Source organism: Dendrobates tinctorius, unplaced genomic scaffold (genome assembly GCF_039654945.1).
Source record: "Dendrobates tinctorius isolate UK_male_01 unplaced genomic scaffold, ASM3965494v1 ptg000162l, whole genome shotgun sequence".
Lineage (NCBI taxonomy): Eukaryota > Metazoa > Chordata > Amphibia > Anura > Dendrobatidae > Dendrobates > Dendrobates tinctorius.
Window position 1 is genome coordinate 662,128 of NW_027361829.1, and position 72,089 is coordinate 734,216.

The window sequence follows — 72,089 nt, forward strand, 5'->3', positions numbered from 1 at the left end:
TTTTGTGGTTGGGGCCCCTCAGGGTCTTATTTTGTGGCCGGGTCTACTCAGGGTCCGATTTTGTTGGTGGGGCCCCTCAGGGTCCGATTATGTGGCTGGGGCCCCTCAGGGTCCGATTTTATTGGTTGGGCCCCTCAGGATCCGATTTTGAGGGTGGGGCCCCTCAGGGTCCTGTTTTGTGGCCGGGGCCCCTCAGGGTCCGATTTTGTGGTTGGGGGCCCTCAGGGTCCGATTTTGTGGGTGGGGACCCTCAGAGTCCGATTTGGTTGGCGGGGCCCCTCAGGGTCTGATTTGGTGGGCGTGGCCTCTCAGGGTCCGATTTTGAGGGCGGAGCCCCTCAGGGTCAGATTTTGTGGGTGGGGCCTCTCAGGGTCCAATTTTGTGGGTGCGGCCCCTCTGGGTTCGATTTTGTGGCCGGGGCCGCTCAGGGTCCGATTTTGTGGTTGGGGCCCCTCAGGGTCCGATTTTGTGGTTTGGGCCCCTCAGGGTTCGGTTTTGTGGTTGGGGCCCCTCAGGGTACGATTTTGTGGCCGGCGCCCATCAGGGTCCGATTTCGTGGCCGGGGTCCCTCAGGGTCTGATTTTGTGGCTGGGGACCCTCAGGGTCCGATTTTGTGGCCGTGGCCCCTCAGGGTCCGATTTTGTGGTTGGGCCGCTCAGGGTCCGATTTTTTGGCCGGGGCCCCTCAGGTTCCGATTTTGTGGTTGGGGCCCCTCAGGATTCGATTTTGTGGCTGGAGCCCCTCAGGGTCCGATTTTGTGGCCAGGGCCCCTCAGGGTCCGATTTTGTGGGTGGGGCCCCTCAGGGTCCAGTTTTTTGGCAGGGGCCCCTCAGGGTCCAATTTTGTGGGTGGGGCCCCTCAGGGTCCGATTTTGAGGTTGGGGCCCCTCAGGGTTCGATTTTGTGGTTGGGGCCTCTCAGGATCCAATTTTGTGATCGGGGCCCTCAGGGTCTGATTTTGTGGCCGGGGCCCCTCAGGTTCCGATTTTGTGGCCGGGGCCCCTCAGGGTCCGATCTTGTGGGTGGGGCCCCTCAGGGTCCGATCTTGTGGGTGGGGCCCCTCAGGGTCCGATTTTGTGGCTGGGGCCGCTCAGGGTCCGATTTTGTGGTTGGGGCCCCTCAGGGTCTGATTTTGTGGCCGGGTCCACTCAGTGTCCGATTTTGTGGGTGGGGCCCCTCAGGGTCTGATTTTGTGGTTGGGGCCCCTCAGGGTCTGATTTTGTGGCCGGGTCCACTCAGGGACTGATTTTGTGGCTGGGGCCCCTCAGGGTCCGATTTTGTGGCTGGGGCCCCTCAGGCTCTGATCTTGTGGTTGGGGCCCCTCAGGGCCCGATTTTGTGGGTGAGGTCCCTCAGGGTCTGATTTTGTGGGCAAGGCCCCTCAGGGTCCGATTTGGTAGGCTGGGCCCCTCATGGTCTGATTTGGTGGGCGGGGCCCCTCAGGGTCCGATTTGATTGGCGGGGCCCCTAAGGGTCCGATTTGGTGGGAGGGGCCCATCTGGGTCCGATTTTGTGGGCGGGGCCCCTCAGGGTCCGATTTTGTGACTGGGGCCCCTCTGGGTTCGATTTTGTGGCCGGGGTCTCTGAGGGTCCGATTTTGTGACCGGGGCCCCTCAGGGTCCGATTTTGTGGGTGGGGCCCCTTACGGTCTGATTTTGTTTCCTGGTCCCATCAGGGTCTGATTTTGTGGTTGGGGCCCCTTATGGTCCGATTTTGTGGGTGGGGCCCCTCAGGGTCCGATTTTGTGGGTGGTGCCCCTCAGGGCCTAATTTGCTGGGTGGGGCCCTTCAGGTTCCGATTTGGTGGGCGGGGCCCCTCAGGGTCTGATGTTGTGGCTGGGGCCCCTCAGGGTCCGATTTTGTGGGTGGGGCCCCTTAGGTTCTGATGTGGCTGGGGCCCCTCAGGGTCTGATTTTGTGAGGGGGGCCCCTCAGGGTCTGATTTTGCGACCGGGGCCCCTCAGGGTCTGATTTTGTGGTTGCGGCCTCTCAGGGTCCGATTTTGTGGGTGGGGCCCCTCAGGGTCCGATTTTGTGACCGGGGCCCCTCAGGGTCCGATTTTGTGGTTGGCGCCGCTCAGGGTCCGATTTTGTGACTGGGGCCCTGTTAAATATTAATAATCCGTTAATTTCTTATAAGACCCAGTTCTGTACATTGCTTTAGCTTACACGACATAGGCTATTTTTAAGCTTGGCTCATGGTAGAAAGACAGCTCCATATATGTAGAGACCATGTGCTTTAGGAGACGTATATAATTCATGGCTAACTGTAGAGGGCGCCTCTTCTTCCCTCACCATCATGAGAGACAGACGCAAGATGACATAACTCAACAGCTGGTATGTTACTTTAGTACGAAGAAGTCGAACAGAGAGACAGACGCCATTTGCCATGTGGGTTCCCGGAGAGTAAGAAGAATACATGCTGCTTTGCTATGAACAATGGACAATATCTCACCTCTTTTTATTCACCTGTTTTTCTGTAATAACCTTTCTTTGATGGAAGAATCCAAATAAACCACTATATTTTTATCTGGTAACTAGTCCTGAATATTTTACAGGATATGCATTATTTTACATTGGAGAGCCAGCCAGATCTGAATTTTTGTACTTTTTTGCGGATTTCCTTCAACTTGCACACACGGGGGATTGGACTTTGCTAACGTCAAATCATATGTGCAAGTTATCGGGAATTCCACTACTTACAAGAATCACATAGAACCTAGAAGTAAGAAGTACCAGATAGATTGAGAAGTACTACAAGTGCCAAAAGTACCAGACCTAAGCCAGACGTGTGAAGACAGGAACCCAGCGTTGTCCATCAAAGGAGCTGAGACATTTCAAGGTAAGATAAAATGGATGTCATTAATTGTCTTGCTAAGCAGAGTAAATTGAAATTTAAGTCTGTAGACAATTCTAATTCAGAAGTTTTATGGTTAAGTTTATATGCCGAGTGTGAACTCGAGAATCAGAGGTTAGATTCTAAGTTTTTCAATAGAGAAAGAGAGAGATTAAAAAATATTCTACAGATGGTAGATATATTTCATAGATCTGTGTCAGAGAAATCTAAAAATGATTGTGTAGAGGATAGTGATATTCCCGAGATTCACTGTAATGTGGAGAAACAGTTACAAGTAGCAGTCATTGAAGGTGACCTTGCAGACGTGGAACAAGATGGAGACGTAGGAGGAGACTTCAGAACTGACGTAGAGGACGTACAAGGGAAAGACGTACCACTAAAAATAGAAGACTCACAGGCCCAAATCCGAAGTAGCGTGAGGAAGAATTTGATAAAGATATGCCAAATAATTCCTGCTTATGACAACAAAATAGATGTTTATAGAAACTCTGAGATCTTTGAAAGTTGTACTGATAACTTTGATTTATCTAACGAGGAGAAGAATCAGTTGTTCAAAATGTGGATCCCTGTAAATTTTGCAAGGAGATTGTCTTTAAAGTTATCTGGTGAAACACATGAGAATTTAACTGATAAGGACAGATTAAAAATTCTCATTTTTTGTTCATCAAATGAAAATCATCCAGATATTGATATTCTTCAAAAATTAAGGATTGGTCGGAAGGAATGTATTTTTACGTTCATGTCCATATATGAACGTTTGTACAAAATGCTGAGTGAGAATGTCAAAACACCGTCCCTCATAAGGAGTTTTGTAAGCAAATTTTGGTTTCTAAATCCTGCATCTCGTGTTATTGCGTCACAAAAAGATTCTTTGTTTGAATGTGCGCAATTTCTTGATTTTGCCAGGAAACACGAGAATCGTGAAAGGAAAATAAATTGTGCTAATTTTGGAAAGACAGGCAGAGTAAAATCTTATCAGAAGCCTGTATTAGCAAAACCTTCTAAAATGAGATTTCCCCAAAATCAAATCTACGAAGAAAGAAAAAGAAAATCACATGTTTGTTATAAACCATATGGAATGATGCAAAAGAACACCGAAAAGACACAAATTGAATTAAGAAAAATGATGAGTTCTGATTTTCTTTCTGTAACAAAGATGGCCGAATTTAACAGACAGAAACAGGTGGTGAGTGACATCATGGCCTGTAAACTGAATACTCTGCTCCAAGAATCTATCAGCTTTAAAATGGCAAGAACCTTTCAGGATATTTTTTGCAGAGAAATAAGTATGGGTGTAGGAATTGGTTAGAAAAAGTAATATATATTGTGTAACAGTGTTATACAATTAGTGAGTTATAGAGTATAATCCTGTAGTTTTATGGTTTGTGGATATATACATAGTCATACAGTATATATATAGAGTGTTTGTAGAAGTAGAAATAGTAGAACTGTATTTTTTAATGAAAATTAAAATCTACATCAGTAATAATATTTAGAATTATATGATATTAACCTTATTTTTTATGTTTCCTTAGAATTTTCATTTCAAAGCAGGACTTAATCGAGAAAAATTCTCTTCCAAGGATTTATGTCTTTATTTACACAGGAAGTTGCAATAATTGCATGATTTTATATATATATATCTAACCCTTAAAAGGAAATAACCAATTGCTTTTTAAAATGTTCTGGGTGTGTGTTGTTTTTTTTTACTGCATGGTTTGAATGACAACCACAGCAGGGGAATTTGAACCTTGTTCTAATAATACAAGTATACCAGTATACTATGTCCCTGTTCCTTAGGAAAAGAATTTTAAAGGGGGAATATTCAAAGAAATATTAAGAGACTAAATTGAAATAGTTTACAATGCATTGATAATTAGGATAATTTGGGTTAAAATACGTGTATTAAACTTAATATGTGACTCTGAGTGACAGTGACTGAGTGTATGAGCAGCTGCTGAGCGAGTAATGTGATACGTTTGTGAAACCTCAGGATCCTGAATGCATGAGAGAAAAAAAAAAACCCCCAAAGCTTTTATCTTTAGGAAATTAGAATATTAAGATACATAATGAAATATTATCTATACAAACATATATTTCTGTATTTCTATAGTAATTATTATTTCTTGATTTAGTTAATTGTGGATAAGTGCAATCGCACAACAAAATAGAAAATAGTTTAGGAAGAAAATCTATTCTTTCCTTATCAGCTTTAGCTCTTTTAAACAGGCACCAGCACAGAGCCTGGTATTCACCAGCTGCATCTGGGAATAGTGGACCTTCCTTCTCTGTCCAAGTGTGTTACATTTAAATTAATTTTTCCAAAGGATAATTTTATGATATTCAAATTAATTTTGATGGTTACACATCTTCAGACAAATAATGGTATAAGCAGGTATAAATTCACATAATTTATACATTAATTATTTTTAATTTTGGTTTTGATAAATGAATTATTTCATGAAACAATATTTTTTGGTATTAAGGGAGAAATATGTTTTTTATCCTGACTACATAATCACATTTGATTAATACTTCTTCTTCACACATTTTAATAGGAAAAAATATTAATAAGGTACAATGGTATAAGTATTGGGTATAATAACAAGTATTATAAAGAGTCATTTCTTTACACTAAGAGGAATTATATGCAAAGTTGCATGATTTGAATATTTTGATAACACAAGTTTATGACAATTATGAAATAATCCAGATCATGGAAATATTAAGGGTATATGTTACTGAAGACATAACTACTCTGCATCAACATAAAGGCCTTATTCTTATTCTTATTTTTCATTCTTATTTTTCATTATTTTTAATTCTTTCACCAATATTTAGTAAAGTAATATCTACTGAGAATATTGCTTCATTAAATATAGCAATTATATGGTTCTATTACTAAGGAAAATGTTTCACTTCTGAGTTATATGCAACAATTCTTTTATTCATTCATTCGCTCACTCATATATTCTTATTTTGGTTCATGGCTATACATTCCTACATATTATTAGTATAATAAATATATTCCTTATTAATAAAGATGAAAACACTGATTACATAAAACACAGTGACACCTATGGGTTGAAAAAGGTAATTACACCTATGACATAAAAATGTTCTATCACATGAAAAAAATGGATAATAATGTATTATCACTTATTATTGGTTTATTATTTCAAATATTGAAATCCATATACAGTACAAATTCTGATAATAATTATATGGATATTACTGATTGCTATGGTACGCTGTGATATTATGGGATAGGGAAATTACCAGATTTGGTATAGAATAGGGAATGAAGACTTCAAGCAAGATACTGAAATTATGTTAATAAAGACTTTTCACATTTCTAAACTTCATTGATTTTTATCAGTTGCAAGAAGAAGAATGCTGCGATCCAGAAATCCCAGAAGGTAACAAAGCTATGATTACTGAGTAATAGACTGTGTTAATTACAAGTGCAGTATCCACCACTGACAGTCACAAGTGCAGTATCCACCACTGACAGTCACAAGTGCAGTATCCACCACTGACAGTCACAAGTGCAGTATCCACCACCGACAGTCACAATTAAAGTGTCTAACCTGACAACCAGAGGACGATGATCCTATGATGCTGAGATGAACGGTGTTATCACGTTCTTATCAAGTTCCAGAGGTTTTCAATCACCTAAAAAGCTTCGATGAAAGCTGGTGAACAATGAAGGTAATTATCAGGAAGCTACAACCCTGACATATGTCCTGTGCATTAGGACAAGGACTGGTTATGGTGCTATGTTTAGCAAGGAAGAGTCATTTTAACCCTTGCTTTGCTGACCAAAGACGTCACACCTGTTCAAAGACCAGTGCCGATGGAGGATTCCAGAATATCCAAGGCGAGCCAATGTAAGCCCAGGTTTTTAAAGATAACACTGCACAGATATTAAAGCTGCATAGACTTTGTTTTCGTATTAACATTTGAAATTATGGACTTTGATTTGATACACAACACATCTATATGCTATAAGAAAACTGTATTTTTAAAAGAACCAAGAAGAAGACAGAAGACATCAAAATGAAGACCAGATGACATCAGATGATGATGACTGGACCTGAGATGCTTCAATTTAGACTTAGGGAAGTATAATTATACATATTTTATATGAATATTGTTCACGGCTTACCATAACATGAATTCACATCAATTATGTCATTGAGTACTTATAACGGTAATCTAATATTATTATTATTATTATTATTATTATTATTATTATTATTATTATTGATATTAAATTATTTTGTCAAAGAAGAAGAAAAGAAGAAAGAAGATCTTGTTATATTTGAGGGTTCCAATTAATGTCTGTCTCCCTCAAAAGGGGGAATTGTTAAATATTAATAATCCGTTAATTTCTTATAAGACCCAGTTCTGTACATTGCTTTAGCTTACACGACATAGGCTATTTTTAAGCTTGGCTCATGGTAGAAAGACAGCTCCATATATGTAGAGACCATGTGCTTTAGGAGACGTATATAATTCATGGCTAACTGTAGAGGGCGCCTCTTCTTCCCTCACCATCATGAGAGACAGACGCAAGATGACATAACTCAACAGCTGGTATGTTACTTTAGTACGAAGAAGTCGAACAGAGAGACAGACGCCATTTGCCATGTGGGTTCCCGGAGAGTAAGAAGAATACATGCTGCTTTGCTATGAACAATGGACAATATCTCACCTCTTTTTATTCACCTGTTTTTCTGTAATAACCTTTCTTTGATGGAAGAATCCAAATAAACCACTATATTTTTATCTGGTAACTAGTCCTGAATATTTTACAGGATATGCATTATTTTACAGGCCCCTCAGGTTCCGATTTTGTGGCCGGGGCCTCTCAGGGTCCGATTTTGTGGGTGGGGCCCCTCAGGGTCCGATTTGATGGGCGGGGCCCATCAGGGTCCGATTTGTTGGCCGGTGCCCCTCAGGGTCCGATTTTGTGGCAGGGGCCCATCAGGGTCCGATTTTGTGGCCGAGGCCCCTCAGGGTCCGATTTTGTTGGGGTCCCTCAGGGTCTGATTTTGTGGCAGGGGTCAATCAGCCTCCGATCTGGAGGCCGGGGTGGCTCAGCCTCCGATTTGGAGGCCGGGGTCGATCAGCCTTTGATTTGGAGGCCGGTGTCGATCAGCCTCCGATTTGGAGGCCGGGGTGGCTCAGCCTCCGATTTGGAGCCTGGGGTCACTCAGCTTTCGATTTGGCGTGTCGGCCCTTTAAGACTCATTTCGGTGCGCCGGCCCTTTAACAATCACTTTAGCGTGTCGGCCCTTTAAGAGCTAGTTTGGCTCACTGGGCTTCTTCTAAATCCACTTTGGTGGACATTCTCTCTCAGGGGCATGTGTCATTTGATGAAGCTAGATTTGCTTTTGTGCTGTGGGTTTCGCTTTAAGAGCTGATATTATGTGGCAGAAGCTCTGTCTTGGGGACGTCATGTGATATTCGTAGGCGTTGGCATAGTAACTGGGTCTACCTGCGCATATCAATGAGCTCAACTGCCATTTCAATCGCCTCAGGGCACGTTTTGCCATTTCCCATTGAAAAGCATTGGAGACAGTGCATTCCAATGACGGGAAAAAAAATTTTCAAACGCAAATTGCGCAAAAACTACAAATCCGATCGACACGAAAAATACTTAGCACACCTCTCGTGGACACTAGCTTCGAAACGACACCTCAACGGAGTGTGCGCGTAGCGGTTCGTGCTGTATTAATTGCGGAAATCAACTTAATAACTAGATGTGTATTTCCTGAAGGAAGTACAGATAGTGGTTTGAAATGGTGCCCGGGCTGCCCCTTTAAGATAGACTTGCCTGCTGCCCCTGCAAGACTTTCAAGTCAGGATCCGTTTTAACTGTGGGTGCCTCTCAGGGGCCACTTTGGCCTCAGGGTCTGATTTGGTGAGCGGGGCCCCTTAGGGTTTAATTTGGTGGGCGGGGCCTCTCAGGGTCCGATTTGGTGGGCGGGGCCCCTCAGGGTCCGATTTTGTGGCCGGGGCCCCTCAGGGTCCGATTTTGTGGTTGGGGCCCCTCAGGGTCCGATTGTGTGGCCGGGTCTACTCAGGGTCCGATTTTGTGGGTGGGGCCCCTTAGGGTCTGATTTTGTGGGTGGAGCCCCCTTGGTCCATTTTGGTGGGCGGGACCACTCTGGGTCCAATTTGGTGGGCTGGGCCCCTCAGGGACTGATTTGGTGGGCATGGCCTCTCTCGGTCCGATTTAGTGGGCAGTGCCGCTCAGGGTCCGATTTGGTGGGCGGGGCCCCTCAGGGTCCGATTCGGTGGGCGGGGCCCCTCTGCTTCCGATTTGTTGGGCGGGGCCCTCCATGGTCCGATTTGGTGGGCGGTTTAACTCTGGGTCCGATTTGGTGGACGGAGCTCCTCAGGGTCCGATTTGGTGGGCAGGGCCCCTCTGGGTCCGATTTGATGGGCGGGGCCCTTCAGGGTCCGATTTGGTGGGTGGGGCCACTCTGAGTCTGATTTGGTGGGCGGGGGCCCTCAGTGTCCGATTTGGTGGGCTGTGCCACTCTGGGTCCGTTTTTGGTGGGCGGGGCCACTCTGGGTCCGATTCGGAGGCCAGGGTGGCTCAGCCTCCGATTTTAAGGCCGGGGTGGCTCAGCCTCCGATTTGGAGCCTGGGGTCACTCAGCTTTCGATTTGGCGCGTCAGCCCTTTAAGACTCATTTCGGTGCAGCGGCCCTTTAAGAATCACTTTGGCGCTTCGGCCCTTTAAAAGCCAGTTTGGCTCACTGGGCTTCTAAATACACTTTGGCGCACATTCTCTCTCAGGGGCATGTGTCATGTGAAGAAGCTAGATTTGCATTTGTGCTGTGGGTTTCGCTTTAAGAGCTGATATTATGTGGCAGAAGCTCTGTTCTGGAGATGTCATGTGACATTCGTAGGCGTTGGCATAGTAACTGGTTCTGCCTGCGCATATCAATGAGCTCAACTGCCATTTCAATCTCCCCAGGGCATGTTTTGCCATTTCCCCATTCAAATGCATTGGAGACAGTGCATTCCAATGACGGGAAAAAAAATTTTCTAACGCAAATTGCGCAAAAACTACAAATCTGATCGACACGAAAAATACTTTGCACACCTGTCATGGACGCTGGCTTCGAAACGACACCACAACGGAGTCTGTGCGTGTAGCGGTTCGGGCTGTATTAATTGCGGAAATCAACTTAATAATAATAATAAGAAGAAGAAGAATAAGTTAGCAGCGTTCGGATTACAATATAGTGGTTTTTTCAAACCACTATAATAATACTAGTTGTGTATTTCCTGAAGGAAGTACAGATAGAGGTTTGAAATGGTGCCCGGGCTGCCCCTCTAAGAGAGACTTGCTTGCTGCCCCTGCAAGACTTTCAACTCAGGATTCCTTTTAACTGTGGGTGCCTCTCAGGATCCACGTTGGCCTGTGGGATCTCTCAGGGTCTGATTTTGTGGCTGGGGCCCCTCAGGGTCCAATTTTGTGGGCGGGGCCCCTCAGGGTCCGATTTGTTGGGCGGGGCCCCTCAGGGTCCGATTTGGTGGGCGGGGCTCCTCTGAGTCCGATTTGGTGGGTGGGGCCCCTCAGGGTCCGATTTGGTGGGCGGGGCCACTCAGTGTCTGATTTAGTGGGCGGGGCCACTCTGGGTCTGATTTGGTGGGCGGGGCCACTCTGGGTCCGACTTGGGGGCCAGGGTGGCTCAGCCTCCGATTTGGAGGCCGGGGTCAATCAGCCTCTCGTTTGGAGCCTGGGGTCACTCAGCTGTCGATTTGGCGCGCCGGCCCTTTAAGACTCATTTCGGTGTGCCGTCCCTTTTAGAAAAACTTTGGCGCGTCGGCTCTTTAAGAGCGTTTGGCTCACTGGGCTTCTAAATCCACTTTGGCGCACATTCTCTCAGGGGCATGCGATGAAGCTAGATTTGCATTTGTGCTGTTGGTTTCGCTTTAAGAGCTGATATTATCTGGCAGAATCTGTGTCCTGGGGGCGTCATTTGAAGTTCGTATGCGTTGGCATAGATACTGGGTCTGCCGGCGCATATCAATGAGCTTAGCTGCCACCTCACGACTGCCCCATGTTTTCCCTATGGCAACATTTTCCCATTAAAATGCATTGAGACAGTGCATTCCAATGACAGGAAAATGTTTTTTCAAACACAAATTGTGCAAAAACTACATTTACGATCGACACGAAAAATATTTAGCACACCTCTCATGGACGCTGGCTTCGAAACAACACCTCAACGGAGTCTGTGCGTGTAGCGGTTCGGGCTGTATTAATTGCGGAAATCAACTTAATAATAATAATAATAATAAGAAGAAGAAGTTAGCAGCGTTCGGATTACAATATAGTGTTTTTTTCAAACCACTATAACTAGATGTGTATTTCCTGAAGGAAGTACAGATAGTGGTTTGAAATGGTGACTGGGCTGCCCCTTTAAGAGAGACTTGGCTGCTGCCCCTGCAAGACTTTCAACTCAGGATCCGTTTTAAATGTGGGTGCCTCTCAGGGGCCACTTTGGCCTCAGGGTCTGATTTGGTGGGTGGGGCCCCTCAGGATCCGATTCGGTGGCCTGGGCTCCTCAGGATTTGAATTAGTGGCCGGGATTCCTCAGGGTCCAATTTTGTGGGTGTGGGCCCTCAGGGTCCGATTTTGTGGGTGGGTCCCCTCAGGGTCCGATTTTAAGGGTGGGGCCCCTCAGGGTCTGATTTTGTGGGTGGGGCCCCTCATGGTCTGATTTTGTGGGTGGGGCCCCTCAGGGTACGATTTTGTGGCCGGGGCCCCTCAGGATCCGATTTTATGGCCGGTGCCCCTTAGGTTCTGATTTTGTGGCCGAGGCCCCTCAGGGTCTGATTTTGTGGCTGGGGCCCCTCAGGATCTGATTTTGTTGGTTGGGCCCCTCAGGGTCCGATTTTGAGGGTGGGGACCCTCAGGGTCCGATTTTGTGGTTGGGTCCCCTCAGGGTCCGGTTTTGTGGTTGGGGGCCCTCAGGGTCCGATTTTGTGGCCGGGGCCCCTCAGGGTCTAATTTTGTGGTTGGGGCCCCTCAGGGTCCGATTTTGTTGCCGGGGCCCCTCAGGGTCCGATTTTGTGGCCGGCGCCCCTCAGGGTCTGATTTTGTGGCTGGGGCCCCTCAGGGTCCGATTTTGTTGGTTGGGCCCCTCAGGGTCTGATTTTGAGGGTGGGTCCCCTCAGGGTCCGATTTTAAGGGTGGGGCCCCTCAGGGTCTGATTTTGTGGGTGTGGCCTCTCAGGGTCCGATTTTGTGGGTGTGGCCCCTCAGGGTCCGATTTTGTGGGTGGGTCCCCTCAGGGTCCGATTTTAAGGGTGGGGCCCCTCAGGGTCTGATTTTGTGGGTGGGGCCCCTCATGGTCTGATTTTGTGGGTGGGGCCCCTCAGGGTACGATTTTGTGGCCGGGGCCCCTCAGGATCCGATTTTATGGCCGGTGCCCCTTAGGTTCTGATTTTGTGGCCGAGGCCCCTCAGGGTCTGATTTTGTGGCTGGGGCCCCTCAGGATCTGATTTTGTTGGTTGGGTCCCTCAGGGTCCGATTTTGAGGGTGGGGACCCTCAGGGTCCGATTTTGTGGTTGGGTCCCCTCAGGGTCCGGTTTTGTGGTTGGGGGCCCTCAGGGTCCGATTTTGTGGCCGGGGCCCCTCAGGGTCTAATTTTGTGGTTGGGGCCCCTCAGGGTCCGATTTTGTTGCCGGGGCCCCTCAGGGTCCGATTTTGTGGCCGGCGCCCCTCAGGGTCTGATTTTGTGGCTGGGGCCCCTCAGGGTCCGATTTTGTTGGTTGGGCCCCTCAGGGTCTGATTTTGAGGGTGGGGCCCCTCAGGGTCCGATTTTGTGGGTTTGGCCCCTCAGAGTCCGATTTGGTTGGTGGGGACCCTCAGGGTCCGATTTGGTGGGCGGGGCCCCTCAGAGTCCAATTTTGAGGGCGGAGCCCCTTAGGGTCCGATTTTGTGGGCGGGGACCCTCATGGTCCGATTTGGTGGGAGGGGCCCCTCAGGGTCCGATTTTATGGCTGGGGCCCCTCTGGGTTCGATTTTGTGGCCGGGGTTTCTCAGGGTCCAATTTTGTGGCCGGGGCCCCTCAGGGTCCGATTTTGTGGTTGGGGCCCCTTAGGGTCCGATTTTGTGGTTGGGGGCCCTCAGGGTCCGATTTTGTGGGTGGGGCCCCTCAGAGTCCGATTTGGTTGGCGGGGCCCCTCAGGGTCCAATTTGGTGGGCGGGGCCTCTCAGGGTTCAATTTTGAGGGCGGGGCCCCTCAGGGTCCAATTTTGTGGGTGGGGCCCCTCTTGGTTCGATTTTGTGGCCGGGGTCTCTCAGGGTCTGATTTTGTGGCCGGGGCCCCTCAGGGTCCGATTTTGTGGTTGGGGACCCTCAGGGTCCGATTTTGTGGTTGGGGCCCCTCAGGGTCCGGTTTTGTGGTTGGGGGCCCTCAGGGTCCGATTTTGTGGCCGGGGCCCCTCGGTCTGATTTTGTGGTTGGGGCCCCACAGAGTCCAATTTTGTGGCCGGCGCCCATCAGGGTCTGATTTCGTGATCGGGGCCCCTCAGGGTCCGATTTTGTGGCTGGGGCCCCACAGGGTCCGGTTTTGTGGTTGGGGGCCCTCAGAGTCCGATTTTGTGGCCGGGGCCCCTCAGGGTCTGATTTTGTGGTTGGGGCCCCTCAGGGTCCGATTTTGTAGCCGGCGCCCATCAGGGTCCGATTTCGTGGCCGGGGCCCCTCAGGGTCCGATTTTGTGGCTGGGGCCCCTCAGGATCTGATTTTGTGGCCGGGAACCCTCAGGGTCCGATTTTGTGGGTGGGGCCCCTCAGAGTCCGATTTGGTTGGCGGGGCCCCTCAGGGTCCAATTTGGTGGGCGGGGCCTCTCAGGGTTCAATTTTGAGGGCGGGGCCCCTCAGGGTCCAATTTTGTGGGTGGGGCCCCTCTTGGTTCGATTTTGTGGCCGGGGTCTCTCAGGGTCTGATTTTGTGGCCGGGGCCCCTCAGGGTCCGATTTTGTGGTTGGGGACCCTCAGGGTCCGATTTTGTGGTTGGGGCCCCTCAGGGTCCGGTTTTGTGGTTGGGGGCCCTCAGGGTCCGATTTTGTGGCCGGGGCCCCTCGGTCTGATTTTGTGGTTGGGGCCCCACAGAGTCCAATTTTGTGGCCGGCGCCCATCAGGGTCTGATTTCGTGATCGGGGCCCCTCAGGGTCCGATTTTGTGGCTGGGGCCCCACAGGGTCCGGTTTTGTGGTTGGGGGCCCTCAGAGTCCGATTTTGTGGCCGGGGCCCCTCAGGGTCTGATTTTGTGGTTGGGGCCCCTCAGGGTCCGATTTTGTAGCCGGCGCCCATCAGGGTCCGATTTCGTGGCCGGGGCCCCTCAGGGTCCGATTTTGTGGCTGGGGCCCCTCAGGATCTGATTTTGTGGCCGGGAACCCTCAGGGTCCGATTTTGTGGGTGGGGCCCCTCAGGGTCCGATTTTGTGGCTGGAGCCCCTCAGGGTCCGATTTTGTTGGTTGGGCCCCTCAGGATCCGATTTTGAGTGTGGGGCCCCTCAGGGTCCGATTTTCTGGCCGGGGCCCCTCAGGGTCCGATTTTGTGGTTGGGGCCCCTCAGGGTCTGATTGTGTGGCCGGGTCTACTCAGGGTCCGATTTTGTGGGTGGGGCCCCTCAGGGTCCGATTATGTGGCTGGGGCCCCTCAGGGTCCGATTTTGTTGGTTGGGCCCCTCAGGATCCGATTTTGAGGGTGGGGCCCCTCAGGGTCCGATTTTGTGGCCGGGGCCCCTCAGGGTCCGATTTTGTGGTTGGGGGCCCTCAGGGTCCGATTTTGTGGGTGGGGCCCTCAGAGTCCGATTTGGTTGGCGGGGCCCCTCAGGGTCTGATTTGGTGGGCGTGGCCTCTCAGGGTCCGATTTTGAGGGCGGAGCCCCTCAGGGTCCGATTTTGTGGGCGGGGCCCCTCAGGGTCCAATTTTGTGGGTGCGGCCCCTCTGGGTTCGATTTTGTGGCCGGGGTCTCTCAGGGTCCGATTTTGTGGCCGGGGCCGCTCAGGGTCCGATTTTGTGGTTGGGGCCCCTCAGGGTCCGATTTTGTGGTTGGGGCCCCTCAGGGTCCGGTTTTGTGGTTGGGGCCCCTCAGGGTACGATTTTGTGGCCGGCGCCCCTCAGGGTCCGATTTCGTGGCCGGGGCCCCTCAGGGTTCGATTTTGTGGCCGGGGACCCTCAGGGTCCGATTTTGTGGTTGGGGCCCCTCAGGATCCGATTTTGTGGCCGGAGCCCCTCAGGGTCCGATTTTGTGGCCAGGGCCCCTCAGGGTCCGATTTTGTGGGTGGGGCCCCTCAGGGTCCAGTTTTTTGGCAGGGGCCCCTCAGGGTCCAATTTTTTGGGTGGGGCCCCTCAGGGTCCAATTTTGTGGGTGGGGCCCCTCAGGGTCCAATTTTGTGGGTGGGGCCCCTCAGGGTCCGATTTTGAGGTTGGGGCCCCTCAGGGTTCGATTTTGTGGTTGGGGCCCCTCAGGATCCAATTTTGTGACCGGGGCCCTCAGGGTCTGATTTTGTGGCCGGGGCCCCTCAGGTTCCAATTTTGTGGCCGGGGCCCCTCAGGGTCCGATCTTGTGGGTGGGGCCTCTCTGGGTCCGATCTTGTGGGTGGGGCCCCTCAGGGTCCGATTTTGTGACTGGGGCCGCTCAGGGTCCGATTTTGTGGTTGGGGCCCCTCAGGGTCTGATTTTGTGGCCGGGTCCACTCAGTGTCCGATTTTGTGGGTGGGGCCCCTCAGGGTCTGATTTTGTGGTTGGGGCCCCTCAGGGTCTGATTTTGTGGCCGGGTCCACTCAGGGACTGATTTTGTGGCTGGGGCCCCTCATGGTCCGATTTTGTGGCTGGGGCCCCTCAGGCTCTGATTTTGTGGTTGGGGCCCCTCAGGGCCCGATTTTGTGGGTGGGGTCCCTCAGGGTCTGATTTTGTGGGCAAGGCCCCTCAGGGTCCGATTTGGTAGGCTGGGCCCCTCAGGGTCTGATTTGGTGGGCGGGGCCCCTCAGGGTCCGATTTGATTGGCGGGGCCCCTCAGGGTCCGATTTGGTGGGCGGGGCCCGTCTGGGTCCGATTTTGTGGGCGGGGCCCCTCAGGGTCCGATTTTGTGGGTGGGGCCCCTCAGGGTCTGATTTTGTGGTTGGGGCCCCTCAGGGTCCGATTGTGTGGCCGGGTCTACTCAGGGTCCGATTTTGTGGGTGGGGCCCCTTAGGGTCTGATTTTGTGGGTGGAGCCCCCTTGGTCCATTTTGGTGGGCGGGACCACTCTGGGTCCAATTTGGTGGGCTGGGCCCCTCAGGGACTGATTTGGTGGGCATGGCCTCTCTCGGTCCGATTTAGTGGGCAGTGCCGCTCAGGGTCCGATTTGGTGGGCGGGGCCCCTCAGGGTCCGATTCGGTGGGCGGGGCCCCTCTGCTTCCGATTTGTTGGGCGGGGCCCTCCATGGTCCGATTTGGTGGGCGGTTTAACTCTGGGTCCGATTTGGTGGACGGAGCTCCTCAGGGTCCGATTTGGTGGGCAGGGCCCCTCTGGGTCCGATTTGATGGGCGGGGCCCTTCAGGGTCCGATTTGGTGGGTGGGGCCACTCTGAGTCTGATTTGGTGGGCGGGGGCCCTCAGTGTCCGATTTGGTGGGCTGTGCCACTCTGGGTCCGTTTTTGGTGGGCGGGGCCACTCTGGGTCCGATTCGGAGGCCAGGGTGGCTCAGCCTCCGATTTTAAGGCCGGGGTGGCTCAGCCTCCGATTTGGAGCCTGGGGTCACTCAGCTTTCGATTTGGCGCGTCAGCCCTTTAAGACTCATTTCGGTGCAGCGGCCCTTTAAGAATCACTTTGGCGCTTCGGCCCTTTAAAAGCCAGTTTGGCTCACTGGGCTTCTAAATACACTTTGGCGCACATTCTCTCTCAGGGGCATGTGTCATGTGAAGAAGCTAGATTTGCATTTGTGCTGTGGGTTTCGCTTTAAGAGCTGATATTATGTGGCAGAAGCTCTGTTCTGGAGATGTCATGTGACATTCGTAGGCGTTGGCATAGTAACTGGTTCTGCCTGCGCATATCAATGAGCTCAACTGCCATTTCAATCTCCCCAGGGCATGTTTTGCCATTTCCCCATTCAAATGCATTGGAGACAGTGCATTCCAATGACGGGAAAAAAAATTTTCTAACGCAAATTGCGCAAAAACTACAAATCTGATCGACACGAAAAATACTTTGCACACCTGTCATGGACGCTGGCTTCGAAACGACACCACAACGGAGTCTGTGCGTGTAGCGGTTCGGGCTGTATTAATTGCGGAAATCAACTTAATAATAATAATAAGAAGAAGAAGAATAAGTTAGCAGCGTTCGGATTACAATATAGTGGTTTTTTCAAACCACTATAATAATACTAGTTGTGTATTTCCTGAAGGAAGTACAGATAGAGGTTTGAAATGGTGCCCGGGCTGCCCCTCTAAGAGAGACTTGCTTGCTGCCCCTGCAAGACTTTCAACTCAGGATTACTTTTAACTGTGGGTGCCTCTCAGGATCCACGTTGGCCTGTGGGATCTCTCAGGGTCTGATTTTGTGGCTGGGGCCCCTCAGGGTCCAATTTTGTGGGCGGGGCCCCTCAGGGTCCGATTTGTTGGGCGGGGCCCCTCAGGGTCCGATTTGGTGGGCGGGGCTCCTCTGAGTCCGATTTGGTGGGTGGGGCCCCTCAGGGTCCGATTTGGTGGGCGGGGCCACTCAGTGTCTGATTTAGTGGGCGGGGCCACTCTGGGTCTGATTTGGTGGGCGGGGCCACTCTGGGTCCGACTTGGGGGCCAGGGTGGCTCAGCCTCCGATTTGGAGGCCGGGGTCAATCAGCCTCTGGTTTGGAGCCTGGGGTCACTCAGCTGTCGATTTGGCGCGCCGGCCCTTTAAGACTCATTTCGGTGTGCCGTCCCTTTTAGAAAAACTTTGGCGCGTCGGCTCTTTAAGAGCGTTTGGCTCACTGGGCTTCTAAATCCACTTTGGCGCACATTCTCTCAGGGGCATGCGATGAAGCTAGATTTGCATTTGTGCTGTTGGTTTCGCTTTAAGAGCTGATATTATCTGGCAGAATCTGTGTCCTGGGGGCGTCATTTGAAGTTCGTATGCGTTGGCATAGATACTGGGTCTGCCGGCGCATATCAATGAGCTTAGCTGCCACCTCACGACTGCCCCATGTTTTCCCTATGGCAACATTTTCCCATTAAAATGCATTGAGACAGTGCATTCCAATGACAGGAAAATGTTTTTTCAAACACAAATTGTGCAAAAACTACATTTACGATCGACACGAAAAATATTTAGCACACCTCTCATGGACGCTGGCTTCGAAACAACACCTCAACGGAGTCTGTGCGTGTAGCGGTTCGGGCTGTATTAATTGCGGAAATCAACTTAATAATAATAATAATAATAAGAAGAAGAAGTTAGCAGCGTTCGGATTACAATATAGTGTTTTTTTCAAACCACTATAACTAGATGTGTATTTCCTGAAGGAAGTACAGATAGTGGTTTGAAATGGTGACTGGGCTGCCCCTTTAAGAGAGACTTGGCTGCTGCCCCTGCAAGACTTTCAACTCAGGATCCGTTTTAAATGTGGGTGCCTCTCAGGGGCCACTTTGGCCTCAGGGTCTGATTTGGTGGGTGGGGCCCCTCAGGATCCGATTCGGTGGCCTGGGCTCCTCAGGATTTGAATTAGTGGCCGGGATTCCTCAGGGTCCAATTTTGTGGGTGTGGGCCCTCAGGGTCCGATTTTGTGGGTGGGTCCCCTCAGGGTCCGATTTTAAGGGTGGGGCCCCTCAGGGTCTGATTTTGTGGGTGGGGCCCCTCATGGTCTGATTTTGTGGGTGGGGCCCCTCAGGGTACGATTTTGTGGCCGGGGCCCCTCAGGATCCGATTTTATGGCCGGTGCCCCTTAGGTTCTGATTTTGTGGCCGAGGCCCCTCAGGGTCTGATTTTGTGGCTGGGGCCCCTCAGGATCTGATTTTGTTGGTTGGGCCCCTCAGGGTCCGATTTTGAGGGTGGGGACCCTCAGGGTCCGATTTTGTGGTTGGGTCCCCTCAGGGTCCGGTTTTGTGGTTGGGGGCCCTCAGGGTCCGATTTTGTGGCCGGGGCCCCTCAGGGTCTAATTTTGTGGTTGGGGCCCCTCAGGGTCCGATTTTGTTGCCGGGGCCCCTCAGGGTCCGATTTTGTGGCCGGCGCCCCTCAGGGTCTGATTTTGTGGCTGGGGCCCCTCAGGGTCCGATTTTGTTGGTTGGGCCCCTCAGGGTCTGATTTTGAGGGTGGGTCCCCTCAGGGTCCGATTTTAAGGGTGGGGCCCCTCAGGGTCTGATTTTGTGGGTGTGGCCTCTCAGGGTCCGATTTTGTGGGTGTGGCCCCTCAGGGTCCGATTTTGTGGGTGGGTCCCCTCAGGGTCCGATTTTAAGGGTGGGGCCCCTCAGGGTCTGATTTTGTGGGTGGGGCCCCTCATGGTCTGATTTTGTGGGTGGGGCCCCTCAGGGTAAGATTTTGTGGCCGGGGCCCCTCAGGATCCGATTTTATGGCCGGTGCCCCTTAGGTTCTGATTTTGTGGCCGAGGCCCCTCAGGGTCTGATTTTGTGGCTGGGGCCCCTCAGGATCTGATTTTGTTGGTTGGGCCCCTCAGGGTCCGATTTTGAGGGTGGGGACCCTCAGGGTCCGATTTTGTGGTTGGGTCCCCTCAGGGTCCGGTTTTGTGGTTGGGGGCCCTCAGGGTCCGATTTTGTGGCCGGGGCCCCTCAGGGTCTAATTTTGTGGTTGGGGCCCCTCAGGGTCCGATTTTGTTGCCGGGGCCCCTCAGGGTCCGATTTTGTGGCCGGCGCCCCTCAGGGTCTGATTTTGTGGCTGGGGCCCCTCAGGGTCCGATTTTGTTGGTTGGGCCCCTCAGGGTCTGATTTTGAGGGTGGGGCCCCTCAGGGTCCGATTTTGTGGGTTTGGCCCCTCAGAGTCCGATTTGGTTGGTGGGGACCCTCAGGGTCCGATTTGGTGGGCGGGGCCCCTCAGAGTCCAATTTTGAGGGCGGAGCCCCTTAGGGTCCGATTTTGTGGGCGGGGACCCTCATGGTCCGATTTGGTGGGAGGGGCCCCTCAGGGTCCGATTTTATGGCTGGGGCCCCTCTGGGTTCGATTTTGTGGCCGGGGTTTCTCAGGGTCCAATTTTGTGGCCGGGGCCCCTCAGGGTCCGATTTTGTGGTTGGGGCCCCTTAGGGTCCGATTTTGTGGTTGGGGGCCCTCAGGGTCCGATTTTGTGGGTGGGGCCCCTCAGAGTCCGATTTGGTTGGCGGGGCCCCTCAGGGTCCAATTTGGTGGGCGGGGCCTCTCAGGGTTCAATTTTGAGGGCGGGGCCCCTCAGGGTCCAATTTTGTGGGTGGGGCCCCTCTTGGTTCGATTTTGTGGCCGGGGTCTCTCAGGGTCTGATTTTGTGGCCGGGGCCCCTCAGGGTCCGATTTTGTGGTTGGGGACCCTCAGGGTCCGATTTTGTGGTTGGGGCCCCTCAGGGTCCGGTTTTGTGGTTGGGGGCCCTCAGGGTCCGATTTTGTGGCCGGGGCCCCTCGGTCTGATTTTGTGGTTGGGGCCCCACAGAGTCCAATTTTGTGGCCGGCGCCCATCAGGGTCTGATTTCGTGATCGGGGCCCCTCAGGGTCCGATTTTGTGGCTGGGGCCCCACAGGGTCCGGTTTTGTGGTTGGGGGCCCTCAGAGTCCGATTTTGTGGCCGGGGCCCCTCAGGGTCTGATTTTGTGGTTGGGGCCCCTCAGGGTCCGATTTTGTAGCCGGCGCCCATCAGGGTCCGATTTCGTGGCCGGGGCCCCTCAGGGTCCGATTTTGTGGCTGGGGCCCCTCAGGATCTGATTTTGTGGCCGGGAACCCTCAGGGTCCGATTTTGTGGGTGGGGCCCCTCAGAGTCCGATTTGGTTGGCGGGGCCCCTCAGGGTCCAATTTGGTGGGCGGGGCCTCTCAGGGTTCAATTTTGAGGGCGGGGCCCCTCAGGGTCCAATTTTGTGGGTGGGGCCCCTCTTGGTTCGATTTTGTGGCCGGGGTCTCTCAGGGTCTGATTTTGTGGCCGGGGCCCCTCAGGGTCCGATTTTGTGGTTGGGGACCCTCAGGGTCCGATTTTGTGGTTGGGGCCCCTCAGGGTCCGGTTTTGTGGTTGGGGGCCCTCAGGGTCCGATTTTGTGGCCGGGGCCCCTCGGTCTGATTTTGTGGTTGGGGCCCCACAGAGTCCAATTTTGTGGCCGGCGCCCATCAGGGTCTGATTTCGTGATCGGGGCCCCTCAGGGTCCGATTTTGTGGCTGGGGCCCCACAGGGTCCGGTTTTGTGGTTGGGGGCCCTCAGAGTCCGATTTTGTGGCCGGGGCCCCTCAGGGTCTGATTTTGTGGTTGGGGCCCCTCAGGGTCCGATTTTGTAGCCGGCGCCCATCAGGGTCCGATTTCGTGGCCGGGGCCCCTCAGGGTCCGATTTTGTGGCTGGGGCCCCTCAGGATCTGATTTTGTGGCCGGGAACCCTCAGGGTCCGATTTTGTGGGTGGGGCCCCTCAGGGTCCGATTTTGTGGCTGGAGCCCCTCAGGGTCCGATTTTGTTGGTTGGGCCCCTCAGGATCCGATTTTGAGTGTGGGGCCCCTCAGGGTCCGATTTTCTGGCCGGGGCCCCTCAGGGTCCGATTTTGTGGTTGGGGCCCCTCAGGGTCTGATTGTGTGGCCGGGTCTACTCAGGGTCCGATTTTGTGGGTGGGGCCCCTCAGGGTCCGATTATGTGGCTGGGGCCCCTCAGGGTCCGATTTTGTTGGTTGGGCCCCTCAGGATCCGATTTTGAGGGTGGGGCCCCTCAGGGTCCGATTTTGTGGCCGGGGCCCCTCAGGGTCCGATTTTGTGGTTGGGGGCCCTCAGGGTCCGATTTTGTGGGTGGGGCCCTCAGAGTCCGATTTGGTTGGCGGGGCCCCTCAGGGTCTGATTTGGTGGGCGTGGCCTCTCAGGGTCCGATTTTGAGGGCGGAGCCCCTCAGGGTCCGATTTTGTGGGCGGGGCCCCTCAGGGTCCAATTTTGTGGGTGCGGCCCCTCTGGGTTCGATTTTGTGGCCGGGGTCTCTCAGGGTCCGATTTTGTGGCCGGGGCCGCTCAGGGTCCGATTTTGTGGTTGGGGCCCCTCAGGGTCCGATTTTGTGGTTGGGGCCCCTCAGGGTCCGGTTTTGTGGTTGGGGCCCCTCAGGGTACGATTTTGTGGCCGGCGCCCCTCAGGGTCCGATTTCGTGGCCGGGGCCCCTCAGGGTTCGATTTTGTGGCCGGGGACCCTCAGGGTCCGATTTTGTGGTTGGGGCCCCTCAGGATCCGATTTTGTGGCCGGAGCCCCTCAGGGTCCGATTTTGTGGCCAGGGCCCCTCAGGGTCCGATTTTGTGGGTGGGGCCCCTCAGGGTCCAGTTTTTTGGCAGGGGCCCCTCAGGGTCCAATTTTTTGGGTGGGGCCCCTCAGGGTCCAATTTTGTGGGTGGGGCCCCTCAGGGTCCAATTTTGTGGGTGGGGCCCCTCAGGGTCCGATTTTGAGGTTGGGGCCCCTCAGGGTTCGATTTTGTGGTTGGGGCCCCTCAGGATCCAATTTTGTGACCGGGGCCCTCAGGGTCTGATTTTGTGGCCGGGGCCCCTCAGGTTCCAATTTTGTGGCCGGGGCCCCTCAGGGTCCGATCTTGTGGGTGGGGCCTCTCTGGGTCCGATCTTGTGGGTGGGGCCCCTCAGGGTCCGATTTTGTGACTGGGGCCGCTCAGGGTCCGATTTTGTGGTTGGGGCCCCTCAGGGTCTGATTTTGTGGCCGGGTCCACTCAGTGTCCGATTTTGTGGGTGGGGCCCCTCAGGGTCTGATTTTGTGGTTGGGGCCCCTCAGGGTCTGATTTTGTGGCCGGGTCCACTCAGGGACTGATTTTGTGGCTGGGGCCCCTCATGGTCCGATTTTGTGGCTGGGGCCCCTCAGGCTCTGATTTTGTGGTTGGGGCCCCTCAGGGCCCGATTTTGTGGGTGGGGTCCCTCAGGGTCTGATTTTGTGGGCAAGGCCCCTCAGGGTCCGATTTGGTAGGCTGGGCCCCTCAGGGTCTGATTTGGTGGGCGGGGCCCCTCAGGGTCCGATTTGATTGGCGGGGCCCCTCAGGGTCCGATTTGGTGGGCGGGGCCCGTCTGGGTCCGATTTTGTGGGCGGGGCCCCTCAGGGTCCGATTTTGTGGGTGGGGCCCCTCAGGGTCCGATTTTGTGACTGGGGCCCCTCTGGGTTCGATTTTGTGGCCGGGGTCTCTGAGGGTCCGATTTTGTGACCGGGGCCCCTCAGGGTCCGATTTTGTGGGTGGGGCCCCTTACGGTCCGATTTTGTTTCCTGGTCCCATCAGGGTCTGATTTTGTGGTTGGGGCCCCTTATGGTCCGATTTTGTGGGTGGGGCCCCTCAGGGTCCGATTTTGTGGGTGGGGCCCCTCAGGGCCTAATTTGCTGGGTGGGGCCCTTTAGGTTCCGATTTGGTGGGCGGGGCCCCTCAGGGTCTGATGTTGTGGCTGGGGCCCCTCAGGGTCCGATTTTGTGGGTGGGGCCCCTTAGGTTCTGATGTTGTGGCTGGGGCCCCTCAGGGTCTGATTTTGTGGGGGAGGCCCCTCAGGGTCTGATTTTGTGACCGGGGCCCCTCAGGGTCTGATTTTGTGGTTGCGGCCTCTCAGGGTCCGATTTTGTGAGTGGGGCCCCTCAGGGTCCGATTTTGTGACCGGGGCCCCACAGGGTCCGATTTTGTGGTTGGCGCCGCTCAGGGTCCGATTTTGTGACTGGGGCCTCTCAGGGTCCGATTTTGTGGGTGGGGCCCCTCAGGGTCCGATTTGGTGGGCGGGGCCCCTCAGGGTCCGATTTGGTGGGCGGGGTCACTCAGGGTCCAATTTTGTGGGTGGGGCCCCTCAGGGTCCAATTTTGTGGTTGGGGCCCCTCAGGGTCCGATTTTGTGGCCGGGGCCCCTCAGGGTCCGATTTTGTGGCTGGGGCCCATCAGGGTCCGATTTTGTGGCCGAGGCCCCTCAGGGTCCGATTTTGTTGGGGCCCCTCAGGGTCTGATTTTGTGGCCGGGGTCGATCAGCCTTTGATTTGGAGGCCGGGGTCGATCAGCCTCCGATTTGGAGGCCGGGGTGGCTCAGCCTCCGATTTGGAGCCTGGGGTCACTCAGCTTTCGATTTGGCGTGTCGGCCCTTTAAGACTCATTTCGGTGCGCCGGCCCTTTAACAATCACTTTGGCGTGTCGGCCCTTTAAGAGCTAGTTTGGCTCACTGGGCTTCTTCTAAATCCACTTTGGCGGACATTCTCTCTCAGGGGCATGTGTCATTTGATGAAGCTAGATTTGCATTTGTGCTGTGGGTTTCGCTTTAAGAGCTGATATTATGTGGCAGAAGCTCTGTCTTGGGGACGTCATGTGATATTCGTAGGCGTTGGCATAGTAACTGGGTCTACCTGCGCATATCAATGAGCTCAACTGCCATTTCAATCGCCTCAGGGCACGTTTTGCCATTTCCCTTTGAAAAGCATTGGAGACAGTGCATTCCAATGACGGGAAAAAAAATTTTCAAACGCAAATTGCGCAAAAACTACAAATCCGATCGACACGAAAAATACTTAGCACACCTCTCGTGGACACTAGCTTCGAAACGACACCTCAACGGAGTCTGTGCGTGTAGCGGTTCGTGCTGTATTAATTGCGGAAATCAACTTAATAACTAGATGTGTATTTCCTGAAGGAAGTACAGATAGTGGTTTGAAATGGTGCCCGGGCTGCCCCTTTAAGATAGACTTGCCTGCTGCCCCTGCAAGACTTTCAAGTCAGGATCCGTTTTAACTGTGGGTGCCTCTCAGGGGCCACTTTGGCCTCAGGGTCTGATTTGGTGAGCGGGGCCCCTCAGGGTTTAATTTGGTGGGCGGGGCCTCTCAGGGTCCGATTTGGTGGGCGGGGCCCCTCAGGGTCCGATTTTGTGGCCGGGGCCCCTCAGGGTCCGATTTTGTGGTTGGGGCCCCTCAGGGTCCGATTTTGTGGCCGGGTCTACTCAGGGTCCGATTTTGTGGGTGGGGCCCCTTAGGGTCTGATTTTGTGGGTGGAGCCCCCTTGGTCCATTTTGGTGGGCGGGACCACTCTGGGTCCGATTTGGTGGGCGGGGCTCAGGGTCCGATTTGGTGGGCATGGCCTCTCTCGGTCCGATTTAGTGGGCAGTGCCGCTCAGGGTCTGATTTGGTGGGCAGGGCCCCTCAGGGTCCGATTTGGTGGGCGGGGCCACTCTGCTTCCGATTTGGTGGGCGGGGCCCCTCAGGGACTTATTTGGTGGGCGGGGCCCTTCGGGGTCTGATTTGGTGGGCGGGGCTCAGGGTCCGATTTGGTGGGCATGGCCTCTCTCGGTCCGATTTAGTGGGCAGTGCCGCTCAGGGTCCGATTTGGTGGGCGGGGCCCCTCAGGGTCCGATTTGGTGGGCGGGGCCCCTCTGCTTCCGATTTAGTGGGCGGGGCCCTCCATGGTCCAATTTGGTGGGCGGGGTAACTCTGGGTCCGATTTGGTGGACGGAGCTCCTCAGGGTCCGATTTGGTGGGCAGGGCCCCTCTGGGTCCGATTTGGTGGGCGGGTCCCTTCAGGGTCCGATTTGGTGGGTGGGGCCACTCTGAGTCTGATTTGGTGGGCGGGGGCCCTCAGTGTCCGATTTGGTGGGCTGTGCCACTCTGGGTCCGTTTTTGGTGGGCGGGGCCACTCTGGGTCCGATTTGGAGGCCAGGGTGGCTCAGCCTCCGATTTTAAGGCCGGGGTGGCTCAGCCTCCGATTTGGAGCCTGGGGTCACTCAGCTTTCGATTTGGCGCGTCGGCCCTTTAAGACTCATTTCGGTGCAGCGGCCCTTTAAGAATCACTTTGGCGCTTCGGCCCTTTAAGAGCCAGTTTGGCTCACTGGGCTTCTAAATACACTTTGGCGCACATTCTCTCTCAGGGGCATGTGTCATGTGAAGAAGCTAGATTTGCATTTGTGCTGTGGGTTTCGCTTTAAGAGCTGATATTATGTGGCAGAAGCTCTGTTCTGGAGATGTCATGTGACGTTCGTAGGCGTTGGCATAGTAACTGGTTCTGCCTGCACATATCAATGAGCTCAACTGCCATTTCAATCTCCTCAGGGCATGTTTTGCCATTTCCCCATTCAAATGCATTTTAGACAGTGCAGTCCAATGACAGGAAAAAAAAATTTCTAACGCAAATTGCGCAAAAACTACAAATCTGATCGACACGAAAAATACTTTGCACACCTCTCATGGACGCTGGCTTCGAAACGACACCACAACGGAGTCTGTGCGTTTAGCGGTTCGGGCTGTATTAATTGCGGAAATCAACTTAATAATAATAACTAGATGTGTATTTCCTGAAGGAAGTACAGATAGAGGTTTGAAATGGTGCCCGGGCTGCCCCTTTAAGAGAGACTTGCCTGCTGCCCCTGCAAGACTTTCAACTCAGGATCCGTTTTAACTGTGAGTGCCTCTCAGAGGCCACTTTGGCCTCAGGGTCTGATTTGGTGGGTGGGGCCCCTCAGGATCTGATTCCTTGGCCTGGGCTCCTCAGGGCTTGAATTGTTGGCGGGGATCTCTCAGGCTCTGATTTTGTGGGTGTGGCCCCTCAGGGTCCGATTTTGTGGGTGGGGCCCCTCAGGTTCCGATTTTGTGAGTGGGGCCCATCAGGGTCCGATTTTGTGGCCGGGGCCCCTCAGGGTCTGATTTTGTGGCCGGATCCCCTCAGGGTCCGATTTTCTGGCCGTGGCCCCTCAGGGTCCGATTATGTGGGTTGGGCCCCTCAGGGTCCGATTTTGTGGCCAGGGCCCCTCAGGGTCCGATATTGTGGCCGGGGCCCCTCAGGGTCTGATTTTGTGGTTGGGACCAATCAGGGTCCGATTTTGTGGTTGGGGCCCCTCAGGGTCAGATTTGGTGGGTTGGGCCCCTTAGGGTCTGATTTTGTGGGCGGAGACCCTCTGGGTCCGATTTGGTCGGCGGGGCCACTCTGGGTCCGATTTGGTTGGCGGGACCACTCTGGGTCCGATTTAGTGGGCGGGGCCCCACAGGGTCCGATTTGGTGGGAGGGGCCCCTCAGGGTCCGGTTTGGTGGGCAGGGCCTCTCTGCGTCCGATTTGGTGGGCGGGGCCACGCGGTAAGATTTGGTGGGCGGGGCCACTCTGGGTAAGATTTGGAGGCCGGGGTCGATGAGCTTCCGATTTGGTGGCCGAGGTCAAAGAGCCTCCGATTTGGAGGCCGGGGTGGCTCAGCCTCCGATTTGGAGGCCGGGGTGGCTCAGCCTCCGATTTGGAGGCCGGGGTCGATCAGCCTCCGATTTGGAGGCCGGGGTCGATCAGCCTCCGATTTGGAGGCCGGGGTGGCTCAGCCTCCGATTTGGAGGCCGGGGTGGCTCAGCCTCCGATATGGAGGCCGGGGTCGATCAGCCTTCGATTTGGAGGCCGGGGTCGATCAGCCTCCGATTTGGAGGCCGGGGTCGATCAGCCTCCCATTTGGAGGCCGGGGTGGCTCAGCCTCCCATTTGGAGGCCGGGGTGGCTCAGCCTCCCATTTGGAGGCCGGGGTCGATCAGCCTCCCATTTGGAGGCCGGGGTCGATCAGCCTCCCATTTGGAGGCCGGGGTCGATCAGCCTCCCATTTGGAGGCCGGGGTCGATCAGCCTCCGATTTGGAGGCAGGGGTGGCTCAGCCTCCGATTTGGAGGCCGGGGTGGCTCAGCCTCCGATTTGGTGGCTGGGGTGGCTCAGCCTCCGATTTGGAGGCCGGGGTGGCTCAGCCTCCGATTTGGAGGCCGGGGTGGATCAGCCTCCGATTTGGAGGCCGGGGTCGATCAGCCTCCGATTTGGAGGCCGGGGTTGCTCAGCATCCGATTTGAAAGACGGGGTGGCTCAGCCTCCCATTTGGAGGCCGGGGTCGATCAGCCTCCCATTTGGAGGCCGGGGTCGATCAGCCTCCCATTTGGAGGCCGGGGTCGATCAGCCTCCCATTTGGAGGCCGGGGTCGATCAGCCTCCGATTTGGAGGCAGGGGTGGCTCAACCTCCAATTTGGAGGCCGGGGTGGCTCAGCCTCCGATTTGGAGGCCGGGGGGTCGATCAGCCTCCCATTTGGAGCCTGTGGTCACTCAGCTTTCGATTTGGCGTGTTGGCCCTTTAAGACTCATTTCGGTGCGCCGGCCCTTTAACAGTCACTTTTGCACTTCGGCCCTTTAAGAGCCAGTTTGGCTCACTGGGCTTCTAAATACACTTTGGCGCACATTCTCTCTCAGGAGCATGTGTCATGTGATGAAGCTAGATTTGCATTTGTGCTGTGGGTTTCGCTTTAAGAGCTGATATTATGTGGCAGAAGCTCTGTTCTGGAGATGTCATGTGACGTTCGTAGGCGTTGGCATAGTAACTGGTTCTGCCTGCGCATATCAATGAGCTCAACTGCCATTTCAATCGCCTCAGGGCATGTTTTGACATTTCCCCATTCAAATGCATTGGAGACAGTGCATTCCAATGACGGGAAAAAAAATTTTCGAACGCAAATTGCGCAAAAACTACAAATCTGATCGACACGAAAAAAACTTAGCACACCTCTCATGGGCGCTGGCTTCGAAACGACACCTCAACGGAGTCTGTGCGTGTAGCGGTTCGGGCTGTATTAATTGCGGAAATCAACTTAATAATAATAATAATAATAAGAAGAAGATAGCAGCGTTCGGATTACAATATAGTGGTTTTTCAAACCACTATAATAATAATAAGAAGAATAAGTTAGCAGCGTTCGGATTACAATATAGTGTTTTTTTCAAACCACTATAATAATACTAGATGTGTATTTCCTGAAGGAAGTACAGATAGTGGTTTGAAATGGTGCCCGGGCTGCCCCTCTAAGAGAGACTTGCTTGCTGCCCCTGCAAGACTTTCAACTCAGGATTCCTTTTAACTGTGGGTGCCTCTCAGGATCCACGTTGGCCTGTGGGATCTCTCAGGGTCTGATTTTGTGGCTGGGGCCCCTCAGGGTCCAATTTTGTGGGCGGGGCCCCTCAGGGTCCGATTTGTTGGGCGGGGCCCCTCAGGGTCCTATTTGGTGGGCGGGGCCCCTCAGGGTCCGATTTGGTGGGCGGGGCTCCTCTGAGTCCGATTTGGTGGGCGGGGCCCCTCAGGGTCCGATTTGGTGGGCGGGGCCACTCAGGGTCCGATTTAGTGGGCGGGGCCACTCTGGGTCTGATTTGGTGGGCGGGGCCACTCTGGGTCCAACTTGGGGGCCAGGGTGGCTCAGCCTCCGATTTGGAGGCCGGGGTCAATCAGCCTCTGGTTTGGAGCCTGGGGTCACTCAGCTGTCGATTTGGCGCGCCGGCCCTTTAAGACTCATTTCGGTGCGCCATCCCTTTTAGAAAAACTTTGGCGCGTCGGCCCTTTAAGAGCGTTTGGCTCACTGGGCTTCTAAATCCACTTTGGCGCACATTCTCTCAGGGGCATGCGATGAAGCTAGATTTGCATTTGTGCTGTTGGTTTCGCTTTAAGAGCTGATATTATCTGGCAGAATCTGTGTCCTGGGGGCGTCATTTGAAGTTTGTATGCTTTGTCATAGTTCCTGGGTCTGCCGGCGCATATCAATGAGCTTAGCTGCCACCTCACGACTGCCCCATGTTTTCCCTATGGCAACATTTTCCCATTAAAATGCATTGAGACAGTGCATTCCAATGACAGGAAAATGTTTTTTCAAACACAAATTGCGCAAAAACAACATTTCCGATCGACACGAAAAATATTTAGCACACCTCTCATGGACGCTGGCTTTGAAACAACACCTCAACGGAGTCTGTGCGTGTAGCGGTTCGGGTCGCATTAACTGCGGAAATCAACTGAATAGTAATAATAATGCTAGATGTGTATTTCCTGAAGGAAGTACAGATAGTGGTTTGAAATGGTGCCCGGGCTGCCCCTTTAAGAGAGACTTGCCTGCTGCCCCTGCAAGACTCAACTCAGGATCCATTTTAAGTGTGGTTGCCTCTCAGGGGCCACTTTGGCCTCAGGGTCTGATTTGGTGGGTGGGGCCCCTCAGGATCAGATTCAGTGGCCTGGGCTCCTCAGGGTTTGAATTGGTGGCCGGGATCCCTCAGGTCCAATTTTATGGGTGTGGCCCCTCAGGGTCCGATTTTGTGGCTGGGGCCCCTCAGGGTCCGATTTTGTGGCAGGGGCCCCTCAGGGTCCGATTTTGTGGCTGGGGCCCCTCAGGGTTTGATTTTGTGGGTGGGGCCCCTCAGGGTCCGATTTTGTGGTTGGGGCCCCTCAGGATCCGATTTTGTGGGTTGGGCCCCTCAGGGTCCGGCTTTGTGGTTGGGCCCCCTCAGGATCCGATTTTGTGGGTGGGGCCCCTCAGGGTCCGATTTTGTGGTTGGGGCCCCTCAGGGTTCGATTTTGTGGCCGGGGCCCCTCAGGGTCTGATTTTGTGGTTGGGGCCCCTCAGGATCCGATTTTGTGGGTTGGGCCACTCAGGGTCCGGCTTTGTGGTTGGGGCCCCTTAGGATCCGATTTTGTGGCTGGGGCCCCTCAGGGTCCGATTTTGTGGTTGGGGCCCCTCAGGGTTCGATTTTGTGGCCGGGGCCCCTCAGGGTCCGATTTTGTGGCCGGGGCCCCTCAGGGTCCGATTTTGTGGTTGGGGCCTTTAAAGGTACGATTTTGTGGTTGGGGCCCCTCAGGGTCCAATTTGGTGGGTGGGACCCTTCAGGGTCTGATTTGGTGGGCGGGGCCACTCATAATCTGATTTGGTGGGCAGGGCCCCTCAGGGTCCGATTTAGTGAGCGGGCCCCTCAGAGTTCAATTTGGTGAGTGGGGCCCCTCAGGGTCAGATTTGGTCAGTGGGGCCCCTCAGGGTCCGATTTGGTCAGCGGGGCTCCTCAGGGTCCAACCTTGTGGTTGGGGCCCCTCAGGGTCTGCTTTTGTGGGTGGGGCCCCTCAGTGTCTGATTTGGTGGGTGGGACCCTTCAGGGTCTGATTTGGTGGGCGGGGCCACTCATAATCTGATTTGGTGGGCGGGGCCCCTCAGGGTCCGATTTAGTGAGCGGGGCCCCTCAAAGTTCAATTTGGTGACGGGGTCCCTCAGGGTCAGATTTGGTCAGTGGGGCCCCTCAGGGTCCGATTTGGTCAGCGGGGACCCTCAGGGTCCGATTTTGTGGTTGGGGCCCCTCAGGGTCTGATTTTGTGGGTGGAGCCTCTCAGGGTCCGATTTTGTGTCCGGGGCCTCTCAGGGTCCGATTTTGTGTCTGGGGCCCTTTAGGGTCCGATTTTGTGGTTGGGGCCTTTCAGAATCCGATTTGGTGGGCGGGGCCCCTCAGGGTCCGATTTGGTGAGCCGGGCCTCTCAGAGTTCAATTTGGTGAGCGAGGCCCCTCAGGGTCCGATTTGGTGAGCGGGGCCCCTCAGGGTCCGATTTGGTGGGCGGGGACCCTCAGGGTCCGATTTGGTGGGCTGGGCCACTCTGGGTTCGATTTTTTGTATGGGGCCCCTCATGGTCTGATTTTGTGGGTGAGGCCCCTCAGGGTCCGATTTTGAGTCCAGGGCACCTCAGGGTCCGATTTTGTGGTTGGGGCCTTTCAGAATACGATTTGGTGGGCGGGGCCGCTCAGAATTTAATTTGGTGAGCAGGGCCCCTCAGGGTCTGATTTGGTGAGCGGGGCCCCTCAGGGTCCGATTTGTTGAGTGGGGCACCTCAGGGTCCGATTTGGTGGATGGGATCTCTCAGAGTCCGATTTGGTGGGCGGGGCCCCTCATGGTCCGATTTGGCGGGCTTGGCCCCTCAGGGTCCAATTTTGTGGACGGGGCCCCTCAGGGTACAATTTTGTGGGCGGGGCCCCTCAGGGTCCGATTTGGTGGGTGGGATCCCTCAGGGTCCGATTTGGTGGGTGGGGCCTCTCAGGGTCCGATTTGGTGGGCGGGGCCCCTCGGGGTCCGATTTGGTGGGCGGGGCCCCTCAGGGTTCTATTTGGTGGGCGGGGCCCCTCAGGGTCCGATTTGGTGGGCGGGGCCCCTCAGGGTCTGATTTGTTGGGCGGGGCCCCTCAGGGTCTGATTTGGTGGGCGGGGCCCATCAGGCTCCGATTTGGTGGGTGGGGCCCCTCAGAATTCAATTTGGTGAGCGGGGCCCCTCAGGGTCCGATTTGGTGGGCGGGGCCCCTCAGGGTCTGATTTGTTGGGCGGGGCCCCTCAGGGTCTGATTTGGTGGGCGAGGCCCATTAGGCTCCGATTTGGTGGGTGGGGCCCCTCAGAATTCAATGTGGTGAGCGGGGCCCCTCAGGGTCCGATTTGGTGAGCGGGGCCCCTCAGGGTCTAATTTGGTGGGCGGGGCCCCTCAGGGTCCGATTTGGTGGGTGGGGCCCCTCAGGGTCCGATTTGGTGCGCGGGGCCCCTCATGCGTCATGTGATGAAGCTAGATTTGCATTTGTGCTGTGGGTTTCGCTTTAAGAGCTGATATTATGTGGCAGAAGCTCTGTCCTGGGGGCGTCATGTGACGTTCGTAGGCATTGGCATAGTAACTGGGTGTGCCTGCGCATATCAATGAGCTTTACAGCCATTTCAATCGCCTCAGGGCACGTTTTAAGTTTCCCATTCAAATGCATTTACGAAAAATACTTAGCACACCTCTCGTGGACGCTGGCTTCGAAACGACACCTCAACGGAGTCTGTGCGTGTAGCGGTTTAGGCCACATTAATTGCGGAAATCATCTGAATAGTAATAATAATACTAGATGTGTATTTCCTGAAGGAAGTACAGATAGTGGTTTGAAATGGTGCCCGGGCTGCCCCTTTAAGAGAGACTTGCCTGCTGCCCCTGCAAGACTTTCAAGTCAGGATCCGTTTTAACTGTGGGTGCCTCTCAGGGGCAACTTTGGCCTCAGGGCTTGAATTGTTGGCGGGGATCTCTCAGGCTCCTATTTTGTGGGTGTGGCCCCTCAGGGTCCGATTTTGTGGGTGTGGCCCCTCAGGTTCCGATTTTGTGAGTGGGGCCCCTCAGGGTCTGATTTTGTGGGTGTGGCCCCTCAGGGTCTGATTTTGTGGCCGGATCACCTCAGGGTCCAATTTTGTGGGTGGGGCCCCTCAGGGTCCAATTCTGTTGGTGGGGCCCTTCAGGGCCCGGTTTTGTAGCCGGGGCTCATCAGGGTCCAATTCTGTGGTTGGGGCCCCTCAGGGTCCGATTTTGTGGGAGGGGCCACTCTGGGTCCGATTTGTTGGGCGGGGCCACTCAGGGTCCGATTTGGTGGGCGGGGCCACTCAGGGTCCGATTTGGCGGGCGGGTCCCCTCAGGGTCTGATGTGGTGGACGGGGCCACTCGGGGTCCAATTTGGTGGGCGAGGCCACTCGGGTCCAATTTGGAGGCCAGGGTGGTTCAGCCTCCAATTTGTAGGCCAGGGTCGATCAGCCTTCGATTTGGAGGCCTGGGTGGCTTAGCCTCCGATTTGGAGGCCGGGATCAATCAGCCTCCGATTTGGAGTTGGGGTCACTCAGCTTTTGATTTGGCGCGCCGGCCCTTTAAGACTCATTTCTGTGCGCTGGCCCTTTAAGAATCACTTTGGCGCGTCGACCCTTTAAGAGTCAGTTTGGCTCACTGGGCTTCTAAATCCACTTTGGCGCACATTCTCTCAGGGCATGCGTCATGTGATGAAGCTAGATTTGCATTCGTGCTGTGGGTTTCGCTTTAAGAGCTGAAATTATCTGGCAGTAACTGTGTCCGGCTGGGGTGATGTGAAGTTCGTAAGCGATGGCATAGTAACTGGGTCTGCCTGCGCATATCAATGAGCTTAACTGCCATTTGAATCGCCTCAGGGCATGTTTTCCCTGTGGCAAAATTTTCCCATTGAAATGCATTGAGACAGTGCAATCCAATGACGGCAAAAAAAATTTTCAAACGCAAATTGCGCAAAAACTACAAATCCGATTGACACGAAAAATACTTAGCACAACACTCGTGGATGCTGGCTTCGAAACGACTCCTCAACGGAGTCTGCGCGTGTAGCAGTTCGGGCCGCATTAATTGCGGAAATCAACTGAATAGCTAGATGTGTATTTCCTGAAGGAAGTATAGATAGTGCTTTGAAATGGTGCCTGTGCTGCCCCTTTAAGACAGACTTTCCTGCTTCCCCTGCAAGACTTTCAACTCAGGATCCGTTTTAACTGTGTGTGCCTCTCAGGGGCCACTTTGGCCTGTGGGGCCCCTCAGGGTGTGATTTTGTGGCTGGGGCCCCTCAGGATCCGATTCGGTGGCCTGGGCTCCTCTGGGCTTGAATTGGGGGACGAGATCCCTCAGGGTCTGATTTTGTGGCCGGGGCCCCTCAGGGTCCAATTTTGTGGGTGGGGCCCCTTTGGGTCTGATTTTTTGGGCGTAGCCCCTCTGGGTCCCATTTGGTGGGCGGGGCCCCTGAGGGTCCGGTTTGGTGGGTCGGGCCCCTCAGAGTCCGATTTGGTGGATGGGGCCACTCTGGGTCTGATTTGGTGGGCGGGGCCCCACAGAGTCCAATTTGGTGGGCGGGGCCACCCTGGGTCCGATCTTGTAGGCGGGGCCCCATAGGGTCCGATTTGGTGGGCAAGGCCACTCTGGGTCTGATTTGGTGGGCGGGATTACTCTGGGTTACACTGTGACGTGCTGACAGGTCCGCGTTCGCCCACGCTAACTATTGAAACGTCTAAAGGTGCCCTTAGCTAGTGTCCATTAGTTTTAGTCAGTGTCAGTTAGCGTCCGTTATTGTCTGCGTCCATTTATTGTCATTTACCGTCCGTTACTCTTAGTGACAGCGTCCGTTTATGTCAGCGCCGTTTATTAGTTAGCGTCTATTAGTCAGCATCCATTATTGTCAGTTATCGTCCGTTATTGTCAGCATTAGAGTTGAGCGACTTTTGGTTTTTTAGGGTCGCGTTTCGTTTCGTGAAACCTGACTTTTCCAAAAGTCGGGTCGAGCAAGATCGTCCGATTATAGGGAAAAGTCGGGGTCGTCCCGAAACCCGAAACCCAATGTAAGTCAATGGGGAATAAAAGTCGGCAGTGAGAGGAGGACAAGAAACACACCTACAGTGCCCATTTGAATGCCAAAAGCATCAATTCTTCTTTCTTAAGCTTGTCAACCTTAATTAACTTCATAATACAAGTTACGCACTGAAAAATGGGGGTTATTTGGCTATAAACTGTGGGGGGGGAGGGCTGGCTCCAGGTTTTCATGTGCCCTGGGCGAAAGAGCACCCCTTTAACATATACCACAACTCATCATGCTCCGATACGGCAGAGAAATAGCGGTATAGTACAATGAAAAATACCTCACTTTTTACATCTTATGACGAGGCCCATCTATTTCTCCATACAGAATCATTGGTCCCATATAATGTTTGAAACAGTATATGATGAGCTCCACATAATGCTACAGTATATGTTGGTCCCCATGGATGAAGCTCCACTGTCTTATGGGCCCAAATAATGCTCCAAACATAATGGGCCCCATTTCTAATGCTCTAGTGTATAATGGGCCCTGTAAATGCTGCTCCAGTGTCTGATGTCCACCTTTGTAATGTTCCAGTGTATGGTGGGCCCCATCTATCATTCTCCAGAGTATAGTGCTCCCCAAAAATTGCTGTCCCAACATTGAAAACAATCAAATAAGTCTCCTCGCTAGGGAATCCCTGTACTTGTCTGGACAGGTGCTGTAGCTTGCTTAACAGCTCGCCAGCCGTTCTCACGCCCAGTATGGATTACACGTGATTGCACAAAGGTGAGAAAGGGTACCGTATCCCCAGATAACATGTATGGATAGCGTACACATTCAAAATATATGTCTCAGGAGGCAGGCTCAGACGGTGTTAGGCCCAGTATGGATTGCACGTGATTGCACAAAGGTTAGAAAGGGTACCGTATCCCCGGATAACATGTATGGATAGCGTACACATTCAAAATATATGTCTATACAGCATGAGGCAGGCTCAGACGGTGTTAGGCCCAGTATGGATTACACGTGATTGCACAAAGGTTAGAAAGGGTACCGTATCCCTGGATAACATGTATGGATAGCGTACACATTCAAAATATATGTCTATACAGCATGAGGCAGGCTCAGACGGTGTTAGGCCCAGTATGGATTGCACGTAATTGCACAAAGGTTAGAAAGGGTACCATATCCCTGGATAACATGTATGGATAGCGTACACATTCAAAATATATGTCTATACAGCATGAGGCAGGCTCAGACGGTGTTAGGCCCAGTATGGATTGCACGTGATTGCACAAAGGTTAGAAAGGGTACCGTATCCCTGGATAACATGTATGGATAGCGTACACATTCAAAATATATGTCTATACAGCATGAGGCAGGCTCAGACGGTGTTAGGCCCAGTATGGATTGCACGTGATTGCACAAAGGTTAGAAAGGGTACCGTATCCCTGGATAACATGTATGGATAGCGTACACATTCAAAATATATGTCTCAGGAGGCAGGCTCAGACGGTGTTAGGCCCAGTATGGATTGCACGTGATTGCACAAAGGTTAGAAAGGGTAACGTATCCCCGGATAACATGTATGGATAGCGTACACATTCAAAATATATGTCTATACAGCATGAGGCAGGCTCAGACGGTGTTAGGCCCAGTATGGATTGCACGTGATTGCACAAAGGTTAGAAAGGGCACCGTATCCCTGGATAACATGTATGGATAGCGTACACATTCAAAATATATGTCTATACAGCATGAGGCAGGCTCAGACGGTGTTAGGCCCAGTATGGATTGCACGTGATTGCACAATGGTTAGAAAGGGTACTGTATCCCTGGATAACATGTATGGATAGCGTACACATTCAAAATATATGTCTATACAGCATGAGGCAGGCTCAGGCGGTGTTAGGCCCAGTATGGATTGCACGTGATTGCACAAAGGTTAGAAAGGGTACCGTATCCCTGGATAACATGTATGGATAGCGTACACATTCAAAATATATGTCTCAGGAGGCAGGCTCAGACGGTGTTAGGCCCAGTATGGATTGCACGTGATTGCACAAAGGTTAGAAAGGGTACCGTATCCCCGGATAACATGTATGGATAGCGTACACATTCAAAATATATGTCTATACAGCATGAGGCAGGCTCAGACGGTGTTAGGCCCAGTATGGATTGCACGTGATTGCACAAAGGTTAGAAAGGGTACCGTATCCCTGGATAACATGTATGTATAGCGTACACATTCAAAATATATGTCTATACAGCATGAGGCAGGCTCAGACGGTGTTAGGCCCAGTGTGGATTGCACGTGATTGCACAAAGGGTAGAAAGGGTACCGTATCCCTGGATAACATGTATGGATAGCGTACACATTCAAAATATATGTCTATACAGCATGAGGCAGGCTCAGACGGTGTTAGGCCCAGTATGGATTGCACGTGATTGCACAAAGGTTAGAAAGGGTACCGTATCCCTGGATAACATGTATGGGTAGCGTACACATTCAAAATATATGTCTCAGGAGGCAGGCTCAGACGGTGTTAGGCCCAGTATGGATTGCACGTGATTGCACAAAGGTTAGAAAGGGTACCGTATCCCTGGATAACATGTATGGATAGCGTACACATTCAAAATATATGTCTCAGGAGGCAGGCTCAGACGGTGTCAGGCACAGTATGGATTTGACGGCCCAGATTACACAGCGGAGGAGCAGGGAGAGGTAAAGATTGCAAATGCTGGGGCCCTGCCCAAGCAAGGGGGGCCCACTCGTGGGCGTCGGTACTGGCACTGGGCCCCTCATAGTACAGTGGTGTGTCTGACGGCGGGTGTGCACCACCACCGTCAGAGACACTTGATTGCACTATGAGGGACCCTGTGCCAGTGCCCGCGCCCAAGAGTTGGCCTACCCACCTGTCCAGGGCAACGGCACTCGCACGGTGTCGTGCGGTAGGTGGTGACCCCGGCCATGGGGGGGGAGGCACCACAGTTAGGGAGTTTTAGAAAGTGGCATATTTTGATGTTGGACATTCAGCTGATGCAAAAGGCAAAATAGGTGAAGTACCAGGAAGAGGTGGACCAAAGCAAGCCATTTTTCTGTCACCCTATGTGTCATCAGGGGAAGGTGGGACAAAATCCTTGGAAACCCATGCGTGGTTCATTTTAATGAAGGTTAGATCATCCACATTTTGGGTTGACAGACGGGTCCTTTTTTCTGTCAGGATTGATCCAGCTGCACTGAAGACTCTTTCTGATAGCACACTTGCAGCTGGGCAAGCGAGCTCCTGTAAGGCATATTGGGCCAATTCAGGCCAGGTGTCCAGTTTAGCGGCCCAATAGTCAAAGGGGAATGACCTGTGTGGGAGAACATCGATATGGGAGGAAAAGTAGTTTGTTACCATAGTTGACAACTGCTGTCTCCTGTCACTTTCCATCGATGCAGTATTACCAGTTGTGTGAGCGGTATTTGAAAAATCAGTCCACAACATTGACATGAAACCCCTGTCTCCAACGCCACTTCTGCTGTGTGCACCACGAACACCTCTGCCAAGCTGCCCCCGGCCCGTACAGCTCGTGTGAGAACCATCACCGCTGCTGTGTGCTGGGAATGCCTCAAGCAACCGATTTACCAGAGTTGCTTGTTTATTAGCCAATATTAGGTCAAGGTTCTCCTGTGGCATGATGTTTTGTAATTTGCCTTTATAGCGTGGATCCAAGATGCTGGCCAACCAGTAGTCGTCATCGTTCATCATTTTGGCAATGCGGGGGTCCCTTTTTAGGATCCGCAAGGCATAATCTGACATGTGGGCCAATGTTCCCGGTGTCAATGATGCACTGCGAGTGCTGGGTGGAGGAGCACTTTCTGGCAAATCCACATCCCTCCAGTCACGCACAAACCCTGTACCAGACCTTGCCACGCCAACATTTTCACTTACCCCACGAGATGCATCCTCCTCCCCTAAGTAATCATCCCCATCATCCTCCTCCTCCTCCTCTTCTTCCTCCACCTCGTCCAGGAGAGGTCCCTGAGCAGACAATAGCTGAATGTCATCAAGGATTCCCTCCTCCTCTTCCTCCTCATCAACATTGGCTGCAGACACCTGCTCCTTAAGGTGCGTCAAAGTTTGCATGAGCAGACGCATAAGTGGGATGCTCATGCTTAGGATGGCGTCGTCTGCGCTTACCAGCCGTGTGCATTCCTCAAAACACTGAAGGACTTTACAAAGGTCTTTCAGCTTCGACCACTGCACACCTGTCAACTCCATGTCTGCTCTCAAAGTGCCTGGCCGTGTATCCTCCCACAAATGCATTATGGCCTGCCTCTGCTCGCACAGCCGCTCCACCATGTGCAGGGTGGAGTTCCACCTTGTTGCAATGTCGATAATGAGGCGGTGGTTGGGAAGGTGGAGCAATCGCTGCAGCTTCTGCATACGAACGGAGTGTACAGGCGACCGGCGGATGTGCGCGCACAGTCTTCGCACCTTCTGGAGCAGGGCTGTTAACTCCGGATAATTTTTGAGGAAGCACTGCACCACCAGGTTCAAGGTGTGAGCCAAGCAAGGTATGTGGCTGAGTTTTGAAAGGGCTATGGCTGCCACAAAATTACGGCCGTTATCACTAACTACCTTGCCTGCCTCAAGATGTACACTGCCCAGCCATGACTCAGTTTGTCGCTTCAAGTACTCGGCCAGCACCTCGGCGGTGTGTCTGTCGTCCAAACACATCATCTGCAACACAGCCTGCTGACGCTTTCCACTAGCTGCTCGATAGGGGGACACATCGTGTGCAACAGTGGCAGCTGCAGATGGAGTGCTCGTACGACTGCGCTCTGTGGACGAGCTATCGCTTCTGGAGGAGGTGGAGGAGGAGGAGGGTCGAACGCCTACAGCCAACTGTTTCCTATACCGTGGGCTAGGCAGCACTGTCCCACCACCGCTGTCCCCTGTGGACCCTGCATCCACCACATTAACCCAGTGCGCAGTGATGGACACGTAACGGCCCTGGCCATGCCGACTGGACCATGCATCAGTTGTGAGGTGCACCTTTCCGCTCACTGACTGCTTGAGTGCATGGACAATGCGGTCTTTCACATGATGGTGGAGGGCTGGGATGGCTTTGCGAGAGAAGAAGTGGCAACTGGGTAGGTCATAGCGTGGTACTGCATAGGCCATGAGTTCGCGGAAAGCTGTGCTTTCCACCAACCGAAAGGGCATCATCTCAAACGAGATTAGTTTGGCAATGTGGGCGTTCAAACCCAGTGTACGCGGATGAGAGACTGAGTACTTTCTTGACCTACTCATAGTGTCTGGGAGGGTGAGCTGGACTTGAGAGCTGCATATGGTGGAAGTAGCGGTGGACAGGGCGGACTGAGAGAGGGTTGATGATGGTGATGGAGTTGGTGTTCTTTCTGATGGCCTAGAATCAGTATTTCGTTGATATAACAGTGGGATTCCCTGACTGCTGTGGTCTTGCAACGACACCTCAACATTTGCTGCTGTGCTAACCGGTGGGCTTACAGTGGAGGAAACAATGTAGCGTTGCTGACTACCTTCGTTGTGATCAGTTGCACATGTGGCACTTGAGGTTTGGTGTTGTGTCCACGCTTGCAAGTGCATGCTGGTTAAATGTCTAAGCATGCAACTGGTATTCAAATTTTTCAGATTTTTCCCTCGGCTAAAGGTCTTTGCGCACTTCTTACAGATAACCTTGGCCTGATCATGAGGATTTTGTTCAAAAAAGTGCCACACTGCACTCTTCCTACTTTGGCAGACATTTTGTGGCCTAGCACGCTGTGATCTTTTGACCCTCTGGACAAGCTGTCCAGCAACTCTTTTGATGTTTGGAACCTGTCTTTGGAGTGCTCCGGGCCTGCCAGATAACAGCTGTTGCGATGTCCATGTCTGCTGTGGATGCTCCTCATCTGAGCTATTGGAAGCAGCACCCTCTTCCCCCAATGGATGCCAATCTGGGTCAACAACTGGGTCATCCATCACCTCCTCTTCTATGTCATGTGCACCTTCCTCTGTGTCACCGTGTATGGTGGTATAGTGTGCGGGAAGGGGCACCTGAGTCTCATCAGGGTCAGAATCTGGCTCTGTACACTGCGAGGACAATGTAGTGCTCTGAGTGAATGTACCAGCAGAATCATCCATCAGCGGCTGTGCATCAGTGCACTCCATGTCAGATTCATCTTGGCCTGGGTAATTCACCATTTCACTTGATAATCCAGGCATGGTATGTGAAAACAGCTCCATGGAGTAATCAGTAGTATGGCCTGCATCATCCTTCAATCTTGGTTGGGGTGAAGGACACAAGGAAAGGTGTGGTTCATGAACATGAGCCTCCAATGACGACTCAGTGCTTTTACTTTTTACAACTGAAGAAGAGGAGTTGATAGAGCTGTAGGCTATGTCAGCAATGTAAGACAAAATTTTTTCCTGATGCTCTGTTTTTAAAAGCTGTTTGTCAACTCCTAGAAAACTAATTGTTCGATGCCTTATTTAGCCAGAAGATGACGCAGGGTCAGCACCTCCTGCATTCGGTCCTATTTTGCTCTTGCCACTGCCATCAGATCCACCACCAACACCATCATTACCAGCTGCCAACCCCCGCCCAATTCCACGGCCTCTTCCACCAGCCTTCCTCATTTTTGGTAGAAATGTAGACAAAATCCAACAAACTATATAGTAATGTAAAACAAGGTACAAGGTGTCTATAGGGCAGGGGAGATTTTGAATTTCTGCACACACTTGTGGACAGTGGACACTTTTGGATTGTGTGAGGCCCACTGATATCTGAGCGCTATGTGACAGGCTCGATGGCACTGCTGTGACAAAAGTGACTAGAGGATAAGGGAGATTTTGAATATCTGCACACACTTTTGGACACTGGACACTTTTGGATTGTGTGAGGCCCACTGATATCTGAGCGCTATGTGACAGGCTCGATGGCACAGCTGTGACAAAAGTGACTAGAGGATAAGGGAGATTTTGAATTTCTGCACACACTTTTGGACACTGGACACTTTTGGATTGTGTGAGGCCCACTGATATCTGAGCGCTATGTGACAGGCTCGATGGCACAGCTGTGACAAAAGTGACTAGAGGATAAAGGAGATTTTGAATATCTGCACACACTTTTGGACACTGGACACTTTTGGATAGTGTGAGGCCCACTGATATCTGAGCGCTATGTGACAGGCTCGATGGCACTGCTGTGACAAAAGTGACTAGAGGATAAGGGAGATTTTGAATATCTGCACACACTTTTGGACACTGGACACTTTTGGATTGTGTGAGGCCCACTGATATCTGAGCGCTATGTGACAGGCACGATGGCACTGCTGTGACAAAAGTGACTAGAGGATAAAGGAGATTTTGAATATCTGCACACACTTTTGGACACTGGACACTTTTGGATTGTGTGAGGCCCACTGATATCTGAGCGCTATGTGACAGGCTCGATGGCACTGCTGTGACAAAAGTGACTAGAGGATAAGGGAGATTTTGAATATCTGCACACACTTTTGGACACTGGACACTTTTGGATTGTGTGAGGCCCACTGATATCTGAGCGCTATGTGACAGGCTCGATGGCACTGCTGTGACAAAAGTGACTAGAGGATAAGGGAGATTTTGAATATCTGCACACACTTTTGGACACTGGACACTTTTGGATTGTGTGAGGCCCACTGATATCTGAGCGCTATGTGACAGGCTCGATGGCACAGCTGTGACAAAAGTGACTAGAGGATAAGGGAGATTTTGAATTTCTGCACACACTTGTGGACAGTGGACACTTTTGGATTGTGTGAGGCCCACTGATATCTGAGCGCTATGTGACAGGCTCGATGGCACTGCTGTGACAAAAGTGACTAGAGGATAAGGGAGATTTTGAATATCTGCACACACTTTTGGACACTGGACACTTTTGGATTGTGTGAGGCCCACTGATATCTGAGCGCTATGTGACAGGCTCGATGGCACTGCTGTGACAAAAGTGACTAGAGGATAAGGGAGATTTTGAATATCTGCACACACTTTTGGACACTGGACACTTTTGGATTGTGTGAGGCCCACTGATATCTGAGCGCTATGTGACAGGCTCGATGGCACTGCTGTGACAAAAGTGACTAGAGGATAAGGGAGATTTTGAATTTCTGCACACACTTGTGGACAGTGGACACTTTTGGATTGTGTGAGGCCCACTGATATCTGAGCGCTATGTGACAGGCTCGATGGCACTGCTGTGACAAAAGTGACTAGAGGATAAGGGAGATTTTGAATATCTGCACACACTTTTGGACACTGGACACTTTTGGATTGTGTGAGGCCCACTGATATCTGAGCGCTATGTGACAGGCTCGATGGCACTGCTGTGACAAAAGTGACTAGAGGATAAGGGAGATTTTGAATATCTGCACACACTTTTGGACACTGGACACTTTTGGATTGTGTGAGGCCCAATGAATATCTGAGCGCTATGTGACAGGCTCGATGGCACAGCTGTGACAAAAGTGACTAGAGGATAAGGGAGATTGGATTGCTTTTAAAAAAGCAGTTTGCGGAGCAGTGGGTAAACAGCAATGCCAGCCTGTCAGGAAGCCTTAGAAGGCAGCCCAACAACCAACACCACTGATACACCACTATATAGCCTCCCCTTGCACTGCACACACAGTGACTGGTGTGTTGTGCAGGCCAAATTGCTAGCAGCAGAAGCAGTTTTTTTTTCTTCTCAGCAGGACAAAAAAAAAAAATTGGGATTGCTTTTAAAAAAGCAGTTTGCGGAGCAGTGGGTAAACAGCAACGCCAGCCTGTCAGGAAGCCTTAAAAGGCAGCCCAACAACCAACACCACTGATACACCACTATATAGCCTCTCCTTGCACTGCACACACAGTGACTGGTGTGTTGTGCAGGCCAAATCGCTAGCAGCAGAAGCAGTTTTTTTGTCTTCTTCCCTGCCTAACGCTCTCCCTACAGAATCAGCAGCAACCTCTCCCTATACTAAGATCGGCAGAAGTAAGATGGCGGTCGGCGTGCACGCCCTTTTATACCCCCTGTGACGCCCACCAAAGCAAGCCAATCACTTGCATGCCCTTCTGAAAGATGGTGGTGACCCGTGCCTATGTCATCACGTTGCCCACAGTGTCCGTGGATCCTGATTGGCTGAAAAAGAGCGCAAAACAAACTTTTGAAACGCGACTTTGGCGCGTAAGTCGCCGACCTCGTGGCCGACCTCATCCTAGGGTAGGGTTTCGTTTCATGAAACCCGACTTTGCCAAAAGTCGGCGACTTTTGAATTTTTTCGACCCGTTTCGCTCAATTCTAGTCAGCATCCATTACTTTTAGTGTCAGTTTCCGTTAGTTTGTTACTGTATGCTTTTTTAACTTTTTTTATTTTTAGATTTTTTGTTCATTTTATTATTAGTTTTTTTTACTAGTTTTCACAATGGGGTCACTTGTGGGGGTCCATCACTGTTTTGGCCCTGCAATACTCTAAAAATGTGCCATAGGGCCTAAAACATTTTCAAGAAAAGCATGCGCTCTACACCCCCCACTCCTTTCCATTTAGGCCTAGTTGTGTCCCTACACATAAGATTAGGGTCACAATGGGCACATTTCTGAACACGGGAGAAACAGGGCTATCGGTTTGGGGTGCATGATTTTATTTATATGTCCACTGTCCAAAAAAAACTGTCTTTATAATGGTACAGTCGCATAAAAACCTCAAAATCCTAATTTTTCCATCTGCTTTGCATTAATTTGTTCAAAACCTTTACAGTGAAAATTTTCATTATACCCCTAGATGAATGCACTGAAGGGTCTACTTTTAAAAATGGGGTCAATCATGCGGGTCCGACACTGTTTTGGCACTGCAAGACACTACAAATTTGTCATAGGGCCTGAAACATTTTCAAGAAAAGCGTGCGCTCTACATCCCCTACTCCTTTCATTTTAGGCCTAGCTATGTCCCTACACAAAAGATTAGGGTCACAATGGGCACATTTCTGAACACGGGAGAAACAGGGCTATCAGTTTTGGGGTGCATGATATTATTTTCATGTGCACTGGCCAAACAAAACTGTCTTTATAATGGTACATTTGAAAAAAAAACCTCATTCGTAATTTTTTTCCATCTGCTTTGCATGAATTTGTTCAAGACCTTTAGAGTAAAAATTATCATTATACCCCTAGATGGATGCATTGAAGGGTCTAGTTTTCAAAATGGTGTCACTTGTTGGGGTCCTTCACTGTTTTGACCCTGCAATATCACTGCAAGTATAATACGGGGCCTAAAATATTTCTCAGCAAAATTTCTGACCTAAATGCCACTTGGCACTCCTTTCCTTTTTAGCCCTGCTGTACCCCCAGACATAAGATTAGGGTCACAATGGGCATATTTCTGAACACAGGAGAAACGGGGCTATCAGTTTTGGGGTGCATGATTTTATTTTCTTATGCACTGTCCAAACAAAACTATCTTTATAATGGTACATTTTCAAAAAAAATCAAAATCGTTATTTTTTCCATCTCCTTTGCATGAATTTGTTCAAAAACTTTGGGGTGATGATACACAGTACACCCCTAGATGGAAGCATTGAAGGGTCTACTTTTCAAAATGGGGTCACTTGTGGGTGTATCTGTCACTGTGATACCTATGAGCCTCTGCAGACTTGGCTTAGTGCAGGAAAACAAAATGTTCTTCAAAATGCTAACTTTTTATGTAAAATTTGTAAGTTTCTTAAATTTCTCAAAAATGTAAAAATGTTGTCAAATATGCATCCATAGTTAAGTCAACACATGGACACATATATATGATAAATTATTTGTACTGTATCTATGCACAAATGTGACTTATTGCAATTCAAAATGGGAAAAAATATAACATTTTCAAAATTTTGCGCAATTTTGGCATTTTTTAATAAATATACGCAAATCGTATCGATCTAATTTTACCACCTATATAAAGTACAACATGAGACAAAAAAACAATGTCGGAATAACCTGAGTGTGTGAAACCTTTACAGAGTTATTCACTGTTAAAGTGACACATACCAGATTTACAAAATTTGTCCTGGGCATTAAGTACCCAAATAGGCTTGGTCACTAAGGGGTTAAAGAAAGAATTGCAGCTGCACTCCTGGAACCAGCAGTTAAGGATTTAAGGCTAAGTGCACACCTACTTTTTTAGCCCTGCTGATTTTTCGGCGCAGAATTGAAGAAATCTGCAGGTCAAATGACCTGCATTTTTCCTGCGGATTTCTTCCTTATTTCTTGCGGTTTTTGTGCGATTTTCCCCTGCGGATTTCCCCCTGCAGATTTGGAGAATGGAGCAGGTGGAAAACCGCACAAAAGAAGTGACATTCTGCATATTTTGAACCACAAGAAAACCGCGCAGAAAAATCCGCAGCGTCTTTTTTTTCTATTGACTAACATGCTACTGTACATCACAATGCGGATATGCAACGTTTCTGTGTGGTAAAATCCGCTGCTGATCCGCTGGATATCTGCATCATGTGCACATGGCCTAACAGGATTCTGGCTTTCCCATGCTCTGAACAGGAGTAGGGAGAGCCGTGGGGGCTGCTGTACAGGGGTGTTTGAGTTAGCAAAAAAATTTACCAAAACACTCATCCATACTCCAGCACACCTACTGAGTGCAGCCTAAGGGCCCTGTCACACACAGCGAGATCGTTACCTATCTCACTGTAAAAAGTGACATCACAGCGAGATTATAGCGATCTCGCTGTGTGTGACCAGTTACAGTGAGCAGGCCCCCGCTGTGAGATCGCTGCTCGCTGCTGAATTGCCTCGTCATTCTTTGGTCACTAACACCCTGCACATCACTGCGTGTGCAGGGTGACATTAAGGCTGGAGTCACACTAACCTGCGCAAAATACGGTCCGTAGTTTACTTGCGTAATACGGATGAATGACCACTAAATAGTGCTCCGTAGGTCATCCGTAAGCAAGGTGAGGTCGCGTATTTTGCGCATGTGTGCATCCGTATGTGGGGAGGAGGACCCCCATACAGTGATTGGGCTAGAACCAGGGGGACCGCCATCAGGGTTGTTGAAGAAACCACATCAGGGGGATTACAAAGGGAGACATGCGACTGAAGTTGTCAGGGCAACAGGGGGCGGGGCGAGGGTAAAAGGTGCAGGGGACGCGCTGAGGTGGCAGTTGGCAGAGAGCCTGACAGGAGAGAGGAAGCCGTGCGGCAGAGAGAGGACTGTGGCAACTGACGTTGTGGAAAAGAGAGACAGGCAGGAGATTGAAAAAGGGAAATTTGAGACTTACCGAAGGTTGACGCGTAAGAGACTCTCCCCGGGAGTTTCCCCCCGCAAAGATTCAGATAAAGTGACGGCCGCTGATTCCCTCCGTGGTGTGACAGGACCGGGATCTCAGGCGACCGCTGCGACGACACAGCAATCCGGTACAGTGGCCAGGACACTGCCCCCCTGTCTTCTCCCACAGCCGCGGCCCCGTCATCACCGACCTCAGGGGACGTCACCTCGCTATAGGCGGCCGCAGAGCCCGTCCCGGTTACTGAGGGGACACTGAGCAGAATTTGTTAACGTTTATGTCTTTTTTGAAACTGCGTCATGACCTGGCTGGGGAACGAGCGCCTCTAAACGGACGCCTGGGAGATTGACCCCCTGAACAGTTTCTTCAGGGCCCGTTGTGCCCCACCGACCCCACTTCTTCAGGGCCTGTTGTGCCCCACCGTGCCAGCTTCTTCAGGGCCCGTTGTGCCCCACCGACCTCATTTCTTCAGGGCCTGTTGTGCCCCACCGTGCCAGTTTCTTCAGGGCCCGTTGTGCCTCACCGACCCCATTTCTTCAGGGCCCGTTGCGCCCCACCGCCCAGTTTCTTCAGGGCCTGTTGTGCCCCATCGTTCCGGTTTCTTCAGGGCCTGTTGTGCCCCATCGTTCCGGTTACTACAGGGCCCGTTGCGCCCCACCGTCCAGTTTCTTAAGGGCCTGCTGCGCCCCATCGTTCTGGTCTCTTCGGGGCTGTACAAGCACAAGTCCTTCCGGGAAGTCGTGGATTACAAGGCAGCCACATCTGCAACCCCTGAGTGGTCGTGAACTCGAGCGACGCCCGGAAGGCTAAGTGTATTATAGAGAAAATAAGGACCCTTTTTGTTTTTTTATGTTGTTTTACGAGTCCCTGCGAGGACAAATAAGTGTTTCCCCTTTTCTCTGATTTAAGCAGTTTTAGCCCTTGCGGCTTTAAAACTTATAAAAGTTTATTTCACCCCACATTCAGTCTCGTGTCTCGTCACTGCATCCTGTGAGCCTGCTCGAACCCTACACTTGGCGTAGTCGGCAGGATGCAGTCTCCGAGCGCGGACAGTGGTAGCCCCGAACATGGGGGAGCTGTAAGCTCTGTAAATAATGAGGGTCTCCGTACCAGCATCTCATTGGGGGCCATGTTGAACAACCTGCCTAGATTCTCTGGCTCAAATACTATGCTATGGAGCTGGACAGAGCGGATGAGGGGGCTTTTTCGGATGCACCCAATGACCCCTGACCTGGAAGCTGAAGTGGCACTCATGGCCCTAGACGGGGAGGTGCGGAGGTCAGTGATGTTGAAACCCCCGGGGCACCGCAACACTTTTGAAAAGGTGTTGCAGATAGTGGAACAGACCCACGGGGATCCCACTAATGTGGGAGAGTTAAGGACCCGACTGTTTAGCCGGATGCAGGCAGAGGGGGAGACGATTACTCAGTATATGAATGTACTCCAAGAGTTGCATACGGCTATTGAAAGAAAAGATGGGGTAGGGGTAGGACCTGTTGACATAACCCTACGTGACCTACTGGTGACTGGACTGCGAGATCCACTGATAAAGCAGGCTTTAAGGGAACGGATCAGAATGAATCCCCAAATCGACTTTTCAGAAGTGGGAAGTCAGGCACGGGTTCAGGAGCAAGAGCAGGGGATGGCGGTCCCCGTGGGGAAGGTCCGAGGTGTGGAGGCCTCCTCGAACACAGTTGAGGAACCTCAATGGGTGGAGGAGATGAAGCGTGAATTGAAAAATATAAAGAGCGAGTTGGCTGAAGTAAAGAGAAGAACCGAACCGGAGACTGGACGACCCAGTGCTAATCCCGGTCCCTGGGGGTCACGCTCTCCGCGAGGTGGTCAATCTCTACCGGCCCGGTGTTATGAGTGTGGAGAACCAGGCCACTTCGCCCGAGAGTGTCCGCGGCGTGGGAGATACCCACCCCGGCGGCCATTAAACTAAAGGGCTCCGGGCTGGGGGGACGCCGCTCGGAGCCGAAAACCACAACTAGGGGTGGTGGAAGTCCCGAAGATTTGGTAGCAAAGTGTCCTGAAGTTTGGGCAGAAGTAGAGGGCTGGGCCGTCCGGTGTCTGGTGGACACGGGGTCACAAGTAACCACTATGCCCGCAGCGTACTTTCAACAAAACTTTCCGGAGGCAGCAAGGCCTCAGTGGGGGCCCATGATTAGACTAGTAGCCGCCAACCAACTGCCGGTTCCGGTTGCCGGGGTAGTGTGGGTGCAGGTGACGTTGTGCGGTAAACCCCTCGGCCGCAGAGGGGTGGTGCTGACTCAAGGAGAAGCTGATCAACGACACCCCGTCACCCTAGGCATGAATATTTTAAAAGAGTTTGGTAACCTGTTGCTTAATGATCCCACACAAAGGACACTGAAGCAGTGGGGTTCTCGCACAGCTCAGGGACAGGTATTCCAGCAGCTGGTGCGAGGTGCGCGGGTGCATCGGGACTGCCAGGAGGGTGAGGCTCTGGGCAAGGTCATCGCGACAGCGGCACCCCTGCTTGTGCTGCCTCCTGGACAGACAGTGGTGGCCCTGCCAATTCGGGCCTCGATACCTTTGGAAGGCGTAGAGGTGCAGGTGGAGCCGTGTCACTCAGAGCACTTACCTCCTGGCATACTGGTGGCCCGTTCCCTCGCTACGGTGCGAAAAGGAACCGCCCTGGTCCGCTGCGTTAACCTTGAAGACCGAGATATCATTCTGAAAGCACGGACTGTACTGGCCAAACTAGTAAAGCCTCTAGAAGAAGTGCTGCCCGCTGCTGCGGTTCAATTACGAGTACACCCCGAGGATCCCGGGGAGGTAACAATACGAACCCTACAGGCCCACGAAGTCTCGACACAAGAGAAGGGCCGAAATATTTTGGAGCAGATGCGGGCCGAGCTTTCTGGACTAACTGCGGCCCAACTTTCACAAGTAAAAGCATTGCTGGGACAGTACCATGAAGTATTTGCTAGTCATGAGGACGACTTTGGGTGTACCACCGCCATCACTCATGAGATCCCCACAGCAGGAGCGGCCCCTATCCGAGAACGATATCGACAGATCCCGCCACAACTCTATCAGGAGGTGAAAACTTTGCTGGCTCAGATGCTACAAAAAGGGGTGATACGGGAAAGTCAAAGCCCTTGGGCGGCCCCCATCGTGTTGGTTCGGAAGAAAGATGGTACACTACGATTCTGTGTGGATTATCGTAAATTGAATGCTTGCACTATTAAAGACTCATACCCACTGCCCCGCATAGAAGAATCTCTGTCTGCATTGGGTAAAGCAACATATTTTTCGACCCTGGACTTGGCCAGTGGGTACTGGCAGGTGCCTATGTCAGAAGAGGACAGAGCTAAGACGGCGTTCATAGTGCCCATGGGACTGTTTGAGTTTAATCGAATGCCATTCGGGCTGGCCAACGCCCCCGGGACATTTCAGCGATTGATGGAGCGATGTCTAGGGGATCTCAATTTTGAGGCCACGTTGATCTACCTGGACGACATCATCGTCTATGCCGCCTCCTTCGAGGACCACCTGAAGCGGTTGGGACAGGTACTCAGCCGGCTGCAAAAGTACGGGTTGAAGGTGAAGCCTCAGAAATGTCACCTATTTCGCTCTCAGATTGAGTATCTGGGTCATGTCGTTTCGGCAGAAGGTGTGAGGCCATCCCGGGAGAAGATTGCTGCTATCCAGGAATGGCCTACCCCCGAGACGGTGAAAGACGTGCGGGCTTTTCTGGGGTTAGCTGGATATTACCGTCGTTTCGTAAAGAATTTTGCATGTCGAGCTCGAGCCCTACATGACCTGCTGAAGGGGGCTCCCGCTGGGGCCAATGGGCGAAAAATCCAGTGGCAACACCCTCAGGAAGAGGCCTTCCGAGATCTCAAGGCTGCACTCTCGGATGCCCCAGTGTTGGCTTATGCGGATTTTTCTCAGCCGTTCATCCTGCACACTGACGGGAGTCTTCACGGGCTAGGAGCTGTGTTGTCACAAGTTCAGGATGGCCGGGAAAGGGTGATCGCATATGGAAGCCGTTCACTCCATGACTCCGAGCGTAACCCTGACAATTACAGCTCTTTTAAGCTCGAGCTCCTCGCAGTGGTGTGGGCTATGACGGAGAGATTCGCAGAGTACCTAGCGGGCTCCGAGGTGGTAGTGCGAACTGACAATAACCCACTGGCTCATTTGGAAAACGCCAAGTTGGGGGCTTTGGAGCAGCGATGGGTGGCCCGAATGGCGAAGTACAATTACAAGATTATTTACAAAAGAGGGGCCGAGAATGTTCATGCAGATGCTCTCTCTAGGATTCGACATACAACTCCTGGACAGAATCGAGACGAAGAATTAGAAGGAGAGGAAATACCGTTCGCTCTTACCGCTGCCGTGCTCACCAATGTTGATGCAAAAGTATCTTCCCCAGAGGCCCACAGGGGCATCCTGGAACAATCTCGTAATAAGTGGATACAACAGCAACAAGAAGATGAAGAAGTTGGACTTCTCCGGAAATGGGTCGCTGCTGGTCAATTACCCACTGACACTCAACGACAAGCTTTGACCCAAGACCTGTCGCTGATGCTGCGACAATGGGAGAGACTGATTATCCGAAGGGGATTACTGTACCGTAAGATCACTTCGCAAACAACCTCAACGACTGTTTGGCAGGTGGTTACGCCCGGAGCTCAACTACACGAACTGGCTCGAGAGGCTCACGAAAAAGGGGCCCACTTTGGAGTCAAAAAGACTTTGCAATGGTTACAACAGAAAGTTTATCACCCACGCTTGTCGGCTGTTGTGGACGAAGTTTGTCGTACTTGCCGCTTATGTGAATTGGCCAAACCGCCTGCTCAGAGGGCCGCAACACAGACGATTGTGACTTCAGAACCCTTGGAGCTCTTGACGGTGGATTATCTGCACATTGGTCCCGCATTCCAGGGATACGAACACTGCCTCGTCATGGTGGATCATTTCACTAAATTCGCTGTGGTCACCCCTACTCGAGACCAGACCGCGGAGTCAGCCGCCTCCGCAATTTGCAGAAATTTTATACAAGTGTACGGCTGTCCTCAACGCATACATTCCGACCAGGGAGCATGTTTTTTGGGGAAAGTTATGGAGGAACTACATCATCTTTATGGGATTGATAAATCCCGGACCACACCATATCACCCGCAAGGGAATGGGGCTTGTGAGCGATTTAATCGGACATTGATTCAAATGCTACGCACTCTGGAGAGTGACAAGAAAGCTCGTTGGCCTGAATATGTTTCTGAATTAGTGTGGGTTTATAATAATCGGGTACATCGAGTAACGGGCTATACTCCTTATTTCCTGCTGTTCGGACGAGAGGGTAAAGGGATCACGGAGGTAGAGTTGGACCCCGAAGAGCCTCGGCCCTGGACCGGAGTGTCGTCTTGGGTCCGAAATCATCGCCACAGGTTGCAAACTCTTCACCGAATTGTACATACCAAACTTCAAGACTGGGAACACCCCGGGAAGAATACAACCTCCCCTCCCCATCTCCAAAGCGGGGACCGTGTGCTTGTACTAGATCAACGCCCCCAGAATAAACTGGAGTCACGTTGGGAAGAGAGTCCTTATCGGGTACTACGCCGTATCCATTCAGAAGGACCTGTGTACGAAATACAGCCCGAGCAGGATGAAACACTGCCCACTCGCATTGTGCATCGTAATATGTTACGCCTGTGTATTTCTTCCGACCCGAAGCAACTGGAACCCGTCCCGAAGACATCCGAACCGGAGTCCATATGCTGGGACTCAGACGACGAGGATTTCCCTCCAGTTCCCAAGGGCCCTCCACCCAATAATGAGCCAGTTGACACAATTAACCCACCGGCATCTTGCAGCTCACCGACGTCCACCACCCCAGAAGATTCCACCCCAGTCGAACTTAGACGCTCCGAGCGGTCAACAGCCGGCAAACCCCCCGAACGGTATGAACAAGACCAGTTCGTATGGCAACAAATATTGACACCTTTACAGACCAATCTCAATAGACTAACACCCTCGCCCGAGGACTGGCGAGCTTACAGGGTGGGGGAATGTGGGGAGGAGGACCCCCATACAGTGATTGGGCTAGAACCAGGGGGACCGCCATCAGGGTTGTTGAAGAAACCACATCAGGGGGATTACAAAGGGAGACATGCGACTGAAGTTGTCAGGGCAACAGGGGGCGGGGCGAGGGTAAAAGGAGCAGGGGACGCGCTGAGGTGGCAGTTGGCAGAGAGCCTGACAGGAGAGAGGAAGCCGTGCGGCAGAGAGAGGACTGTGGCAACTGACGTTGTGGAAAAGAGAGACAGGCAGGAGATTGAAAAAGGGAAATTTGAGACTTACCGAAGGTTGACGCGTAAGAGACTCTCCCCGGGAGTTTCCCCCCGCAAAGATTCAGATAAAGTGACGGCCGCTGATTCCCTCCGTGGTGTGACAGGACCGGGATCTCAGGCGACCGCTGCGACGACACAGCAATCCGGTACAGTGGCCAGGACACTGCCCCCCTGTCTTCTCCCACAGCCGCGGCCCCGTCATCACCGACCTCAGGGGACGTCACCTCGCTATAGGCGGCCGCAGAGCCCGTCCCGGTTACTGAGGGGACACTGAGCAGAATTTGTTAACGTTTATGTCTTTTTTGAAACTGCGTCATGACCTGGCTGGGGAACGAGCGCCTCTAAACGGACGCCTGGGAGATTGACCCCCTGAACAGTTTCTTCAGGGCCCGTTGTGCCCCACCGACCCCACTTCTTCAGGGCCTGTTGTGCCCCACCGTGCCAGCTTCTTCAGGGCCCGTTGTGCCCCACCGACCTCATTTCTTCAGGGCCTGTTGTGCCCCACCGTGCCAGTTTCTTCAGGGCCCGTTGTGCCTCACCGACCCCATTTCTTCAGGGCCCGTTGCGCCCCACCGCCCAGTTTCTTCAGGGCCTGTTGTGCCCCATCGTTCCGGTTTCTTCAGGGCCTGTTGTGCCAGATCGTTCCGGTTACTACAGGGCCCGTTGCGCCCCACCGTCCAGTTTCTTAAGGGCCTGCTGCGCCCCATCGTTCTGGTCTCTTCGGGGCTGTACAAGCACAAGTCCTTCCGGGAAGTCGTGGATTACAAGGCAGCCACATCTGCAACCCCTGAGTGGTCGTGAACTCGAGCGACGCCCGGAAGGCTAAGTGTATTATAGAGAAAATAAGGACCCTTTTTGTTTTTTTATGTTGTTTTACGAGTCCCTGCGAGGACAAATAAGTGTTTCCCCTTTTCTCTGATTTAAGCAGTTTTAGCCCTTGCGGCTTTAAAACTTATAAAAGTTTATTTCACCCCACATTCAGTCTCGTGTCTCGTCACTGCATCCTGTGAGCCTGCTCGAACCCTACACGTATGTAATCCGTGTGGCATCCATATGCAATCCGTATGGCGAGATTTTCTCGCAGCCTTGCAAAATGGACATTTAACGGTTTGGAGGCCTGAAAACAATTTAAATCATTAGCCTGCACCCTATTTAGACACTCAGAAACAGGTGGATGCCTACATTCTGTACATTTGTCACCTTGCTTTCACGAGGTGTGTTGGTGTTCTTTGTGCAGCATGGCAGAGGGTCTGTGATTCAATACAACTGAGCAGGTTCTCTTTACCTGGCTTTTGTCACAGCGCTTTGGGCAACCATATCCTGTGATAGTGGATCCGCGGAGGAGGAGATGCATGTGGGTCCATCCACTTTTGAGGCAACGACTCACAAGAGGGCATTTTCACCGCCTCTATTCTTCTCTGCGGGAGCATCCGGAGAAATTTTACCAGTACTGTCGCATGAGCATTGCCACATTTGATCGACTCTTGGAGACAGTGCGCCCTGGGATAACCTTTCAGGGTACAAGGATGCGCAAAGCCATATCTGCAGAGAAGCGACTTCTACTCACAATACGGTATGTACTACACAACCACATTCTCTATGTTCATAATGTGTGTGCTAAATTATGTTTTTTGCCCTTCTTGGACAAAGTTGAATGCCATCATCTTACTCCAAATATGAATCACCTGACACAGCAGAATGTTACATCTAATATGTCCAGCATATCACTTAGTCATTGTGCCACCAAATATGTGTGTGTTCTTCTCTCTCATTTCCTAACAAGTTTGGTCGGCATGTAAATGATTTTTTTTTACTTTAGCCATTCTAAACTTTACTATTTCTGTTGTTCTACAGCTTCCTGTCCACTGGCCTGTCTTATGCCGCCCTCCACCATGAGTTTCTCATAGGAAAATCAACCATTTCAGGCATAGTGAGGTCTACATGTGCACAAATCTGGACAAGACTCCATCAAGTGGTCATGCCCGAGCCCAGGATGGAAGACTAGTTAAGGATATCAAGGGAGTTTGAGGAGGACTGCCAGTTTCCAAATTGTATTGGGGCCCTGGATGGCAAACATATCAGGGTACGTAAGCCGCCGAACTCAGGCTCCCAATTCTTCAATTATAAGCAATACTTTTCTGTTGTATTGTTGGCTCTGGTAGACCCTCAATACAAGTTTATAATTGTTGACATTGGGCCTATGGAAGGACGGGAGACTCTAGAGTCTTCAATACTTCCATAATGGCTCGGCGGCTACGCACCAACCAGTTGGATCTACCACCACCACGCCAGCTACCAGGCTCCCCCGAACAATCAGTCCCTTATGTCCTTGTGGCAGATGAGGCCTTTCAGTTATCGCGCAATGTCATGAGGCCATATCCCGGCGCAACCTTGACCACAGGCGCAGAATTTTTAACTTGCGCCTATCACGTGCTAGGCGACTGGTGGAGTGTTCCTTTGGGATTCTTTCTGCCAAATGGCGAGTACTCCAGTCTGCCATTCAGTTGAGTGAGCAAAATGTGAATGAAGTTGTGAAAGCCTGTGTTGTTCTGCATAACTTCACCAGGATACATGATTGCTCCTCCTCTGATGGTGTTGTGCGTACGCCGGACAATGTGCGCAGGGTGAGACCAGCTATGAACCCTCAACGTAGACCGCTCTCTGGCCTCAAAGTGCGTGATATTTTCACTAATTACTTTATCTCACCTGAGGGGGCAACTTCTTGGCAAGAGCATGCTGTGTCTATGTTATAATTTGTTGCTTTAAGTGTGTCAAAATATATATTACTCAAGCCTTTATGATTCTATGAGTGTTTCAGTGCATTGGTTGGTGTCTGTTAGTATGTTGTGAGGGATTGTGAAAAATCACACAGAGACGTTAAGTAGAGTAGACAAATATTTAGTTTTGCCTTTTTTTTTTTTTTCGCTTAAAGGCAAACATAATTTTGCCATAACACAAATTTGGCAATGGCCAAAATGACCCTTTGTGCCTTCTTTAACTTGTTGTAAAATGAACATAACAGAACAAAACAGCCACAAACATTAGGCCAAAAAAAATTGCTGCATCACTAGATTAACCTAGATTTGCCAACAAAAGGTGAGCTCCATCACCAAAATAAAGGCAACGAGATAACACTCACATTTCCACATAATGTTTGCCAAACATAGAAAGATTCCACCATGACAGGCAAGGCTACCTCACAGCTTTCACACAGATATTACCTGTCTGTACACCAGACAATATTTAAGCATGCTATACCGGAAAGGATGAAAATACAAAACTCACTTGTTAATACATAGAGAAAGCGGGTTATTCTGAATGCTTGACGCCTATAAATTTTGTCCTAAAGATTGCTAACAAAAAAGGTGACTACTTAACTAAGGCGAGCACGCCTTTCCTATGCGTTAGCAAGTGAGTAGTGTATTTTCATCCTTTCAGTTTACAGCATAGCGCATTTAAAGTTTCTCTTTTCTACACACATGTAATATCTGTCTGAAAGGCGTGAGGTAGCGTTGCCTGTCATGATGGATTGTTTCATATGTTTGGAAAACATTGTTTAAAAATGTGAATGTTACATCATGTTATAAATGTTGGTGAAGGAGAACACCTGTTTTTACATTTAGATTAGGAGCACCAGTTACATCTGACTGGACATCTCCAACCATCAGAATCATAAATCCTCATATGTTGGGGAAGGGGAACGTGGATCAACAGCCTGTGGGTGCTGCTGGACATTGTGGCCAACCTCGCCCTGTGTGGGGCCATACTGGTGCCCATGATGCTGGAATTGTCCAGCCTCCTGGGGCTGTTGGGGATACTGGCCAGAGTACTGATGATGGTGAGGGGCTTCTTGTTGGCTCTGGTAGGCCCATGGCTCATACCCACCAAGATAGCCAGATCGTCCCCAACCAGGTTGGGACCAGCCTCCAACACTGGGTGGGTACAAGTGGCCATATTGGTGGGGTTGGCTTAAGACATTTGGTGCTGCGGTATAGACGGTTGGGTAGGGGGAGGAAGGGGTTGAGGTGTTGGCCCACGTATTAGGGGCTGTTCAGACCCTGCTTGAGCAAGCATTAAATTTCGTGGTGAGAGCTGCCACCTCTCCAGAAATTCAAAAACCTCATATGGGGTATTGGGGGGGTGCTTGCATCAAGAAGGATATGAATACATCCCCTAATACGGAGCCTGACCTCACGGGTAAGGGCACGGAGATAAAGGGTGAGGCTACGTGCATAGGCCTCCTCACCATTATCTGTTGTTACTCTGGACAAATAATTTAGCACCCCTGTGTCCACATTGGTCCTGCTCTCTTGAAGAGTGACCTGGCGCCTTCTTCTTGTTCGCCGTGATACTACAGCAGCCTGTGGGGAGGACCTGATCTGGGCAGTTGGGCTGCTGCTCAAGTTGCCCGACTCTTCCAGGATGGGTGAGGTGGCAGCAGCAGACCGTCCTGGTGGTGTGGTGTGTAGGGCAGCCATTGTGTGGTCTTGTGATGCCTCATCTTCAGCCATCCTTCTTGTAGGGGGAGAAGATGGGCCAGCCACCTCATCCCCTACAGGATCTATAATGGGCTCTGCCTCTGAGGCCGTTCCTCGATCCGTAAGGTTGGATTGAGTTCTGTTATGAAATAGAACAGAGGCAAAAATACATCAATATTTTTGTCCCTGTAAAGTATTTGTGTAATGTATTTGTGTAATGTGGTGTGAGCTATGTACTTACGGTCTCAGATCCAGAATTGGGGTGAGGAAGTTCAGTCGGTCATAGTAGATATATTTTCTCTTCACATGCCCAGCATCCCCACTCCTGGACCGCTGCTGGCGTTCCCAGCGGAACTGGTCCCGGATGCTTCGCCAGCGTTTCATCACATCTTCCACTGCAATGTGACAGGAAAGATTGTCAAAATCACATATTTGAGAGGTCACATTTTCTAACAGTAGTCTAGGCATGGAGCCTTCTGGGGTGTGCTTTCTACCCATGGTGGCATATGTAATTGGGCCGATACACAGGGTCTCATTAGCTACACTGAAAATAATTTTATTGGCTAGGAGGATGAGGAGCTTGTGGCCTAACCCCTAATTATGGCTGTGTGAAGCCACGTGTCACATCCAAATGCAACGGCCTCATGAGGCTAATAAAATTACATGCCCAGGAAGGGGGGTGCTGATTGTAGAATCATTTTTAAGCGTGCGCTAAGGTTAATGATGTTTTTATGGTTGCACTTACGAATTTTATGCTGCTCATCACGTGGTCTGTCACCAAAGTCATGGTACATCTGGCGACAGATGCGCCTCCATGACGCCTCCTTTCTTGTCCTTGTTCTTAGGGGCAGCACGGTGGCTCAGTGGTTAGCGCTGCAGCCTTGCAGCGCTGGGGTCCTGGGTTCGAATCCCACCAAGGACAACATCTGCAAGGAGTTTGTATGTTCTCCCCGTGTTTGCGTGGGTTTCCTCCGGGCACTCTTTTTCCTCCCACACTCCAAAGACATACTGATAGGGAATTAAGATTGTGAGCCCCATCGGGGACAGTGATGAAATGTGTGCAAACTGTAAAGCGCTGCGGAATATGTTAGCGCTATATAAAAATAAAGATTATTATTATTATTATTGTCCGGTTCGCATAATTTGCATCGCGTGGGTCCCATATTTCGGGACGCTCCTGCACCAGCACTATGAGCATCTCAACATTAATATATGGGGACGCCATGCTGCTGCTGTACTCCGTGGAGGCATACTTCCTGGATGTCTGGAGCGGTTTTTGAGCTCATTTGCATGTCTAGGCTTCCTGATGATGGATTGGCCCATTTCCTGTCACCAGCCAAAAGACCTGCGTATTGCTCGCAGGTCACACGTGTGTTCCGTGTGTAATCCGTATTTTTTGCGCACCCATTGACCTGCATTGGCGTACTACGGGCGTAGTACGCTGACAATCGCAGCATGCTGCGATTGGCAAGGAGCGTAGGATACGGAAGAGAAAAATACACCTGGTGCGAGTGACCCCATTGAAAATCATTTGTCCGTGTGTAATGCGTGTTTTTTGCGCCTCTCACGTGCCCGTATTCCTCGCCAGTGTGACTCCGGCCTAACAGTGACAGCGAGCAGCGGTCCCCATAGCAGAGACCTGCTCATTTCTCCATCAGGATGGCACCCTGGGTCACAGAGAGACCCAGACGTGAAGTCCCGGAGCACCCTGCAGCTGCTGCCTATGAACTCCGGCCAGCAGCAGATAAGGAGCATGGGCAGCACCGCAGCGATCTGCCTGCAGGGCTTGCTATGTTAATGCACCTTATTGGTGCATTAACATAGCAAATATGGCTATGAAATTACAGCCCGCCAGCGATCTGAGCCGACCAGGGATCGGCTCGTTATCGCTGGAGGGTCATTATGTGTGACGGGCCCCTAAGTGTGCAGCCAATTTCCATACCCAGCTTGTATATTCTGTGCCCTGCATCTCTGCAGCCAAATCAACAACCCACCCCCTGTGCATCTTCTACCCCACTAGCTGTGAGACCAATTTTCACCCCAACCCATGCATCTTGTGCCCTCCTGTTGTGTGGTTAAACCTACAACCCTGTGTGCATCCTGTGCCCCTCTAGCTGTGCAGCCAATTTCCACTCCTACCATGTGTATCCTTTACCCTCTTGCTGAGCGGCCAAATTTACAACCTCACTCCACGTGCATCATGTGTCCTCCAGCTTTGTGGACTCTGAGCGCCCAAACCCCCCATGTAAAATCCTCACTTTCATTGTGCTGGGACCAGTGTCCTCATCTGCCATCTGCATAAACTGTCCCCGCTGGGATTTACCTTTCACGCTGCACCAAGACAGAAAACTGTAAAACAAACGTAGGTGATCGGACAACACGGCAAAAGGTGCCACTTCAAACTTCGAAAGATGCCGAAGAAGCAATGAAACTGACGTGACGGCGTGAATTTTTGAAAAGCTTTATTGGAGACTTTTTACAGACCATATTTAAGCGGAAGGACAACGTTTCAGGGTCCAGCCCCTTTGTCAAGTCAGCCAAGAAACAAACAGGGTCTACATGGAAACAAAAATGCATAAAAACAATAAAAATAATAAAAATTAAAAAAAAAAAAAAATATATATATATATATATATATATATATACGTCTGTACCAAAACATTCTATAACAGCTAGAGTTGAGCGAAACGGGTCGAAAAAATTCAAAAGTCGCCGACTTTTGGCAAAGTCGGGTTTCATGAAACGAAACCCGACCCTAGGATGAGGTCAGCCACGAGGTCGGCGACTTACGCCCCAAAGTCGCGTTTCAAAAGTTTGTTTTGCGCTCTTTTTCAGCCAATCAGGATCCACGGACACTGTGGGCAACGTGATGACATAGGCACGGGTCACCACCATCTTTCAGAAGGGCATGCAAGTGATTGGCTTGCTTTGGTGGGCGTCACAGGGGGTATAAAAGGGCGTGAACGCCGACCGCCATCTTACTTCTGCCGATCTTAGTATAGGGAGAGGTTGCTGCTGATTCTGTAGGGAGAGCGTTAGGCAGGGAAGAAGACAAAAAAACTGCTTCTGCTGCTAGCGATTTGGCCTGCACAACACACCAGTCACTGTGTGTGCAGTGCAAGGGGAGGCTATATAGTGGTGTATCAGTGGTGTTGGTTGTTGGGCTGCCTTCTAAGGCTTCCTGACATTCCTGCATTGCTGCTTACCCACTGCTCCGCAAACTGCTTTTTTAAAAGCAATCCCAATTTTTTTTTTTGTCCTGCTGAGAAGAAAAAAAAACTGCTTCTGCTGCTAGCAATTTGGCCTGCACAACACACCAGTCACTGTGTGTGCAGTGCAAGGGGAGGCTATATAGTGGTGTATCAGTGGTGTTGGTTGTTGGGCTGCCTTCTAAGGCTTCCTGACATTCCTGCATTGCTGTTTACCCACTGCTCCGCAAACTGCTTTTTTAAAAGCAATCCAATCTCCCTTATCTTCTAGTCACTTTTGTCACAGCTGTGCCATCGAGCCTGTCACATAGCGCTCAGATATCAGTGGGCCTCACACAATCCAAAAGTGTCCAGTGTCCAAAAGTGTGTGCAGAGATTCAAAATCTCCCTTATCCTCTAGTCACTTTTGTCACAGCTGTGCCATCGAGCCTGTCACATAGCGCTCAGATATCAGTGGGTCTCACACAATCCAAAAGTGTCCAGTGTCCAAAAGTGTGTGCAGAGATTCAAAATCTCCCTTATCCTCTAGTCACTTTTGTCACAGCTGTGCCATCGAGCCTGTCACATAGCGCTCAGATATCAGTGGGCCTCACACAATCCAAAAGTGTCCACTGTCCACAAGTGTGTGCAGAAATTCAAAATCTCCCTTATACTCTAGTCACTTTTGTCACAGCTGTGCCATCGAGCCTGTCACATAGCGCTCAGATATCAGTGGGCCTCACACAATCCAAAAGTGTCCAGTGTCCAAAAGTGTGTGCAGAGATTCAAAATCTCCCTTATCCTCTAGTCACTTTTGTCACAGCTGTGCCATCGAGCCTGTCACATAGCGCTCAGATATCAGTGGGCCTCACACAATCCAAAAGTGTCCACTGTCCACAAGTGTGTGCAGAAATTCAAAATCTCCCTTATCCTCTAGTCACTTTTGTCACAGCTGTGCCATCGAGCCTGTCACATAGCGCTCAGATATCAGTGGGCCTCACACAATCCAAAAGTGTCCAGTGTCCAAAAGTGTGTGCAGAGATTCAAAATCTCCCTTATCCTCTAGTCACTTTTGTCACAGCTGTGCCATCGAGCCTGTCACATAGCGCTCAGATATCAGTGGGCCTCACACAATCCAAAAGTGTCCAGTGTCCAAAAGTGTGTGCAGAGATTTAAAATCTCCCTTATCCTCTAATCACTTTTGTCACAGCTGTGCCATCGAGCCTGTCACATAGCGCTCAGATATCAGTGGGCCTCACACAATCCAAAAGTGTCCAGTGTCCAAAAGTGTGTGCAGAGATTCAAAATCTCCCTTATCCTCTAGTCACTTTTGTCACAGTTGTGCCATCGAGCCTGTCACATAGCGCTCAGATATTCATTGGGCCTCACACAATCCAAAAGTGTTCAGTGTCCAAAAGTGTGTGCAGAGATTCAAAATCTCCCTTATCCTCTAGTCACTTTTGTCACAGCTGTGCCATCGAGCCTGTCACATAGCGCTCAGATATCAGTGGGCCTCACACAATCCAAAAGTGTCCACTGTCCACAAGTGTGTGCAGAAATTCAAAATCTCCCTTATCCTCTAGTCACTTTTGTCACAGCTGTGCCATCGAGCCTGTCACATAGCGCTCAGATATCAGTGGGCCTCACACAATCCAAAAGTGTCCAGTGTCCAAAAGTGTGTGCAGAGATTCAAAATCTCCCTTATCCTCTAGTCACTTTTGTCACAGCTGTGCCATCGAGCCTGTCACATAGCGCTCAGATATCAGTGGGCCTCACACAATCCAAAAGTGTCCAGTGTCCAAAAGTGTGTGCAGAAATTCAAAATCTCCCTTATCCTCTAGTCACTTTTGTCACAGCTGTGCCATCGAGCCTGTCACATAGCGTTCAGATATCAGTGGGCCTCACACAATCCAAAAGTGTCCAGTGTCCAAAAGTGTGTGCAGAGATTCAAAATCTCCCTTATCCTCTAGTCACTTTTGTCACAGCTGTGCCATCGAGCATGTCACATAGCGCTCAGATATCAGTGGGCCTCACACAATCCAAAAGTGTCCAGTGTCCAAAAGTGTGTGCAGAGATTCAAAATCTCCCTTATCCTCTATGCAAATTGCCTCTTCAGAAAGAAAGAGGACTTTTACTCTACAGCACCACCTATTGGTAGTAGCGATCCTACCTTGACAAGCCACAGCTGGCATGTCACTCTCCGCAAGGAGAAACCTTACTTCTTAGACCCTTATCCTCTAGTCACTTTTGTCACAGCTGTGCCATCGAGCCTGTCACATAGCGCTCAGATATCAGTGGGCCTCACACAATCCAAAAGTGTCCAGTGTCCAAAAGTGTGTGCAGAGATTCAAAATCTCCCTTATCCTCTAGTCACTTTTGTCACAGCTGTGCCATCGAGCCTGTCACATAGCGCTCAGATATCAGTGGGCCTCACACAATCCAAAAGTGTCCAGTGTCCAAAAGTGTGTGCAGAGATTCAAAATCTCCCTTATCCTCTAGTCACTTTTGTCACAGCTGTGCCATCGAGCATGTCACATAGCGCTCAGATATCAGTGGGCCTCACACAATCCAAAAGTGTCCAGTGTCCAAAAGTGTGTGCAGAGATTCAAAATCTCCCTTATCCTCTAGTCACTTTTGTCACAGCTGTGCCATCGAGCCTGTCACATAGCGCTCAGATATCAGTGGGCCTCACACAATCCAAAAGTGTCCAGTGTCCACAAGTGTCTGCAGAAATTCAAAATCTCCCTTATCCTCTAGTCACTTTGGTCACAGCTGTGCCATCGAGCATGTCACATAGCGCTCAGATATCAGTGGGCCTCACACAATCCAAAAGTGTCCAGTGTCCAAAAGTGTGTGCAGAGATTCAAAATCTCCCTTATCCTCTATGCAAATTGCCTCTTCAGAAAGAAAGAGGACTTTTACTCTACAGCACCACCTATTGGTAGTAGCGATCCTACCTTGACAAGCAACAGCTGGCATGTCACTCTCCGCAAGGAGAAACCTTACTTCTTAGACCCTTATCCTCTAGTCACTTTTGTCACAGCTGTGCCATCGAGCCTGTCACATAGCGCTCAGATATCAGTGGGCCTCACACAATCCAAAAGTGTCCAGTGTCCAAAAGTGTGTGCAGAGATTCAAAATCTCCCTTATCCTCTAGTCACTTTTGTCACAGCTGTGCCATCGAGCCTGTCACATAGCGCTCAGATATCAGTGGGCCTCACACAATCCAAAAGTGTCCAGTGTCCAAAAGTGTGTGCAGAGATTCAAAATCTCCCTTATCCTCTAGTCACTTTTGTCACAGCTGTGCCATCGAGCCTGTCACATAGCGCTCAGATATCAGTGGGCCTCACACAATCCAAAAGTGTCCAGTGTCCACAAGTGTCTGCAGAAATTCAAAATCTCCCCTGTCCTATAGACACCTTGTACCTTGTTTTACATTACTATATAGTTTGTTGGATTTTGTCTACATTTCTACCAAAAATGAGGAAGGCTGGTGGAAGAGGCCGTGGAATTGGGCGGGGGTTGGCAGCTGGTAATGATGGTGTTGGTGGTGGATCTGATGGTAGTGGCAAGAGCAAAATAGGACCGAATGCAGGAGATGCTGACCCTGCGTCATCGTCTGGCTACATAAGGCCTCGAATGCTTAGTTTTCTAGGAGTTGGCAAACCGCTTTTAAAGCCAGAGCATCAGGAAAAAGTTTTGTCTTACATTGCTGACTCAGCCTCCAGCTCTATCGCCTCCTCTTCTTCAGTTGTAAAAAGAAAAAGCACTGAGTCGTCATTGGAGGCTCATGTTCATGAACCACACCTTTCCTTGTGTCCTTCACCCCAACCAAGATTGAAGGATGGCGCAGGCCATACTACTGATTACTCCATGGAGCTGTTTTCACATACCATGCCTGGATTATCAAGTGAAATGGTGAATTACCCAGGCCAAGATGAATCTGACATGGAGTGCACTGATGCACAGCCGCTGATGGATTATTCTGCTGGTACATTCACTCAGAGCACTACATTGTCCTCGCAGTGTACAGAGCCAGATTCTGACCCTGATGAGACTCAGGTGCCCCTTCCCGCACACTATACCACCATACACGGTGACACAGAGGAAGGTGCACATGACATAGAAGAGGAGGTGATGGATGACCCAGTTGTTGACCCAGATTGGCATCCATTGGGGGAAGAGGGTGCTGCTTCCAATAGCTCAGATGAGGAGCATCCACAGCAGACATCGACATCACAACAGCTGTTATCTGGCAGGCCCGGAGCACTCCAAAGACAGGTTCCAAACATCAAAAGAGTTGCTGGACAGCTTGTCCAGAGGGTCAAAAGATCACAGCGTGCTAGGCCGCAAAATGTCTGCCAAAGTAGGAAGAGTGCAGTGTGGCACTTTTTTGACCAAAATCCTCATGATCAGGCCAAGGTTATCTTTAAGAAGTGCGCAAAGACCTTTAGCCGAGGGAAAAATCTGAAAAATTTGAATACCAGTTGCATGCTTAGACATTTAACCAGCATGCACTTGCAAGCGTGGACACAACACCAAACTTCAAGTGCCACATGTGCAACTGATCACAACGAAGGTAGTCAGCAACGCTACATTGTTTCCCCCACTGTAAGCCCACCGGTTAGCACAGCAGCAAATGTTGAGGTGTCGTTGCAAGACCACAGCAGTAAGGGAATCCCACTGTTATATCAACGAAAGACTGATTCTAGGCCATCAGAAAGAACACCAACTCCATCACCATCATCAACCCTCTCACAGTCCGCCCTGTCCACCGCTACTTCCACCATATGCAGCTCTCAAGTCCAGCTCACCCTCCCAGACACTATGAGTAGGTCAAGAAAGTACTCAGTCTCTCATCCGCGTACACTGGGTTTGAACGCCCACATTGCCAAACTAATCTCGTTTGAGATGATGCCCTTTCGGTTGGTGGAAAGCACAGCTTTCCGCGAACTCATGGCCTATGCAGTACCACGCTATGACCTACCCAGTCGCCACTTCTTCTCTCGCAAAGCCATCCCAGCCCTCCACCATCATGTGAAAGACCGCATTGTCCATGCACTCAAGCAGTCAGCGAGCGGAAAGGTGCACCTCACAACTGATGCATGGTCCAGTCGGCATGGCCAGGGCCGTTACGTGTCCATCACTGCGCACTGGGTTAATGTGGTGGATGCAGGGTCCACAGGGGACAGCGGTGGTGGGACAGTGCTGCCTAGCCCACGGTATAGGAAACAGTTGGCTGTAGGCGTTCGACCCTCCTCCTCCTCCTCCTCCTCCAGAAGCGAAAGCTCGTCCACAGAGCGCAGTCGTACGAGCACTCCATCTGCAGCTGCCACTGTTGCACACGATGTGTCCCCCTATCGAGCAGCTAGTGGAAAGCGTCAGCAGGCTGTGTTGCAGATGATGTGTTTGGGCGACAGACACACCGCCGAGGTGCTGGCCGAGTACTTGAAGCGACAAACTGAGTCATGGCTGGGCAGTGTACATCTTGAGGCAGGCAAGGTAGTTAGTGATAACGGCCGTAATTTTGTGGCAGCCATAGCCCTTTCAAAACTCAGCCACATACCTTGCTTGGCTCACACCTTGAACCTGGTGGTGCAGTGCTTCCTCAAAAATTATCCGGAGTTAACAGCCCTGCTCCAGAAGGTGAGAAGACTGTGCGCGCACATCCGCCGGTCGCCTGTACACTCCGTTCGTATGCAGAAGCTGCAGCGATTGCTCCACCTTCCCAACCACCGCCTCATTATCGACATTGCAACAAGGTGGAACTCCACCCTGCACATGGTGGAGCGGCTGTGCGAGCAGAGGCAGGCCATAATGCATTTGTGGGAGGATACACGGCCAGGCACTTTGAGAGCAGACATGGAGTTGACAGGTGTGCAGTGGTTGAAGCTGAAAGACCTTTGTAAAGTCCTTCAGTGTTTTGAGGAATGCACACGGCTGGTAAGTGCAGACGACGCCATCCTAAGCATGAGCATCCCACTTATGCGTCTGCTCATGCAAACTTTGACGCACCTTAAGGAGCAGGCGTCTGCAGCCAATGTTGATGAGGAGGAAGAGGAGGAGGGAATCCTTGATGACATTCAGCCATTGTCTGCTCAGGGACCTCTCCTGGACGAGGTGGAGGAAGAAGAGGAGGAGGAGGATGATGATGGGGATGATTACTTAGGGGAGGAGGATGCATCTCGTGGGGCAAGTGAAAATGTTGGCGTGGCAAGGTCTGGTACAGTGTTTGTGCGTGACTGGAGGGATGTGGATTTGCCAGAAAGTGCTCCTCCACCCAGCACTCGCAGTGCATCATTGACACCGGGAACATTGGCCCACATGTCAGATTATGCCTTGCGGATCCTAAAAAGGGACCCCCGCATTGCCAAAATGATGAACGATGACGACTACTGGTTGGCCAGCATCCTGGATCCACGCTATAAAGGCAAATTACAAAACATCATGCCACAGGAGAACCTTGACCTAATATTGGCTAATAAACAAGCAACTCTGGTAAATCGGTTGCTTGAGGCATTCCCAGCACACAGCAGCGGTGATGGTTCTCACACGAGCCGTACGGGCCGGGGGCAGCTTGGCAGAGGTGTTCGTGGTGCACACAGCAGAAGTGGCGTTGGAGACAGGGGTTTCATGACAATGTTGTGGACTGATTTTTCAAATACCGCTCACACAACTGGTAATACTGCATTGATGGAAAGTGACAGGAGACAGCAGTTGTCAACTATGGTTACAAACTACTTTTCCTCCCATATCGATGTTCTCCCACACAGGTCATTCCCCTTTGACTATTGGGCCGCTAAACTGGACACCTGGCCTGAATTGGCCCAATATGCCTTACAGGAGCTGGCTTGCCCAGCTGCAAGTGTGCTATCGGAAAGAGTCTTCAGTGCAGCTGGATCAATCCTGACAGAAAAAAGGACCCGTCTGTCAACCCAAAATGTGGATGATCTAACCTTCATTAAAATGAACCACGCATGGGTTTCCAAGGATTTTGTCCCACCTTCCCCTGATGACACATAGGGTGACAGAAAAATGGCTTGCTTTGGTCCACCTCTTCCTGGTACTTCACCTATTTCGCCTTTTGCATCAGCTGAATGTCCAACATCAACATATGCCACTTTCTAAAACTCCCTAACTGTGCTGCCTCCCCCCCCATGGCCGGGGTCACCACCTAGCGCACGACACCGTGCGAGTGCCGTTGCCCTGGACAGGTGGGTAGGCCGACTCTTGGGCGCGGGCACTGGCACAGGATCCCTCATAGTGCAATCAAGTGTCTCTGACGGTGGTGGTGCACACCCGCCGTCAGACACACCGCTGTACTATGAGGGGCCCAGTGCCAGTACCGACGCCCACGAGTGGGCCCCCCTTGCTTGGGCAGGGCCCCAGCATTTGCAATCTTTTCCTCTCCCTGCTCCTCCGCTGTGTAATCTGGGCCGTCAAATCCATATTGTGCCTGACACCGTCTGAGCCTGCCTCCTGCTGTATAGACATATATTTTGAATGTGTACGCTATCCATACATGTTATCCAGGGATACGGTACCCTTTCTAACCTTTGTGCAATCACATGCAATCCATACTGGGCCTAACACCGTCTGAGCCTGCCTCCTGAGACATATATTTTGAATGTGTACGCTATCCATACATGTTATCCGGGGATACGGTACCCTTTCTAACCTTTGTGCAATCACGTGCAATCCATACTGGGCCTAACACCGTCTGAGCCTGCCTCATGCTGTATAGACATATATTTTGAATGTGTACGCTATCGATACATGTTATCCAGGGATACGGTACCCTTTCTAACCTTTGTGCTATCACGTGCAATCCATACTGGGCCTAACACCGTCTGAGCCTGCCTCCTGAGACATATATTTTGAATGTGTACGCTATCCATACATGTTATCCGGGGATACGGTACCCTTTCTAACCTTTGTGCAATCACGTGCAATCCATACTGGGCCTAACACCGTCTGAGCCTGCCTCATGCTGAATAGACATGTATTTTGAATGTGTACGCTATCCATACATGTTATCCAGGGATACGGTACCCTTTCTAACCTTTGTGCAATCACGTGCAATCCATACTGGGCCTAACACCGTCTGAGCCTGCCTCCTGAGACATATATTTTGAATGTGTACGCTATCCATACATGTTATCCAGGGATACGGTACCCTTTCTAACCTTTGTGCAATCACGTGCAATCCATACTGGGCCTAACACCGTCTGAGCCTGCCTCCTGAGACATATATTTTGAATGTGTATGCTATCCATACATGTTATCCGGGGATACGGTACCCTTTCTAACCTTTGTGCAATCACGTGCAATCCATACTGGGCCTAACACCGTTTGAGCCTGCCTCATGCTGTATAGACATATATTTTGAATGTGTACGCTATCCATACATGTTATCCAGGGATACGGTACCCTTTCTAACCTTTGTGCAATCACGTGCAATCCATACTGGGCCTAACACCGTCTGAGCCTGCCTCCTGGGACATATATTTTGAATGTGTACACTATCCATACATGTTATCCAGGGATACGGTACCCTTTCTAACCTTTGTGCAATCACGTGCAATCCATACTGGGCCTAACACCGTCTGAGCCTGCCTCCTGAGACAAATATTTTGAATGTGTACGCTATCCATACATGTTATCCGGGGATACGGTACCCTTTCTAACCTTTTTGCAATCACGTGCAATCCATACTGGGCCTAACACCGTCTGAGCCTGCCTCATGTTGTATAGACATATATTTTGAATGTGTACGCTATCCATACATGTTATCCAGGGATACGGTACCCTTTCTAACCTTTTTGCAATCACGTGCAATCCATACTGGGTCTAACACCGTCTGAGCCTGCCTCCAGAGACATATATTTTGAATGTGTACGCTATCCATACATGTTATCCGGGGATACGGTACCCTTTCTAACCTTTGTGCAATCACGTGCAATCCATACTGGGCCTAACACCGTCTGAGCCTGCCTCATGCTGTATAGACATATATTTTGAATGTGTACGCTATCCATAAATGTTATCCAGGGATACGGTAACCTTTCTAACCTTTGTGCAATCACATGCAATCCATACTGGGCCTAACACCGTCTGAGCCTGCCTCATGCTGTATAGACATACATTTTGAATGTGTACGCTATCCATACATGTTATCCAGGGATTCGGTACCCTTTCTAACCTTTGTGCAATCACGTGCAATCCATACTGGGCCTAACACCGTCTGAGCCTGCCTCCTGAGACATATATTTTGAATGTGTACGCTATCCATACATGTTATCCAGGGATACGGTACCCTTTCTAACCTTTGTGCAATCACGTGCAATCCATACTGGGCCTAACACCGTCTGAGCCTGCCTCCTGAGACATATATTTTGAATGTGTACGCTATCCATACATGTTATCCGGGGATACGGTACCCTTTCTAACCTTTGTGCAATCACGTGCAATCCATACTGGGCCTAACACCGTCTGAGCCTGCCTCATGCTGTATAGACATATATTTTGAATGTGTACGCTATCCATACATGTTATCCAGGGATACGGTACCCTTTCTAACCTTTGTGCAATCACGTGCAATCCATACTGGGCCTAACACCGTCTGAGCCTGCCTCCTGAGACATATATTTTGAATGTGTACGCTATCCATACATGTTATCCAGGGATACGGTACCCTTTCTAACCTTTGTGCAATCACGTGCAATCCATACTGGGCCTAACACCGTCTGAGCCTGCCTCATGCTGTATAGACATATATTTTGAATGTGTACGCTATCCATACATGTTATCCAGGGATACGGTACCCTTTCTAACCTTTGTGCAATCACGTGCAATCCATACTGGGCCTAACACCGTCTGAGCCTGCCTCCTGAGACATATATTTTGAATGTGTACGCTATCCATACATGTTATCCGGGGATACGGTACCCTTTCTAACCTTTGTGCAATCACGTGCAATCCATACTGGGCCTAACACCGTCTGAGCCTGCCTCATGCTGTATAGACATATATTTTGAATGTGTACGCTATCCATACATGTTATCCAGGGATACGGTACCCTTTCTAACCTTTGTGCAATCACGTGCAATCCATACTGGGCCTAACACCGTCTGAGCCTGCCTCATGCTGTATAGACATATATTTTGAATGTGTACGCTATCCATACATGTTATCCAGGGATACGGTACCGTTTCTAACCTTTGTGCAATCACGTGCAATCCATACTGGGCCTAACACCGTCTGAGCCTGCCTCATGCTGTATAGACCTATATTTTGAATGTGTACGCTATCCATACATGTTATCCAGGGATACGGTACCCTTTCTAACCTTTGTGCAATCACGTGCAATCCATACTGGGCCTAACACCGTCTGAGCCTGCCTTCTGAGACATATATTTTGAATGTGTACGCTATCCATACATGTTATCCGGGGATACGGTACCCTTTCTAACCTTTGTGCAATCACGTGCAATCCATACTGGGCCTAACACCGTCTGAGCCTGCCTCATGCTGTATAGACATATATTTTGAATGTGTACGCTATCCACACATGTTATCCAGGGATACGGTACCCTTTCTAACCTTTGTGCAATCACGTGCAATCCATACTGGGCCTAACACCGTCTGAGCCTGCCTCCTGAGACATATATTTTGAATGTGTACACTATCCATACATGTTATCCGGGGATACGGTACCCTTTCTAACCTTTGTGCAATCACGTGCAATCCATACTGGGCCTAACACCGTCTGAGCCTGCCTCATGCTGTATAGACATATATTTTGAATGTGTACGCTATCCATGCATGTTATACAGGGATACGGTACCCTTTCTAACCTTTGTGCAATCACGTGCAATCCATACTGGGCCTAACACCGTCTGAGCCTGCCTCCTGAGACATATATTTTGA